A 72,089-nucleotide genomic window follows, 5' to 3' on the forward strand; every position below is an offset into this window, starting at 1 on the left:
TAGGAGGCGCGGTGGCGCCGCAAGCATGACCTTTGCGATGCCTTCAGGTGACCACAGGAACCCCAGTGCTATTGGAATTTGAGGTTTTGCTGGAAGCAGCAGCAGGTGATCTTTCTGATGTTCTGTTGTGACGCCTTCCGAGGATAATAATAATAATAATAATAATAATAATAATAATAATAATAATAATAAATATAGTTATAATAATAATTATAATAATAATCTTTATTTCACTCATGAAGTGAGGGAGTGCGGGAAAAAAAGCTGGCAAGTCACCTTGACTAGTCCCCAGCTCCCCGGAGTAAGACAGAAGAAACCGAACACATTTCGCATGGCAACATAAAAACCATAAACAAATAGTTGGCTTACCTACGCTTTGCAGGAGTGGCTCTGCATCTGGTTACTTAGGCTCGACCATCACTTTTACGCCAACAGCGTGGGTGACCAACCCATGCGCTATCTGCACCCAAGTCGCGGCATTCGCCATAACCGGCCAATACGTCTCAGCTCTGCATGCCGAGTCGCAATGCACGAGACAACACGCACCTTTTGCAGATATTTCACGCCTGCTTGGCACTACTTGGGTGCCCTGTAGCGGCGCTACTATGGCCTCCAGAGCCGGCGAAGAAGAGTATGGATCACGAGCATGTAGTGCGGGGATAGAACACGCTGAGGCATTCGGCCTGACCGGCCGCAGTAGCTGCAACTTCTGGGATTCCGTGGCAACATGGCTGGCTGGACTAAATAAACCATGGGCCCGGGAGCTACCTAGCCATGCCGCTTCCCACAGTTCCAAAGTGCTGCGATCGCTGTTGGCAGAATCTTGTTGGTTGCAGTGCAGGAAACAGATTACCGCACACCTCTGCCAGTTATGCTATGATATTGAAGAACTATTGTCTTTAATCTATAGAAAGCACGCAGCTTTAATCTAACGCCATCGCTGACAGCAAAAACGTGCCGGCATCGCCACTCAGCTCACTTGGTCGGCTTCACTTTCCGTTCAAGTTGCGAAACCACAAAACGGCCAGATATTATGTACGTGGCAATATAGACAATATGCGACACGTGGCAGATCCTTGTTGATGATTTCGAAGTGAAAAGATAAAGCAAAGAAGGGTACAGGCTGCAACGGTTCTTTCACAGCTGTGCAACTGGCGATGTCAATAAGCCTTGTATCAGGCACTGTTCTTAGAAAACCTAAATACTACTGTCCACTGATTACAGCGAAGCCATTTATGGCTAGGGTTCCATGCATCTTTGTTCTGTGTCAACAAAAATGGGGGCTGATTCTGGTGATAGTGGAAAAAGAGTCGGAGCGCAACGGCACGTACCCCTGGGGACTCCGGGTAGTAGTCTCCGAGACCTGTAACGCCCTTTTGAACTACCCTTGTAACACCTGGGACCCAAAGAGGTCCCAGGCACAAGGATAACAACCGAATTTTAGGTTATATTAGTTACAAGACATCATTACAAGGGGTGACAAAGTTACAAAAGAGAATGGGATCAAATGTGTACACGGTAAAACGCAAACAAAATGGCTAAAAAAATTGTCAGAGCAATTATTTGTATAAAAGGCTTAGCACAAAAGGCCGACCTGCGTTAGCCATGCTTATGCTCGCACCGCCCTCTCTTTGTCGGCGTTCCAAGCGCTTGCGTGTCTGCATTCTTTTCCTTCGGCTCTCCCGTGGTGGCGGTGCCGTTATAACGTTACGCTTGTCCACATTCTTCTGGCTCCCCGGGGCGGTGGCCCGGTCGTCCACCCGAATGTTTATAAAGAGGCCAGAAAGACAAGGTGCCGTTCTCCACTTAGAATTTCACTTCTCTTCCGTCGTCGTAATCGGGAGGCCGCGTATAGTCCGGACTCCAGCCGAGCAACGCGCCTGCGAAGAGCGACGTCCCGCATGCGCTTGCCGTTTGGTGCACGGTGGTGTTTGCCGCCCGCCGGTGACGATTGCATTCCGGTCTCTGTTCCTGCCGTCGCTCTTCGTGGGCACTTCGCTCCTCGGGAGTCCAGACTATATGCGAATCTGATGTAAATAATATATTGGATAATGTGTGCGCGTACCTATCACCACGATTACCACCGCTTATGGCAACAAATGTGCTCGTACCTTTGTTCAAGGTTCTGTGACGCATCTGTATCGTGTGCTAAGCAGTTTCGCTCGTCATACGCCTTCACAAAGTTGGGCGGGTAATGATTTTTTTTTTACTTCAGCCAAATTTCACTTGTATTTCATGTTGCACACCTAGATAAAATAATCACGTTTCAAAAAACAAATTCTAGTTTTCTTTCCCAAGTGGTTAAAGGTCCTGTGTGATTGTTTTGTGCCACCTCTAGAAAAAAAGAATTCACCACACTGTGGCCACCGGCGGTAGTGATTTGGAGTTCTAGTATCAGTATTGTAATGGCAGTTTTTTCTTGAAAAAGAAGAAAAAGAGCATACATATTTTGTCTTACAGTTTCCACATTATCGTAAGCAGCGAATGACGGCCGTTGCGCCTCGTTAGTGGGCATATCATGCTTCATTAACCGCTAGCAGTAGTGAACACTTCTTCAATAGGTTAGCGCTCACCTCAAAATAAAATTACTTTTTTCTGTTTTGCTTTCAGGAACAGTGTGTCAGTATGACGCAATTTACCGAACGGAACGATACTGTCGTCCACTTTTTACACCTGTGATTGTGAGTATATGGCTCAAGGGAAGTATTCGCTTTGCAGTACGCTGTTGCAAATTTTGCATAATTGTCCAATTCCTATTATAATTAGCGATTCTTATAGAAATAATACTTCTAAAAGAGCTTGATTATTGATTCCAGTCGTATATACAATGTAAGGTAGCGTGAATGTGAGCGAGTTTGCCTAGAACGGTAACAATTGCGAGCTGAAACATGGTAGAGACATAAGGCGGAGTACAAGGCCTACTGTTGAAAGATCAGAGCATATGTTGTGTTGGGAATTAGTCGATTTTAATCTTCAGATAGTACTTCTGTATTGCTCAAATGAAATTATTAAAGTGCACGCCGGCTCATTGATTTCAAAGGCCCCAGAAGTAATGCCATGGCTCATGGACCCTTTGAGGGGTACTAAATGAGTAATTCAAGAAAAAAAAGGAAGTAGTTCGACCACGTTTTCTTGCTAGAATGTAAATCATACAGAATTTACATTCATCAATTTTTCATCAGTCCCTCATTTATTCTCCGTCAAATGTTTTTCTGCCGTAGATATGTAGTGTGCCACTTCATAATGTCGTTAATGTTCCCTGTGATAAATGTTTCTCCTGAAAGTCGAAAAATGGATTAAAACAGTTTTGAGATAGTCAACAAAATGAGCGAACAATTATTTTAAGTACATCCTCATGCTAGGGATATTGCGGATCGAATTCGTCTATTCTAGTGTGACATTGCTCCTATATTTAGACTAATATCGACCACATCAAAAATATTGTTGCGGTAACGACGCGTCTTTCAGTCTAGTCAAATGCCGGAAATGTAACTGCATCCCTTGTAAATATACCATTCATATTGTTTGACTGGGAACCATCAGGATCTTTTGTATTGACTTTGCCTCTCTTTGCAGAATTCAGCCATGGGCTTGTGTACGTTTCCGTGTCTACTGTTATCGCACGAACAACCTCCAAAGATAATTTTTCGGTGGGAGCCCGACGGAACTCCTTGCAAGGTATGCGCCGCACTTAAACTTTCGTTTGACCTCTTGCGCACTTTGCTTGGTGAACCGGTAAATAGCCTAAGCATTGACTTAAAGAAAAAAAAAAGCTAGAGGAAAGATGACAGTATACGGTAAAAAACGGGTCATTTATTGTTGTAAAAGTTCGGCAGCATGTTAAACTCCTGTAACATCTGGAATTTATTTTTCAGAATTCCTATATTAGCAAAAATACAAACAACATATACATGTATGCAGTATGGATGTCTGCTGCACACGTGGCAATGCATCAAATTATTAATCGGTGTAGTCCGGCTTCGTGCAAGCTGAATTGTGAAGAAAACGTATGACGCTGTAAGTCGACCTCCTCAACGACACATGCGTGCCCCTAATGCGCTACCTAAAGGTTCTTTCGTTCTCTCTTTCTTTTCGCCTTCTTTGCATTCGTTCTTTCTGACTTTGTTCAATTTTATCTTTGTTTTTTCGTGCTTTTTTTTGCTACTTCTTTCGTTCCTTATTTCGTTTGTTCTTTTGTTTTTGCTTTTCGTTTCTTCATTCATATTCATCCATTGAATCCTTGCTTGTTTGTTGGGCTATGAGCCATTTCTGATGTCAATATTTTATGCAACTCTTACTATTTGCACCACTGTACTATACACCGCTTTTTTCGGGCATGAGCCATTGTAACGCGCCACTTAGGGCTATCGCCTTAATGACTAGGGGAGGTGGTGTTGTGGTATATGAATTATTCGTACAAAATAAAAACATGAGTTTAGCGCCAGAGTAAGTATATTCTCTCCTAAGATACAGAAGTTATGACAGCTTAACAAAGTTGAAGGTGAATAATGTACTACGTATTACAGTTCTGGAAATGAATGCGACATCACCTAGCGTTTACATGAGAGAATACCATGCGATGTCTATTTTCTTTATCTTTGTTTCTGCAACTGTCCAACACCTATCATTCCTTCAAAGAGGGCACATATATATATAACAGAAAAATGCTTATTATCTGCCTAATTACGCAAAACACTTGCACAATAAGGCATAATCAACGAAAAGAAAAAAGAAGTATTCTGAGGAAGCAATTTATCAGTCGCAGGGAAACACCACGCAGAAAATTACTAATTGATTTCACGCCAAGCCAGGTATGGCTTTGTCTGGAATTTGTACATACAGCTATCATCATATGTGAACCTATCTATAGGTGCACATTTCATCCTTTTTGGGTCACGTGCGTGACACAATTGCTGCTGGAGATCTTGCAATGGTCTCTCTACTCTGCACGTGCTATCACAAGAAAGCGAGTCGCGTGTTAAACTACCTCTCCTCGTCCTGTATTCCTATTCTAAACGAACAAATGACACATGTTCCCTCTCTTTCTGTGTTGGTCGAAGGCATTCAGCTATGAACTGCGTAATATATACCGAAACTAAGGAAGAATATTTTCAGGTATCTTCAATAAAAGGTTATTCTGCGATTCAAGAAACAATAGCCATGTCGTGCGTTATCGTTTTATTGCGTACACAGCACGATCAAACTGATACACGGTTCTACAGTGGGAAATCTCATTAGTAAACTAATAGCGAACTAATAGACGTTATGCCCAGATCGAGTATCAGCTATTCTAGAAGGGGAAAAGCACGGCGAGGAATTCGGCAGCCCGCTACTGTCGCACCCTGGGCGCCATCTCCTCCATCCCGCCCCATCTTCCACACTCGCCGTCTCCCTCCGAATCCTGCCACGCTCACTTGGCCCTCTTTTTCTTAATAACAAGAAAGTGTTTTATGCCCGTGTGCACCGTCAATTTCCTGTATCGGACCTGACGTAAGCGCGAACGTGTAAATATGCTCTTTGTGACAGGAATGGAGCCGCCATCTAAGAGTAGTGAAGCGAAGCACTGCATCATTAAACTAATAAGTGTCGACCGTGAGCGCTTCGATGGTCTAAGCGCAGCGAAGACTCCAACGTGGTGTAGCCTCGTGTAGGCTGTGTAGGCCTTCTGCAGAGGTGACGACGCAGTCTCCGCACATGTTTTGCCTTTGGCGTCTGATTAGCTTGTGGCGCCTCATCGCCTACGAAGTGCATCTTCACCATGCCTCAGTAGTGCTTACGCGTCGCCTATTGCTGCGCTTGCAATGGCACCAACGAAAAAAGGCTGCTGCGGTAAGCGGCGCAGAAAGGCAACGATGTTGAAGGGCAACCCTCGCTTTGGTCTGGCGAGAAACACGGCAGCGCGAACCAGAAGCCCTCCGCGCGTTCGCGGCGCCCGCTGCGAGCTCTCCCACTCGTATTCCTGAAGTTGAGCGCATTGCAACCCATCTGGCTGCGCAAGGCACTATGTACTCGGAGGAAAATGCTCGTACGATCGCTGAAGCGACTCGGCAGCGGGACGCCGCTCGCCAACGGTATGCCGCACGCCAGGCTAATCTAAAATGCAGTCGCCGACTTGGAAATCGTATACCTTTCCCTCCAGCTGACCACAAGCTCATGAAGAGCATGTGCAAAAGCTTCTGTGAAGACACGTTTCAATTTTGTCTTCCGCCGATTCTTATGAAAGGAAGATGAAACATAATTTTTTTCTGAAGGGAACGTGCGTTTGGCGTCGTTGCAGTGCCGCAGCTTTTTTCGACTCTTCGTTGTCCATTTCACACAGTCACACAGGCATTTGGGCGCCATAATGTCCCAGTGATCATAAAATTGATCGAGCGAGCGTCTGATAACTGCGATGGAAGGTAATTGAGGGGAATTCCTATCATAACTATATGTTTATTAAGTTAAATGTTAGCGACAGCGCCACCATCACGACTATACAACCAATAGTGTGAGCCACAGCTGTCGCCACGGTTGACAACAAAAATTCACAGCGATATCTTTTATATGCTCCCTCTCCTACTCGTTCTAATGTAGGTGGGTGACTGGCGAAGAAGTTCTGATGTGCTTTGTGAAAGGCTGGCAACGAATAAAAACCGTTCTGGTGCCTGAGTGTTCAAACTACAGACCCACAGATGGCAGTCGAAGACTTTAAGTTTGGGTTGCTTTCCCTCCCGCAGTGAAGCATACTGCACTTGGAGAGCATGGATGCTCACGTCCCGTGCTATTATGGCTCACCGACGCGTTGTGACGTGCTGACATCGGCTCGGATTCACCTGCCCTCTAATGGATTGCAATAAACAAACATTTAAAGTGTTTGTATTTGCGAATAATTACTAGATACCCCTTTTCTCCTTTCGAGAGGTTATGCGAAGGCGCACTATGTGTGCCGGTGCCATTGCGGGAAATCACTTATAAACGCATCCGGCATAATTTCCCATTTCGAAGATAGCATCTTCTCAGCCGACAGCAGACGGATCGGGTGTATCTGCACTCTAAAACAAAATTGCACCCTTTGGGTTGCGTCTTGCTACACAACAATACACGTCATCTATCTTGTCCGCATTTCCTTTCTTTAACAATGCGAGCCCGGTACTTCCCAGCAACGAAATTCATGCGCGTTATCAGCATGACATAGCATTCCCGACAGGAAAGCATCTGGCGCGGCGTTTTTAAGAAAGGAAATGCAAGCAAGGCTGATGACGATTATTGTTGTGTGGTAGATATACCCCCCGAAGGGTGTACCTTTGTCTAAGAGTGTGGAGCCTCGGTATCTTGTAACCACTCATACAAATATATGGCTGGTGAGGTGCCTTGTATATGCCGTGTGAACATGACAGTCTTATATCTTATTTAACCGTGTCTCTATTCACTTCGCCTGAATTAACAACAGAGGTAGTGGGTCCGACTCTCAACCTGGACGATGTCGATTGCAATCCAACTTAGAGATGTGGCCAGTCCTCCTATATCTGCAAAAGGATTCGACTCCCACAAAACGTAGTGCGTGTGAGTGCGTTAATTAAATTTATTTGATTTATTTGTGCAACAATTCACTTCTCTTTGATTAACATTAGAGGTAGTGGGTCCGACTCTCGACCTTCACGGTATACGCAGATTGGAATACTACTTGGAGATACGGCCAGTTCTCTCATGTCTCCAAGCGGGTTGGACTCGCACCAAAGGTCGCGGGAGCGAGTGCCTTAATTGCATATATAATAACTAACTGAGAAATATTAAATTTGCCCTAATTACCCCATAGGTCACGTATTCAGCTTCAACCAAAGGTCGGTGGTTTTACTGGTTAAAGTACCTTAATCAGGTATTTAATTAACACAAACGGTCGTGGGTTCGACTACCACCAATGATCATTGGTTCGGCTCTCGACCTTCACAATGAAAATTAGAATCCAAGTTGGAGATATCACAAATCCGCCGTATCTACGAGTGGGTTCAACTCTCACCAAATTTTGTGGATTCGGCTCGCACCAAAGGTGGGCGAGTTCGAGTGGCTTAACTCTGTCCTAATGAACTGTGCCTTAAATAAATTTGCATTAATTAGCACCACAGTTCATGCTGACGCTTTTTCTTCGCCTCGGCTTCAAGCTTTGTTATAAACAAATTGATGGCCCAATTAACTCTAATTAACATCAAAGGTCGTGGGTTCGACTCCCATAAAGAAAGAGGTCGTGGATCTTAAATCATCGGCTGCTCTCGCACGCTTTCGCTTGCACTTATAGCATAGAAGGTGCGACGATGGTGTTGGCGCCCTTCAACTTTATATGGAACATCATGGCAACGCCGACGGCGCATTGAAAGGAGAGGTAGCAATATGGCGGCACCTTTACGGTTGCAACTATTTTCCCCCAGCCTTTCCTCTTTACTTAGTATACTAACTCTAACTTCGAAAAGGTGCCTCGAAAGAATGCACACGCGCCACCTGCGCACAGGAAGGAGGGCACGCGCATCGAGGCACACCAGAAATTTCGAGGGCAGAATGATGGATCGGAGAAGTGCGCCTAAGTGGGCACTAGCGCTGTTTTCCTTGAGAGGCGAAGTCGGTGCGTCGGCCTCATTGATCTCTGTTTAGTGGCCAACCTTGGTGAAGCCCTCAATTGGCCCTGTATAAGCTGTATCTCAAGGTGCGGATATAGTCCGGTGCAAGTCGCACGCGCGCTACACGCAGCGCGTTTACGTGACGCATCACGAAGCGTGCGCTGTACAGTCTAGGGCAACGTGTAGCGTCAAGGCTCAGCCAGCGTGGCCGACAGTGCTCGGCGCGCTTTGGATTGGCCGGTGCTGCAATCGAACATGTAATATTTAAGAGCCGATAGACCAGTGCGCATTGCGTGCTTCTTTGGCTGGCCGGCAGCAAGGGGACTACAGTTCGCGTGCACTGACGAGAGCACGCTGAGCTTGAGCCTCCACCTAATGGACAAGTTCGGCAGCATATTATGCTCTCTGTATTACTCGAAGGCAAAAGCCTGCGGCACACGTGGCAATGCATTAAGTTATGCAGTCAGGGACCAGTCTTCTCGCAAGACGTAAGGAGCCGCAGTGTGAAGTACACGTGTGGGGATTTTGCGTCGACTCCTGTGCAAAACATGCGAGCACTCAATGCACCTCGTAAAAGTGCAGCATGCTTGTTACCAGTAAGTGTAACAAATCTTTAGGAAAAGCCGAGCACAATCATGTTGGATTCTCTCAGCAGGAGAAAGCAGCACTCGTCGTCGAACGCTATGCTTCCGCCGCTTCGCATATCGCACCTTGTTTCTCGCTAGGCGAGCGTCATCGACCGATGCTCGCCATCTGCTGAGGATGGTGGTTGGGTACGCATTATTGCGGTTGTCGTCCTGAAAGTAGAAACAAAGCAAGGGCGCAAGCGCTGGCGCCGCCGTGGCCGCCATCATCTGTTCCAAACGCCAACGTTGCTCTTTGCAAGTCGACACTTTTCTTAATGGTGCCATCAGCAAAAGGCCGCCCACCCTGTGTAGGTCAACATTATAGTGTGGGAAGGCCTACTTCGAGTATTTCTGATATTCTGTATTGGGTTTCTCTTCGTGCTCCCATGATGTTTTAATAGAACAACGAAAATAATTTTCCGCAGTTCATAACATGAAAAAAGTTGATTACGTCAATACACATTTATGTGTGTATTTGCATTCTTTTTTCTCGCAGATTGCATTATATTAGCATACATTTAATAGAAAAATGAAACTTTTTGTTTGTCATATATCTTTTTATTTCAAACTCTTCTCTCAAGAATTGCAGAATTGAGAATTAGTTAAGTGTCTGAGAAATACACAGGTCTAATGCAACCGATTTGCACTTTTCTAAAGGATTCTTAATTGACCACTTCAGTACCAAGACTTACTCATTCCTTACACGAACGCAGCCGGCGCTAAGCACAGGCAGTTTCTGAGCACTAGAATTAATTTTCCGAAATGTTTATTTTGCATTGTACTTATCATTTATTTTATCACTGTACGGGAACCCTCCTAAAAAAAAACAAAGAAATATATATATCTTCAAATATGTATGGCCTCACATGTGCAGGTCATAAATACCAGGTTCTCTAGCCGAGTGCCATCCATGCGGTATAACCGAGCTCAGATTGGTCCACCTTGACTGATTAAATAGGGCACCACTGTAGGTTAAATGAGGCGTACAACTCCTGCGGGACCCGCCGTGGTTGCTCAGTGGTTATGGTGTTAGACTGCTGAGCACGAGGTCGCGGGATCGGACCCCGACCACGGCGGCCGCATTTCGATGGGGGCGAAATGCGAAAACACCCGTGTACTTAGAATTAGGTGCACGTTAAAGAACCCCAGGTGGTCGAAATTTTCGGAGTCCTCCACTACGGCGTGCATAATCAGAAAGTGGTTTTGTCACGTAAAACCCCATAAATTAATTTTTAATTTAACTCCTACGGGGACGGTAGAGTATCCGTCTCCAGTGCAAGAGGACCGTGATCCAAATCCCGGTGCCACGCAATTCTCCACCGAAAAAAAAAACAAAAAAAAAACACCCCGTGTGTTGAGAAAATTGCACAAACACGCCTGGAGTGCGGCCTGATCCCGGTGACCAGAACCGGTAACGCACTCTCTCACCAGAGCAGGATTGGCCACCCTGGTGCAGTACTTGGCCACAACCTCCTATATGAATACAACAATCGAACCCCGGCCCTCAGTCCCCAGCAGCCGCGAAGCAACTGACCACGGCGGCAGTCAGATCTGCGACGCTGCAGAGGGTGCTAAGAATACCTGGCTCCGGACAGGCCGCCATTGGAATCTGAACCTGGCAACGTTTAACGTTAGAACGCTATCTAGTGAGGCGAGTCTAGCAGTGTTATTTGATGAATTAGAGGGTAGTAAATGGGATATAATAGGGCTCAGTGAGGTTAGGAGGACAAAAGAAGCATATTGAGTGCTAAAAAGCGGGCATGTACTGTGTTACCGGGGCTTAGCGGAGAGACGAGAACTAGGAGTCGGATTCCTGATTAATAAGGAAATAGCTGGAAACATACAGGAATTCTATAGCATTAACGAGAGGGTGGCATGTCTTGTTGTGAAACTTAATAAGAGGTACAAAATGAAGGTTGTACAGGTCTACGCTCCTACATCCAGACATGATGACCAGGAAGTCGAAAGCTTTTATGAAGACGTAGAATTGGCGATGGGTAAAGTCAAAACAAAATACACTATACTGATGGGCGACTTCAATGCCAGGGTAGGCAAGAAGCAGGCTGGAGACAAGTCAGTGGGGGAATATGGCATAGGCTCTAGGAATAGCAGAGGAGAATTATTAGTAGAGTTTGCAGAACAGAATAATATGCGGATAATGAATACCTTTTTCCGCAAGCGGGTTAGTCGAACGTGGACGTGGAGGAGCCCGAATGGTGAGACTAGAAATGAAATCGACTTCATACTCTGCGCGAACCCTGGCATCATTCAAGATGTAGACGTGCTCGGCAAGGTACGCTGCAGTGACCACAGGCTGGTAAGAACTCGAATTAGCCTAGACTTGAGGAGGGAACGAAAGAAACTGGTACACAAGAAGCCAATCAATGAGTTAGCGGTAAGAGGGAAACTAGAGGAATTCCGGATCAAACTACAGAACAGGTATTCGGCTTTAACTCAGGAAGAGGACCTTAGTGTTGAAGCAATGAACGACAATCTCATGGGCATCATTAAGGAGTGCGCAATAGAAGTCGGTGGTAACGCCGTTAGACAGGAAACCAGTAAGCTATCGCAGGAGACGAAAGATCTGATCAAGAAACGCCAATGTATGAAAGCCTCTAATTCTACAGCTAGAATAGAACTGGCGGAACTTTCTAAGTTAATCAACAAGCGTAAGACAGCGGACATCAGGAACTATAATATGGATAGAATTGAACAGGCTCTCAGGAACGGAGGAAGCCTAAAAACAGTGAAGAAGAAACTAGGAATAGGCAAGAATCAGATGTGTGCGTTAAGAGACAAAGCCGGCAATATCGTTACTAATATGGATGAGAGAGTTCAAGTGGCTGAGGAGTTCTATAGAGATTTATACAGTACCAGTGGCACACACGACGATAAGGTGAGAGAGAATAGGCTAGAGGAAGTTGAAATCCCACAAGTAACACTGGAAGAAGTAAAGAACGCCTTGGGAGCTATGCAAAGGGGGAAGGCAGCTGGGGAGGATCAGGTAACCGCAGATTTGTTGAAGGATGGTGGGAACACTGTCCTAGAAAGATTGGCCGCCCTATATACACAATGCCTTATGACCTCAAACGTACCGGAATCTCGGAAGAACGCTAACATAATCCTAATCCATAAGAAAGGGGACGCCAAAGACTTGAAAAATTATAGACCGATCAGCTTACTGTCCGTTGCTTACAAAGTATTTACTAAGGTAATCGCAAATAGAATCAGGAACACCTTAGACTTCTGTCAACCAAAGGACCAGGCAGGATTCCGTAAAGGCTACTCAACAATAGACCATATTCACACTATCAATCAAGTGATAGAGAAATGTGCAGAAAGCGTTTGACTCAGTCGAAACCTCAGCACTCATGGAGGCATTACGGAATCTGGGTGTAGATGAGCCATATGTAAAAATACTGGAAGATATCTATAGCGGCTCCACAGCCACCGTAGTCCTCCACAAAGAAAGCAACAAAATCCCTATAAAGAAAGGCGTCAGACAGGGAGATACGATATCTCCGATGCTATTCACAGCATGTTTACAGGAGGTATTCAGAGGCCTGGAGTGGGAAAAATTGGGGATAAAAGTTGATGGAGAATACCTTAGCAACTTGCGATTCGCTGATGATATTGCCTTGCTTAGTAACTCAGGAGACCAATTGCAATGCATGCTCACTGACCTGGAGAGGCAAACCAGAAGGGTGGGTCTGAAAATTAATCTGCAGAAAACTAAAGTATTGTTTAACAGTCTCGGAAGAGAACAGCAGTTTACGATAGGTAGCGAAGCACTGGAAGTGGTAAGGGAATACATCTACTTAGGGCAGGAAGTGACCACGGATCCGGATCATGAGACTGAAATAACCAGAGGAATAAGAATGGGTTGGGGTGCGTTTGGCAGGTATTCTCAAATCATGAACTGCAGGTTGCCACTATCCCTCAAAAGGAAAGTATACAACAGCTGTGTGTTACCAGTACTCACATATGGGGCAGAAACCTGGAGGCTTACGAAAAGGGTCCTGCTGAAATTGAGGACGACGCAACGAGCTATGGAAAGAAGAATGATGGGTGTAACGTTAAGCGATAAGAAAAGAGCAGATTGGGTGAGGCAACAAACGCGGGTAAACGACATCTTATTTGAAATCAAGAAAAAGAAATGGGCATGGGCCGGACATGTAATGAGGAGGGAAGATAACCGATGGTCACTAAGAGTTACGGACTGGATTCCAAGGGAAGGGAAGCGTAGCAGGGGGCGGCAGAAAGTTAGGTGGGCGGATGACATTAAGACGTTTGCAGGGACAACATGGCCACAATTAGTACATGACCGGGGTAGCTGGAGAAGTATGGGAGAGGCCTTTGCCCTGCAGTGGGCGTAACTAGGCTGATTATGATGATGATGATACTTTGGTGATCTTTAAGGCCACCGTTTGGATGTACATATGATAAAAACATCATTTTTGAAGAAATATACGAAAGGAAGTCAAGCTCCACTTGAATGCCTTCCTTTGCGGGTTTAGGGTGAGTAAAGAGTGGTCAGGCAAGGAGATACGATTTCTCCAATGCTATTCACAGCGTGTTTACAGGAGGTATTCAGAGACCCGGATTGGCAAGAATTGGGGATAAGAGTTAATAGAGGATACCTTAGTAACTTGCAATTCGCTGATGATATTTCCTTGCTTAGTAACTCAGGGGAGCAATTGCGATGCATGCTCATTGACCTGGACAGGCAAAGAAGAAGTATGGGTGTAAAAAGTAATCTGCAGAAAACTACTGTTTAACAGTCTGAGAACAGCCGTTTATGATAGATAGCGATGCACTGGAAGTGGTCAGGGAATACATCCACATAGGGCAGGTAGTGATCGCGAATCGGGATCATGAGACTGAAATAACCAGAAGAGTAAGTGGGGTGCGTTTGGCAGGCATTCTCAGATCATGAACAGCAGGTTGCCTTTTCCCTGCAAGAGAAAAGTGTATAACTGCTGTGTCTTACCAGTACTCACCTACGGGGCAAAAACCTGGAGGCTTATGAAAAGGGGTTCTGCTTAAATTGAGCACGACGCAACGAGCTATGGAAAGAAGAATAGTGGGTGTAACGTTGAGGGGCGATATGAAGAGATCAGATTGGGTGAGGAAACAAGCGCGAATTAATGAGATCTTAGTTGAAATCAAGAAAAAGAAATGGGCATGGGGAGGCTATGTAATGTGGAGGGAAGATAATCGATGGTCATGAAGGGTTACGGACTGCAATGCAAGAGAAGGGAAGCGTAGCAGGGGGCGGCAGAAGTTGGGTGGCCGGATGAGATTAAGAAGTTTGCAGGGACAACATGGCCACAATTAGCACAAGACCGGGGTAGTAGAAGGAGTATAGGAGAGGCCTTTGCCCTGAAGTGGGCGCAGCCAGGCTGATGATGATGGTGATGAAAGAGTTGTCTGAATACGTACTGCACTCGTCACCCCTTGCTTGAGTGGAGAAGGAGGACCATAGGGCACTCCTAAGCATGCAGCGAATAGGCTTCTTTTGCGCTTTCGGCCGTTTCTCAATTTATAATCAATAGTCGATAGTGGAACACTGCAAGAGAAACATTCCCTCGTTCGCTTTCCTGTTCTCTCTCGCCTTCTCTGTTTTTATCTCTCTATCTCCGTATGACTGCCTTTTGCGCTTGATCTTTCGTTCTCTCTCTCACTCTCTCTCTCTTCCTTCCATTCACTATTCGCTTGGTCGTTCATTCGTTCATTCGGGCCATAAGGCTACAGGGAAAATTACCACCGGTGTTTTCTGCTCATTGCTGTACTATTTTCAATGTCGGCCTAGATTTTTGACTGCCTATACCGGCCCACATTTTAAGACTTCAGTACCCTAGGAATTGGCCCACATTTTTAGACTGCCCTATCCTCGAAAGAAGCTCGCGAGAGCGACTGGAAATCTTGATACCCAATACGGAAAAGTAAAAAGTAAAAAAAAAATGTACAGACTGTGAACGATGCAGGCATATATGCATCAGTGTGCAATGAGAAAAATCTGCCACCACGAAGCACCATCATTAGCGACTGGCTGATGATGCATTTATTACTCTGCAGTTGTGCGGCTTTTACTAACCGGCTTATGTGACTGGTAACCGCCTTCATCTCTTTGATAATATTTTGAAGTTCCTTTGGGGGCGTCTTCCTCTTTCACCCAACGCCTGTCGCTCATCTGCCTCACGAATTAATCAGCAACTGTGATTTTCTAAGTTATGAAGATCGACAGTTGTTGATGCCCAAAGCAAGTTTATGATGCAAACAGCTCAAAATTTACTATGCTGCGAGTAGACTTCGAAAAATACGCGAAAGGTTCGTCATGGTGCAAGTCTTCGAATTGGAGTCGTGCGCACAATAAACCATACACAATTAACGAAGTAAACTAGGCGCATGATATCTAAGGGCTTACTGCGCCTGGCTCGCACCTTTCAATTGCCACTGAGACTAGTTTCCTAGTGGTGGAGCAAGCTTATGCGTTTCCTTAGTCTCTCATGTGACAATTCCACCTGACTGAAGCTTCCGCGTCCAGCGCTTACTCTTGCTAGTATCTCCTTTTGCCACACAATTACCGAAAACTGGGTTCGTTTTCCCAGAAAAGTTGTTTTCGTTTCATGAATAAATATTAGTCGCCGACACTAACTTAGATTGACCACGACAAGGTATAGTAGTACAGCTTTGTATGGGAACGCGCACGATGACTACATGCCGTTAATAAAAAAAAAACTTGTTATTACAATTTCAGATCCATGAACGATTCTCCGAAGGGCTACAGGTAATAATGATTATTGTGTGTTTTGACAGTTTCACCTGTTTTAGTGCACCGACACTCAGTACGTTCCTTTGAATCCCTCATCAGTTCCAGCAGTACAAATGTCCGGCAGGCAAGAACCGCTTGAAGCTCTCCCAGTATTTAGAACACAAACAGCATTTCGCATTATATCTAGTCTTTTTTCGAGAAGCCGACAGGCTGGCAGGAGGAATGTCTTATGTAAGGGCTAATATGAGCCTATATTATGATCAGCTTTAGAATGAGTGAATGTGTGGTTTCTATTGACACAATGGCCAGGTATGGCCAAAGAGCGCGAGCTCAGTTTTAGGGAGGAGCTAAATATTATTGCGACATTTCTTGCCGGCCTTTTCTGATTTCTTGTGGAGCCGTAGAACGCCGTTAGATACTGTATTACTGAATAGAAAAGCAAGGTAATAAAGCCTATTACGATTTTTTTTTTAAATATGAAGTAATATTATGAAGACGAATAAAAATTGGAAAAATTACTCATGCGTCAAACTGTTCGCGGTATGAGAAATAGAGTCAGGAATAAACCGATAGGTAACGAGACTACAGGCGGTTTTATTTTGCTTTCCCAAATGTATGGGTAATGAATGAATTCTGCATGAATGTGCTAAAAAGAGAAAAGAACACATTTCAATATAGCTAAAGTACAGCCTTCATTAACAGTGCACTTGGAGCACTCTCCTCCCTCTGGCGTTTTTATTAAACGAAATATATTTTTAAATACAGTAGCACAACACTTATGTAAGGGTTTCTTGAGATGTGGATTGCACATTAAAATAAGGGAAAAATACTAATTCACGTAGTTTGAAGAGCGAAGCACCTGACATTCTTTCTACAGTAGAACTCAGCTTCCTTGCTTTGTCCTTAACATGGATACCTCTTTATGACCGCTCTTTATGGTATTTCAAGAAAAACAATTCGGTCGGCCAATTTCATCTCAGAGTGCTCAGAGTGCAAGAAAAGTACACGTCGGGCGCCTTTCCTAAAATTTACGTCTGTACATGGGTAATATTAAGATCAAGACAGTATTACCTTAAGCACTTTATCTTGCTTTAAGTCAATGCTTAGCCGCAAACGTATTTTTACCGAAATTCGTCACACAGTACGGCTTATTTGCCCGTCTTCGGCAGAAATGTCAGTTCGAATAAGCCTCGAAAATTATCCGGGAGGTAGTGCATTGCGGAGCTGATCAGATAACAAATGTATTTTCCCTCTCGTTTAACGAAAAAGAAGAAATCAAAAACGATGACTCCATCACTCCGCAGCACGAATGTTTGCTAAAATTAAGCCACTCAATGCGAAATCTACCTCACCGCGCAACAAATTTTCAGAAACGTGTGTCTGAACTGAATGTATTGCAATATGTAATGAACAAATTTATTAGTGTGGGTTTGTCTTCAATATAATAAGGAATACCTAGAGGTTAGGCGTGAAATTTGTCAAGCTTTAATTATCGATACGATTTAAAATATATTTCGTCAACTTACTCCCGTACATAGTGTTTGGCAAATGAACTGAAACATGTATGCAAATAACTCTTTCATTGATTGCCTAGCCTATTTAATTAAATGAAACGCAATTTGTATGCTTTGGACATTTGTACTGATTCCGTGATAGGACAATGATTGTATATTACGAACATGAAACTATCCTTCACAGAATGCATTCTTCAAGCTTGTCATAGTACATACTTCTGTAAAATTTACTTAATTTCCCATTTTCGATTTATAGACCGGTCACTGCCGAAGCGGATTGTGCCAGGGGACGGCGAGTTACGGAGAGATAAAGCGCATCAAGAGGGATCTCACATCCTCTGTTACTTCCAGTCAACGAAACAACAGTTATGCTGTTCCCACACATTTGAACAGGACAGCTGGAGCGCCAAATACAGCAGCATTGAAGAGACAGAGGATCGAACGGAGGAGACAGATGTGGATTGATTGTGAATGCGCTCGTCGAACGGGATTATTCCGCGACACGAGTTCCTCACAACGCGTATTTGGCAGTGGAAGCCGCGGTAGAACAGGGAAGCGCCGTAAGGTAGGATGCAGGATAATTTGTATGTTCCTGATAACGCGATACAGGCGCGACAAGAGCTGGCTCAGCCTTTTTCAAGCCAATTCAAGTTCTGCTGGAAGCGGTGGCATTGCAAATGCTGCCGCCACATCCGGCGGAAATGGAGGTTTGCATGGCCTCAGTGGCAGCAGCGCTGCAGGGTCTGCAGGTTTGGGCAGCACCAACGGGAGTGTAGTAAGCAGAACAGGTTTGTCCGGGAGCAATACACATAACCCTGGCGGGGCCAGCGTAGACAGTAGCGGTGGAGTAAGTAATACAGCCGTCGTTGTTGGTGGCAATGGCTCCAGTGCAGTGGTAAACACCACATCCCTCACCGGTAGTCGATGGGGAATCAGTAATGGTGGAATGTCACATGAGAGTGTTCGTGTTCGCTCAGGCGCGGCTACAGGAACTGGAAGTTTGAGTGATGCAGCTGGTGGTGCCATTAGCACCACCGGAGCAAGTGACGGAATCGGCTCGTCTGGCAGCAGTAGGGGCGTCGCTGCTATAGGTGGATCAGCCGTACCTGGTTCCGAAGGTGCAGCGAGTGCTATAGCTGGAGTAGGTGGCATAGGATTCAACACAGATGCCGGAAGCAATCATAGTGGTAGCGGTAGTAATGGTGGTAGGTCTAATGCTCACAGCGATGAACCTGGTACTAGTGCCAGTGGTAGGACTGCTAATGGGATTGGTATTAGCGGCAGCGCAACTGTGCCTGGCAGTTCTACTGGTAATAGTGGGACGGAAACAATAAGCACCAGATTATCAACACCTGGCTCTGGTATCTCATCCACTGCCGCCACTGAAAGTGGCCGTGCACTTGCCATTCTCTCTCCTGGTGGTGCCATCAGCGGTGTTACAGGAAGCTTGAGAGAAGGCGGTGAGAGTAATGGTGCCGTTGTCAGCGGCTCGGGAATGAGTACAGGGCCAACCGTAAGCGGAACGGTTTCAAGTGGCATCAGTGCGGCATCTAATGGTGCTTCAAGCAGCACAGCGCTTAGGGAAGGCATTGGCGCTGGCGGCAATGACGCAGGAATTGGCGGCCATAGTGTCCGAAACGGTCGGATAGAAATTACTAACAACGGATTTACTCAAAAAAGTGATGCTCCCCTTAATTTCGGTACTGTAGCAGTCGGCGGCGCAGCTGGAACCCTTTCCAGTTCCGTTGATAGTAACAGAGCTCTTGGTAATGGCACGAGTGCACTAAGTAGTAGTATGGATGTACTCCACAGCAGTGGGGCACCAAGCGGTAGCACTCCAACATCAGGTAACGATGCCAGGTCAACTGACAGAATGAGAACCAGCGTAGTTACTGGCAATGTCAGCCTCGGCAGCGAAGCAATCGGCGTTGGTTCCAGAGGCAATCTCGGCATTGGAACTGCAAACACCGGCTTGCCAGGTGGGAGTGTGAGTATCCCTCTGAGAAGCGTCCTTGGAAGCGGTGCGGGCACCGGCATTGCGAGTGCTGGTGGTGTTGGCAATAATCCCAGCCATGTGAGCATTGCTGGTACTGATATTATTGTGGGTTCAACCGGCGGAGGAACAACCAGCACAGTTGGTAGTCATGTCGACGGTGCCAGCGAAAGAGTCCGAGTTGTCTCGGCAGGCAATTCTGGCAGGGAAATTGGTAGCTCGGGCTCATCAGGCGAAAGTGCGACTGTACCTCATTTAGCAGGTGTTGCAAGTAGCGCTGGCCTGGGCCACGTTGCCTTGAGTGGTGCTGGCGGTGGAAGCAATATTCCGGCCGCTGCAGGAACACCCGGCAGTAGCGGGCTTAGAGCAGCTAGAGGTGGTATATCTAACGGAAGCGCCGGTAATCCTAGCGTTAGTGCGCTTGCAGGAGGCGGAACAAACAGTGCCATCACAGGACATGAAGAAGGAGTCGGCGTTGGTTCTTTGAGCAATAGCGGGATTGCGACACCTACTAACCGGTTGGCCAGTGGAGGTGCAAACAGTGCAGGATTCGCTGGCTCTGATAGAGCTGCAACAGAAACTCGCTTGCCAGGAGCGGGCATCGGTAGTGCCGGCAGTGGCGGGAGCCGAGAAGTGGGCGCACACGCTCCAGGTATTTCGGGCTCTGTAATAAATGGCGGCTCAAGCGGCACTCATGGCAGGAGCTATGCGGCCGGAACTGGCGGTGGCGAGCGTCTCGGCACGGGTCCATTCAGTTATGGCATGGGACCATTTAGTTTTGGCGGAGCAAATCGTGGAACAGCGACTGGCTTTGATAACACAGGCGGCGGGATGAATGGTGGAACATGGAACCCGCTAAGTGGTGCGTATAATAGTATGGGTATAGGCTACGCAAACAGTCGATTTGTAGGAGGTTTTGGCAGTACGGTGGGTATGCAACCTTATGGTGGTAGAAATTTCGGCAGGGATGCTGTATATCCCGGTAGTGCACCACCTCGCAGAAACATTGAAATATATGAAGATGATATCTTTTTTCAAGACTAATAAAACTACTGTGATAGGTGGTGCATCCCATAAAGAAAGCTTATTGATCTCAAGGTTCGCACGCATAAACAATCGAGAAAACACTTGTGTTTTTTGCATACTATGTCCTCTATCACATAGGAGTGCTATTGTTATGCGCTCCTAAAGTGCCCGTTAGCCCCCATAAATTGGGAACATGAAAGAAATTATATTGAGTACAAAACCAACGTACAGAAAAAAGGCTAAGTAAAACATAAGTGCTACATTGAGATGTGACTAATGAATAAATTTAACTAGTAATTCACGGTAAAATTCCCTTTTACCACTTTAAGCTGCATCTTTTTACGAGCTGGTGGGATAATAGAAATTTGGCGGAACCCTTTTCACGATGTTTGTCGACGCAAATGTGTTTACCCTTCAATCAATAAATCGACACAACGTATTGCCTCCATGAAACCGAATTAGATACCAGGGATGCACTGCAGCAGGAATCCTATCTCGTACTTACAGAATTTCTTTACTATCCTCTCACCAATAAGTTTTTCTGAATGAATGATCGTGTCCATTATTCTACGTTAAATCTGGTGTACCACGGTGTTCGTTCGCTCGGGCCCATTTCATCTTTAGTTCATATTAAGGATATCAGTACTAGCCTGTGCTCCACAGTCAGATTATTTGCTGAAGTTTCATGATTTATCGACAAATTACGTACCCTATAGATGCTTGATACTCAGACATGTAATTTAGGCAAGCTCACTAAATGATGTAATGAGTGGCGAATGGAAAAGAATGTCAAAAAAGCGAAATTATTCATATATGCGGCGAAAGTTAACTATGTATTACGCAAGTACACATTAAACGATATGCCTATTAGCTCAACATGCGCTATAAAATATTTGGACGTCCATTTATTATCAGATTTGCCATGAAACACTCATATAGACTCCACAGCTTGCAAAGCATATGAAACACTTGGCTTCGTTCCTCGCAACTTGCATTTAGCTAAGCCCGCGAATAAGCATCTTGCTTACACCACTATTGGTACGCCCTAAAATCGAATACGCATCCCTAATGTGGAACGAGCACAAGGCGCACCTCATACAGGAAATTCGAGTCTCTGCAAAATGGAGCTGCTCGATTGATCTCAAAAAACTACATAAATAACATCATAAAATAACATAAATAACATAAAGTGAACATGAATAACATCGTTCATTATTCAAGTCGTTCATGAAAAACGTAGACCGCCCACGCTTCTGTTATTTTTTCACATGCTTTACCGCAATCTATCCTGACGCGCTACGTTTCTTATCAGACTAGCACATCGTGTGTCCACGCGACCTTGTCATCAGTTCAATGTGGAACCCATCTTCGTCCGAACCAACTTGTTTTCTTTTTTCACCCAACGCTACACCTTGCCATCCGTCAGTGGAATCAGCTTACAGCTAGCACCGTACGTTTTACTGATGATAAAGCATTTTAAACGGTCTGATATGGTTTTTCAAAATATAAACTCATGTATGTTAATAATACTTGCAAAATTTTTATGAGCTTCTTGACACGTTGTATATCCATTGCAATACGTCATTCTGGCTGTGCTCTGTAAGGGCGTTTTTTTTTTTGTAGTTGTACTTTTGGTAGCGGCGGTAGTCTGTGTTTCTGCTTACGACGCATTTACAAATTATATCTGGAGTGCTTGTAATTCCTGTTATAATTATTAGTTGCACATTTATTGATCATGTGTCACATTAGTTTTGTTGCGACTGAATCTTTGCTGTAGTCATTTAGTTCATTTTATGCTTAGCTGTGTGAATTAAGAACTTGCACAGCCCCATTTTCTTCATGGTTGTGTTTCCCCTATCTAATGTCTTTCTGTCACTTGAATAAATAAAACAAGTCACCTACACGTAGTCACAATTTTGTCTCTCAAACCTGCTGCGTCTGTGACAGCCCTCATCTCAATCTGACAGCCCTCAGGTTGCTTTCGTTTCGAAGCCCGTCGTCCCGTAAGGAGCCTCTGGCAATATGAACGACAAATACCTGGTCTTTCATGAGGTGTTGATGGAGAGCGGTGCACGCCGCTTGCATCATAATGAGCCAGCGCGGGAAGTTGAAGAGAAGCGGCAACGGCATTTCTCTTGTCGAGAAAACTGGAATTGTCGAAAGCAGAATTCAGTTCTCGATTTTGCCACTCAAGTTAGTTCATCAATTGTTCCTCATCATCAACCTATATAAATTCGGTCCGCCCTCAATTCCTTTACTTTGGTGCCTAATAACATCTTGCTCGATATATTGCCAGGCTACTTCAGACAATAGTGCATTGAATTTATCAGACAATGTAGTGTACACTTGTGGGGATAGATCTCACAGCGTTCGTGAGGCTTTCAACTTTCTGTTTAAGATCTGAAATCACCGCAAAACTTCTTGTATTACCCACGTCAGGTACGTACCCAAGGTGGGCCCAGGGCCCCCCCCCCTTCCCCCAGAAATTAAGACCCATACCACCCTCCCCCTCCCCGCCCATGCCACCACTTCTCACACACATACCTAAAGCGCCGCCATATCAATGTTGAGACTTGACAGCTATTCGGTGGTCAACATTTTGCTGCCTTTCTCCTGGGATGTGAACGCCAGTTTCCTCATCAATTCGGTGCCCGCACGATTAACACCAGGTGCATTCAGTTGTCACCGTCTACTCAACGGTCACGCGCATCGTTGTTGCTTCGTTAGTTCAACCTTCTTTGTTTACAGTGATCCAGGGACCAGGAAAGGGATTCAGTTCGTGGTCAGCTGGTCTATATGCACGTGGAACGAGTGGCGGCCAGAAAAATTGCCAATTGCTTTTAACTTTTCTTTTGGTTAATCATTTCCTCGAATGAAGGCTCGCCGTGACGCTGACAGATCCTCGGAACCATACACCCGTGATACGGGTTAGATAAGGTGGAAAATAAGATAATGCGAAACAGCGTCCATCATCAAACTCTGCAATAACCCTTAAACTCACAGGAACCTGACTGTCACCCGTTAACTCTTCTGGTTTTTCTCTACTTGTACAATCTTTTCGTGCAAAATTGCCAACTTGAAACAATAGTGAAAAGGATTTGAGAAATTAGGCGATCTACTAAGGAAGAGAGCCAAGGCAATAGCCAAACAGGAAGGAAAAGCGAAAATTAAAAAAAAAAATTAACCGTTGTTTATGAAAATATTTATGGATCAACTTTTATGGATCATCTTTTTATTTAAAAAGGAAGTAGAGAAAACACCGCCCGAAGTGAAGGACAATTCCGCGTGTTCTGAATGACGCTTCTACAGTTATCATTCGAGCCGCCTAACGAAGCCACTTCTGTGCTGTGCTTATGTAGGTGTTTTTCTAACATTTAGCGGTGGGCGCAGTATGTGTAGAATTGCAGCTTTCTACACCACACGCGGTTGTACGCGACTGGCGTCCACGCATCGTTGCGTAACTTCCCAAATAACAATATGATTCGGTTGTGGCACTTGTTAGAGCAGTAAGCGAGAGATCCAAAAGAACTGTTATTGTTCCGCAAATATATATTTCTGCATAATTCTTGCAGAGTTAATTCAGAGAACGGCACTATAATCGGATACAACTTAAGTCTGCAATTAAACACACGCCCACGGCGTCATAACCACTAGCCACTGTTCCTCCGCCCCCGAGGCTGAAAATATTTCGCACTTCAAACTTTTCCTGTTACCCAAATAAGGCGGTAACTACAAAAATAAAATCATTAGCGTGTAATCTTATACGTTTTCTCTCGCCTATCATATTAAAATGGCGAGTGCGTAATTCTTTATTCAACTAAATAAAATGCCTGCTTCGCTACAACTATTTGTTGTGAAGTTTCACTTCAGTTAACAGTGAAGTTTTATGAATAAAACGGGTTCGGCAGTGAAATTAACTACACCGCAGACTTTTGAAGAGACGAAATGCTCAGACGCCATGCATTTTGTAAATGTCTGTTGCATACCTCATTCCTTCCGCCGATGAAAAGACTCTTCAAGAACAGCAGACGCTCTGGAGGTATTAAGTACGACGCCATTTTGAAAAGGCCGTATGCCGACTATTTTGTTTGCTTCTGTGATTGTTTGGCAGAGTAACACAATTCCGCGCGGTCCGTGTGCCTTTGTTGCCAACTGCTGTTTTTTTTTTTAAGTTCTGTTCTACTAAAGTAACCTTTATTTTGCACTTTCGCTTCTTTACTTGTCCGTGGCAGTGTTGTTCCTGCGCTTCTTTCCAGCGCGAGTCCATTTGACGTGGTTCTTTGTTTGCCAAGTAAGTGAGAGGTGTATCGCAGAGGCCGTACCTGTAAAATACAGTTTATTTCATTTCACTTTGGTGTGTTTACACGTCTTTATGGCGAATGGCGGGCGTTATTCACATTTGTACTAGTAAAGGTACCCTCGCTCATGTGCATAGAAAAGTTACCTTGGTTTGCCCCCCCCCACCCCCCCCCCCCCGGATACAAATCCTGGGTACGTGCCTGACCCACGGTCATTATTTGTCCTCCCCTGAACAATGAGCATCGCTAGTGCTTTGTAGCGACGTTGTTTCGTGAATAAAATGTTGTCAGAAGATGACTGAACATAAACTTAGGTGATAAGAGCCAACGCACTCATTTCGCACAGCAAGATAAACATCAGGTGTGATTTTCAAAGCGCATTCAAACCTGCACTTATGATTCTTCCAACTATTAATTCTTAAAGTGCGCAAATTCAGCACACAAAACTACTGAGAAATAGCCTTGCTTATAAAACAAAGTGGCACTGTTGTACCTGTACGACAAAACACGAAGAATAAGACACGTCTCCAACCTGACAATGGCGCAACCTGACAACGACAATGGCGGCATGGCGACACTGCAATGACTAATATGGAACTAGAACTACGGTATGGCGACAACTCTATGGTGTCGGCGACATGACGACGATGGTATGAGGACCAAGAAGTGACGATGATGGAATTTTGGCACCAGAGTGATTTCGAGAGAAATGACAATGTCAGGACATTTGTTTTATGAAGACGGCAATACGTAAATAAATTCTGGGGCATTTTGTGCCAAAACTGAAATTTCACCACCTGAGGTTTGTGACGTGCACGAAACGCACTGCGAAAGGTAGTTATTCCATTTGGCCAACGTCGAAATACCACCGCCTGGGCCGAGATTCGATGCCACGCCGTCGACAATAATATGGCGCATGACGGCATGCAAACAATTGGATGGCAAGAAGTTTATAACGATGGTGGCTAGGCAGTGACGTCTTGGTGACAATCAGATGACGAAGCAGGAATACCGATGACGGTCTCCACAATGTAGCCACGAATGCCTTACGGCGGCCCTATGACAACAATACAATAACGACGATGGAATGACGACTCATTGACGATGAAACAACGAAGATGATAAGGCAATGACGGCATGGCAATGTAATAGAAATTATGAAATAATTACAATCAACTAAGAAGAGAACGGTGATGATGGCGTGACGGCGACGAATGAAAATGCAGTGAGGACGAGAAAATTAAGGCGGCGAAACGTTGATGACGTCATGACAACGAAATAATGAGCAAAATGGAATGAAGGGGATGAAATGAGGATGACGGAAGGTTGACTGCGTGACGACAACGGCGTGTCCGTGGTGGACTTCACGTAGGCGCTTATGCACATTGCCTGCCGTCCTGCGCCGCCACTGTTTGCACTAGATCTGGCGCCAGTTGGCATTATGAGCCGTGCCTGAAGTCTTGTAAGTGCATATATATATATATATATATATATATATATATATATATATATATATATATATATATATATCCACTGAGATACAGACCAAACCCAGCTTCAATCACGCTGAACCTAGTAGTAGGGTCGCCAAATAAATATTTGCTTTAACAGTCGGAGACGGTCTAACCATTGCCGAAACCGAGATGAACGTTTTGTGCCGATATTGCAATGCAACGAACTCTTTACGTTTGACACTGAAGAAAAACCTAAGGTTGCAATTGTCAGGCAGCTTTCGCATGGTTATAAGCAAGAAATGGCTGTATATGCATCTCTAAAGTGGTCATTGCGGGCGCCTTGGATAGATAGGACGCGCAAAGACGTCTACCCTCTACCGTGCATTGACAATGCTCTGGACAGCTTGCAAAGCGCTGAACTTTTTTCTTCGTTGGATTTACGCTCGAGCTACTGGCAGGTCCCGATGTCAGCAGTTGATCGTCCTGAAACTGCGTTCATTACTCCAGATGGTTTATACGAATTTAATGTGATGCCATTTGGCCTCTGCAATTCGCCTGCTACGTTTGAATGAATGATGGACAATATCTTGCGCGGTCTAAAAAGGAGCACGTGTTTATGCTACCTCGACGACATCGTTGTGTTCACCCCTGATTTCAGCGCGCATCTTCTTCGCCTTAGACAAGTGTTGGCGTCCTTGACCAACGCAGGCCTGCAACTGGACCTGAAAAAGTGCCAGTTCGCCGCGTACAAGCTCATGATTCTAGGTCACGCCGTATCACAAGACGGCATTTGCCCCGACCCATCCAAACTTCGCGCTGTGGCAGAGTTTCCTAAACCTAAGACACTCAAAGTACTTCGCGCTTTCATCGGCTTCTGTTCTTATTTCAGACGCTTTGTTCGCAATTTTGCCTTAATTATATCACCTCTGACACAACTCTTAAGTGGCGCCCACGACCTATCCTCCTGGTCTCCTGCATGCGACACCGCGTTCGTGACCTTACGCCGTCTCCTGACGTCTCCGCCTATACTGCGACTCTACGACCCCACCGCCCCAACTGAAGTGCATACCGATGCCAGTGGTATTGGCCTTGGCGCTGTCCTTGCGCAGTGCAAGCCTGGCTACTCCGAGTACGTCGTTGCTTACGCCAGTCGTGCGCTGACCAACGCGGAACGCATTTACAGCGTCACAGAAAAAGAATGCATGGCCATCGTTTGGCCACTCGGGAAGTTTCGCCCTTATTTATATGGCAGGCCTTTCCATGTCGTTACTGACCATGACGCCTTTTGTTGGTTACCCTCATTAACAGACCCGTCTAGACGCCTTGCCCGCTGGGCTCTGCGCATTCAAGAATACGACATACCCGTCATCTACCCCTCAGGTCGTAAGCACAGTGACGCTGACGCTCTGTCCCGCTCTCCGCTGCCAGCCGACACGGCCTCCCTCTCCACCATTGAGGCGGTATCCTCGGTCGACATCGACACCTTCGCATCAGAACAGCGCAAAGATCATTGGGTGGCCTCTCTTCTCGATCTACTTTCTGGCTCGCCTGCATCTCCCATCTCCCGCTCCCTGCGTTGCCAGGCTGCCCATTTTGCTGTCCGGGATAACCTCTTGTATCGACGAAACTACCAGCCCGATGGTCGCAAGTGGCTCCTGGTTATCCCTTAGACTTTGCGTTCCGACTTATGCGCGTCTTTCCATACTGACCCACAATGTGCACACGCAGGCGTTTTGGAGACGTATGGGCGCCTGCGGCAACGTGAAGACTGGCGAGGAATGTTTACTTTTGTCCAAAAGTTTGTCCGCTCGTGCCCGCAATGCCAACGCCGCATGTGTTGCGCCGCCATTTGTAACATAGCAACTTTGTTTGGCGATGGCAGAGTCCAGGTGATAGATAGGGTGGTTATGAGGATGAAGACGCGCTATTTTCTGCAGCAACTTGGGAATGACTGAATGAAGGAGTTTATTTATTGAGAAAATGGAGGAGCAAACATCGCTGGAAGCTCTTCTCAGCACATTGGGAAACAAGTGGGGGATAAAGAGAGGGAAAGCTGGAATCCGGGTGGCGGGTGAAGCCGCAGTTTAGGGTCGGGAGAATATAAGCGAGAGATTGTGTAACCGGTCGGATTCCAGTGTACATGTGTGCTGTGGCGAGTAAGTGATTGGGAGTCACCGCCCAGCATCCGTTCTTTGCGGTCGCATAAGTACCCGCCGTTCTCCGTAATATACGTTTAGTGAAAACCAATTTGGGTAATTACTAATTCATCGGCTATACCTTGCTGCGTATTCCTTAGTGGCAGGGTCTGTGGATTACAACTGCGCCGTCATGACAATTTGCAACCTAACCATGACGCTTGCAGTTACGGTTGCCATACTCGTGACTCTTGCTATTGCGTGGATACTATAAACTTGGGATCACTGCACAAGTTAGGGAAGAAACATTTTAAAACAGCGTTTCTCGCCTTACATACGCTCAATGCAAGCACCATTGCAGCATGTTACGGTGCGCGACCTTTCAAGACAGAGACGCGAACGCAAACATAAGAACGTGTTAGAAGACAGCGTGCCGTCTTCGGCCTCGGACCAAGCATATTCACGCCAACAACATATTAGAAACCATGCTGTCGTTTTTATGCAAGGAGGATATATACTTAAACTTCTCGACTGCCAGTCCAGCCGGCACCTACGGGAGCGCGTGAAGCCGCAGCCAGCGTTATTGCTAGAGAAACTGCTAGCAATATATTGCTAGAAATATTGCTAGGAACACAATGACGGGCGAAACCAGGAAAAAATTGGAAGCATTTCATTAGAGGGTGCCTGACTACTCTGTGTAGATTACGTATCACAATATTAGCAACAAAACATGATTATTAGAAAATATAATGCTTCATTCGAATTTTCGACTGGTGCTGTTGCTGCTATGTGCGCCGTATTGGAGATGGGTTGAGAGCTTGCATATACATCAAAGTAACATGAAAAATAGGAAAGGTGGCGCAAAAAACTCGTTTGAACCTTGCCATCTCCTCACATGTGCCTAGCGCCCTCTGGCGCTCCTTGGGCGTCGTCACATTAGCCTCTTGACAGCTGTAATTATCCGTAAACCCCCGCAAAAAACATTGCCGGAACTGCAGCGCTTAACCTTATCCTAACATGCAAGTCCTGAAGAGAGGCAGACAGAATAGTAGAGAGGGGCCAGGGAGAAGAGGCGCAGAATGGAGTACAACCGAGCTATTCGCGAAGCGAGGGAATAGCAGCCTTACCATTCTTCGGTCGCACCTCTTATACAGGGGGAAGGACGGTACAGGAAAAAAGTGACGGGAGAAGCTAACGAAACTCTACTACTATAGGCACGACAGCGGTTGCGGGCAAACTGAAGACAGTGTACTATATGTATCTGTCATTTCTAAAAAATAAACACCATGCAAGTGGACAATTGACTCAGGGCGTGCAGATGCGAAGGCGCAATTATTTACCGTAGGGCATAGGTGACACTACTGAAGTGGTCGCCTGTCAAATCAACACTAACGGGCCCGCCGCGGTAGCTTTACGGCTACCGGGAGCCAGATTTCAACGGGGGTGAAATTCAAAAACGGTCGTGCACTTTGATTCAGGGGCACGTTAAAGAACACCAGGCTGCCAAAGTTAATCCGGAGTACGTCACTACGGCGTGCCTCATAATCCGATAGTGTTTTGGCACGTGGAGCACCGTAATTCTGCCAACACGTCTGCCTCGATGCAATGTGCCACGTGAAGAAATGGCAATGCTGAATCTTTTCGCAGATTACAAACAATGGCGCACAACGCCTAAAGCAAACGCGGCTCGTTGTATATTGTGTAATACGCAAAGAGAAGTAGTGAACGCAAGGTAACATTTGGCCATGAACTCACTACTCTGGTATTGCACTGTAAGTTGAAGAAGTCATACATTCGCAGTAAGCATTACCGCTAATTACTTTAAATCAAAACAAACAACACAAAAAGCTTCGTTTACATCGATTCGCACAGTGCGTGAGACTCGCATATTCTTTTTTTAGGCTGAATTCATATGCTGAATAATGACGCTCATTAATGCAATTCTTTCATTCGCAGGGAGCAAAAGCGGCTGTTGTGTCCACGGTAGAATTGATTTAAAGAGCTTCAATCCCATGGCTATTACATCATTGCCAACTTCCGTGGGATCATAGTCGTCAAAATGGGATAAAAGTGACAGAGAAATCAGAAAGTTGATGAACGGCAAGAAGGCAGAAGCTTGCACAATATCTCAGGAAAATAAAATAACTTTTTGAGCAGCGTGGTCAGGGGGCTGTCTGATGGTTTCAACGTCTTTTAAGTATCCCCCAAACTATGAACAGAGCTAGGCGGACCAACATGCGGGCATGTTGAGAAAGGTGAAGCCGCTGGAAATCTCAGGATAGCGTTAGGATAAACGCAAAAGATATCCCGAAAATAAGAAACCATAACGTTGACAGGGTGCCCAAATTTTGGCACAAATAAATTGGCTGTTGAAGCAGTTGTGCTGAAACTGGATGGTGCGAAATAAGGCGAGAATGTCGGCAAGTGTTGTGGAGAGTTCAAGTACGTAGGTCCTGTGGCCGACGCCAGCGCCTCGGAGCTGTCAGGTAATTGCGCGTATAAGCGAGATGCCTGGTTGTCAGTCGTTACAGGGTGATTCGGGTCTGAAATATTGGACGTGCACTCCATCACAATAAATAATGCACTCTACGGTGTTATTCTTCGACGGTTGGTACTGATTCTCGGGCAATGGGGATGAGAAAAAATTGTCTCACGTGACGACTGTCACGTTCCTTGAACTGCCAACATTCCTTAGCCGCCGTAGTTGCTTAGCTTTTATTTGATTCGACTGCTAATCACGAGGTAGCGGGATCAAATCCCAGCCACTGCAGCCGTATTTTGATGGGGACGAAATGCGAAAACGCCTTTGTGCTTATTGTTAGGCGCACGTTAAAGAACTCTAAGTGGTGTAAATTGTTCTGGAATCCCCCACTTTGGCGTGCCTCATAATGAGATCGTGGTTTTGGCACGTAAGACCCCATAATTTCTTATGTAACATTCGCTAAGCAGGTCCTTGGCAGAAACACAACTCTGAAATACAAGTAAATGTCAAGGGTTGTGTGTAAGGTCCTTGAGTTGGAGAACAGACAAATTCCGCATATATTATTGCGCAATAAATTTAAATAGCGGCCTTCCTTCACACACGTGAATAACCTTGACAGAAGAATACTTTGGAAACTAACTGCAAATATGGTATACGTCATACCCAAGGGTGTACCCGGCCTGATGGCTAGTAAATGTGACGTAATATTATGAGCAGCTTCGTACATAGCATGCTAACGGACGACAACACAGAGACAGTTTGCTCAATTCTGGTGTCGTGACTTTTGCGTCAAGTTGCGAAACCAACATATCCATGCATATGTCTTAATACTTCAGCACATTTCCATTTGCAGCTGCTGTGGTAGCCCATGAATGACGACAGTAAAGGCGCTAGGGAAATAACTGGGGGCACCATAACGAAATTGACAGGTCAAAATGCAAAAGTATATACGATGTGCAAGTTAGCCTTCGGTATTTTAACTCATTCACCCGAGTTAACTTTTTAAAATTATCGCTGTAGATGGGTGTATTCACGTGTATCGCTGGGTGTATTCACATTAGTAAAATTCATTACTAGGATCTTCTTCAAGTTTATTCCCATCTGCTATTTTTCACTCGAATAGCAAAAGAGGGAAAATGCCTAATTTAAGTTTTCTTGATCATTACGCCTGCATACACAAGACTAGAATAAACAGTCATCAGTGTGTTTGGTTATTCTCACCCGAAAGTATCTAAAAGCTTGAACGAGATTATTAATTAAACATTAAATAACAATGAGCCCAGTAATTAATCGCGGGGTCTCCTGAGGTTATATTGACATGAGACTGCGCATGAGCAAACGCTACAAAAAGAGTCATTGAGTTCAAATGATCACTTAGCCAATAAAGGCGTTTAACCTCAATAATAAATGATCTCTGATTACGAAGAAGCTTGTTACTTATTTTGAGAAACGCCATTGAATAGTCCTTATTGGCGGTATTTATTTCTCCTGGCATATTTTGATTTTAATATCATCAGTAATATAATGTATATTGTGTATTGAATTACAGGCATAATGCCTGATTTACCGTAGAAATAGTACGGCTTGGAAAAGGATTATAGAGCTAGTCTGCGATATCACCATAAAAATTTTACGGAGTTTCGACTGAAGCATGGTAGTCGTTGGGAAAATTTGAAAAAAAAACAGTTCAGACATTTATCACTCTAGCTTAATTTAAGAAAAAAAAACAATACTATGAGATATTGAATGCGTGCGAAGCGTTCACAAACATTTCTTTGTCCGCACCAAAATGCCTATTCACTACCTCATGGGTTCCCATGTAATTCTTTAATAAAAGAATAAAGAAATCACACGATATTATTCGAGTAGTTTCACAAAGAAACATTGTTCTGTTGATGCAGTCATTGGTATATAACGTAGCACATATATATATCTTACCTTTACCCATGAGCCTAGATGTTGAAGCAAGACCGTAATACACGGATTCATTTATTTTTCTTTTATGCGTGTCCAATTGAAATGTGCTCCTGTTTAATATAGCATCATTCGGTATAAAGAATGTGTTTCGTATGAAGCATATCTGTATATAAATATCACAAATATCCGCAATATCACACTGTATACAGTAGAAAACTCGTTGTGCATATATAAAGAAAAAGAAAAGATGCCAATAATTGCTCGCGTCTAACAGGCATGATCCGTCCACTTTTAAGTACTGTGCCAAGTTTCAGCTGCGAGAACCTAAGTAAAAATAACTACTACAAAAGTTGGCTGCAATTGTGCTTTCAGGAGCACGTGCATGATGCAGTATTAAATTCATGCCGAATAAGTGCGTCATCTAGCTAAGCTGACTGAAATGTGGCCGCTCCATCTTGTTGCAATTGGAGTGGAGACATGAGTCGCCTGGCATGTGTCGGCACTGTGAGAGCACCATGTTAGATTGCACAGTGACAAGAAATGTGAATTTTTTCCTCCGTTGTTGTACACTGACGTGTGGTGCACTCACCATCTGTTGCAGCGACAGATTCAGCTTCGCAGCCAGAGGGAAGGCTCAATTTATTATGCTAGCCGTCGTAAAAAAAAAAGAAAGATTGGTTTGGTTGCCAGGTAAGGCGGACGGTTTGCTGCACACAGGTGTGTGACATGCGCGGACGAGGTTTGCGGACGAATCCCGTATGGTGAAAACTCCACGAACTGTAGTATCCACGTGGCTCCGCACGAACTTACAGAGCTCCCAGAGGGCGAGTGGTTGCGCACACTCTGTCAGTAACAGGTCCAGTCTACGTTTCAGCCGGCGAGTTCCATTCTACTTAGAACTCGGAAGAAAATATGCAGGCTGGCGCAGTCGTGCTTACCGTATCCTTTGCTGCTGTGGGATGGGGTGAGTGTGGGCAAAACCTTTGTTTCTGCAACCCGTTCACTGCAAAAAAAAAAGAAATAGCAAATACGATCTCTGACGCATTTAGTCATATTGATGAAAAAAAGAACGCTCATCTTGAATATTTGCATAAGATGCTGTTTTGGAGGAAATTCAGAAGCGCTACGGCCCAATATTTTAGCATGGAGACTCAACGTGGCTCGGTAGATTACAATGTAAGGGCACCAAAGTCATATGCGAGTCACTTCTTTTTGCTGTGCCGTAGTATCGAAAGTGCTTAATAAAGGGCGGTCGCTAGTGAATTGCTGCATTATTACCGGTTGTCCCCCTTAAGTTAAGACAAGCTTTCAAAAATGTGCGAATGCCACGTAGCTAAACAAAACCAAGGCAATGTTGTTGGCGGTTGCTTGGAGATGCTCAGACTACAATTTAAATTCCGCCTAATTACACAATCAGTCACAATTGTATACCAACATAAGATCTTCGGATCCAGATTTGTATTGCAGAGTACGTGGTATGTATATATCTTTTTCCAAGCGTTAGAGAAACATGTGAATGCACAAAAAGTGCCGCAAGTGGCGAGTCACACGTCAATATTTTCGTGTATTCGCAGGCTTCTTTCATGCTTGCACAAAGAACAAGCGGGATGGGAGTTTTGATGTTGCTCTATGATTTTCTCATTGACATTTTTCATTGATTCAGGACGCTTAGAGTGTATAAGAATTAGGGTTACTTATTTAATTAGTCGGAATGCAACAATATTTATAGTGTCCCCAAGCGATGGGAAACAACGTTACTATGGGTAACATGGCACTCGCATATTTTTAAAGTTTGGCTAAAGTTATGTGGGTCAACCGGTATACATGGTGTCCCGACCAACGTCAGCCCTATTGTTAAAAAGAAACTAAAACAGGCAGTATGCGGATTATGAGACAAATGGTGTCTAGTTATCGGTGCTTTCCCGCACCCAGGATAGTCATTGTGCATAGTTACCCCCATAATTAGAAAGGACTAATCAAATTATATTTAGTTTTCGAATTGAGGGCGTGATTTAGTCCGTGATATATTCCCATTAAGTTATGCGGAATTATTTTTTTCACGCAATTATTCTTTTCAAATTTTTCGGATAATTGCACAGAAAAACTATCATCCAAAGGATAGAAAGTTCGGCGAGTTCGTACGGTAACATTATCTTGGATTGTAGCGCGAAGGGACACGGAGACAGACTAGAACCAGACAGGACGAGCGCTAACTCTCAACAAAATTTTAATTCAAGCGATGAACATGTATATATATATATATATATATATATATATATATATATATATATATATATATATATATATATATATATATATATATATATATATATAGGTGATTGCAAAAAATCGCACCATAAGAAATTGACAAGGTATAAAGACATCAGCTAAATATGTCAGGAGGTAGGGAAGTCAAAGCGGAAACAACAAAAAGACACTACTTCAGAATAACGCGCGTGTTATGAAGATACTGAAATTCGCATTCTAACACAGACAAAGATGGATGGCTAACGCAAGTCTCTCCTCATCTTTTGATGTGGAATGCCTCGATTATTTCCCGTGTCGTTTGGAATTTGTTTCTTGAAAGAATTTTTGTGTCCTCCAACAAATGTTTACAACCGCAATTGAAACAATGTGACGCTAGATGTGAAGCATTGGTGTTGTTAAATGAAAGTTTCTCTTCCTTTAGGCTAATATAATGCACCTGCTGCTCTGTCTAATGTAAGTTTTCCCGCACTTGAGTGGAATCTGATAAACTATGCCAGTGGTACAAGGCACAATTATCATGGCAGATTATCCTGCTGGAGGTAATGGGCAGAGAAATGCGCGTCCCGTTATTACACACCTGTAGTGTACCTGCTTTTCTAAGCGTTTGGTTAAAGTTAACTGTTAGACTGTATATATATATATATATATATATATATATATATATAGTATTATTGCAGGTGCTGCACAGGCAACTAGCATCGCCGTTACTTCCTGACGATGCACTGAACAAACCATTCGCACCTTACGTAGGCTTGAATAATCTGTGCACGTACAGAGACACAGTAACATTACTATTATTTATGTTATTTCCAGTAGCCAAGCTGTGACTTTTAACGCTGTTGGACTGTCTTATATCCTGGGATGGTTGCTGTGGACAACCATCTGAACAATTATGGAGTTGGAAATTTTGCTAAACACTAACTACTGCTTTCATTCAAAGCAGGGTTTCCTTTCATGTGGCATCCCGGACGAGGACCGCCTGGATCTCTTGGGCCTCCTGGGCTTCTTGGCAAACATATGGTGAGGTTTTGTTTCCTTTATATTACGCTGAATACGTTCTCTATGACACTTTTTTATTGAAAGCTGATATTTCAATATTTTTCAAGTAAGAGTTTTTCAGCTGAGTACGTAGAAAATAGTGGTATTATTTGCAGAACAGTAAGGCTGGCGGGGGAGGGAGGTTCAACAGAGCACGTGAGCTGGAAGCTATATGGAAATATGATTTCGCCTATATGCGAAAAGTCGAGTTAATTAAGCCACATCGGCTAACAAGATAAAAAAGCAGGAATACGACCAATGATAGCAAACCAGATTTTTTTCGCCATGAGTGGCTGATAACGCAAAATTATTAGAATACAGATAATGCGAAATTTTGCACAATACTGGCCTTGCATTTCATTCGTGATTTCTTTATTATTCCTTCCTTCGTGTATCGTTGTTCTCTGCAATATGTCCCACTATTCTCACAGAGATGAATGCATATAGTTATGACAATTTACTTAATATTCGTGAAGGAGCGAAAAGAATATTCATAACAGGAACACAACACATAAATTAAAAGTAAGCATTACAGCAAGAAAATGGGGGTCACGAGGGTCACAGAATACAGCGCTGCTGATTTTATGGAAGAAATGCCTTTAGCAGCTGTGATCTATGTATACATATATTGTCATAGTCGGTAAGAAGAGGGCGCTGATGGTAGCCTTGGAGATGACGAAGCAGAGCTTAGGATGATCGCGGCTGTACACTTGTTGGCTCCGCTATTAAAAGCCATCTGTGAATAGACGCACGCTTCTTTCTTCCCGTAACATCATTGGTCGAGTTGCTGGGTAATCACTCCACAGCGGACGTAACTTGGACGATCATCCTGGCCCAGCCTCGCGACCCCGACCCTGGCAGGTTTTCCGGGGTTCACAACGTTGACGTCAATGTAGACTGGCTACAGAATTACGAATGGGTCAGCGCACACAACAGGTGGGATAGCACGTTCATGCTGGCTAATATAATCTACCTAAAGAAAAACAACACGGGTCTGGTTCGAGACACACGAAGAAGAGATTACAAGTTGAGACCAGTGCAAACAGAAGCTTAGAGATTTGTTCGGCAAGCCCGTTGGCCGCCAACGTGCTGCGAAGAAGGACATTGGGACCCTTGCACAGACGTCCACTGAATCTTACTTGGCGTACATCGAGGACGTCCTCGATGTACGCCGATGTTTAACCTGTTTGTTTACAAGAACATAACAACAGCCAATGCGATCATTCACGAATTTCGCCGCTTTGAAGACGCGACGAGCCGCCGCATAGTTCAACAATTTACACCTCTGCCCAATACCGCAGCTTCATCGACGTGCGAAGACATTTGTCCACCGCGTGAGCCCACCTCCTCCAAGAACGTCGTACGTATCGTTCGGTGCGAAATCGTAGCAGCGTCTCCTGCTCACCTGTACCTGATGGAGACTATGTCAGTGCTCAGTCCTCCTTTCTCACAATGTCTCCTTCACACACACCATCGTTTCTGTAGCGGACAATCAGACATGTCTTCCCATCCTAAATTTCAGACAGTGCCCACAAGTACTTCCTGCAGGCATCTCCCTTTACACGTTGTCGCCGTTGCACGAGTGCCACCATTCCGCTCTATCTGTTATGGCGTCTTCGACCAGTGCAGCTGCTACGCCTTTTGCATCTGCCCTGACCGACGATTTACAAAGATGGTTGCACCGGACCTCTCAGCCCATCAAGCCGCAGGGATCAGTGGCCTCCCAGAGTCGTACTGCGACATTTTCGACCTGAACGATGGCCCTTTGCGTCAAACTACGGTCGTCAAGCATCGTATAAATACCGGCGTTGCAGCACCTGTTCGCCGACACCCATACCGGGTGTCCTCATGAGAGCGACAAGTTATGCAGACCGAGGTTGGCAAAATGCTTGCCAAAGGGATTATTGAACACTCTTCTAGCCCGTGGGCTTCCCCTGTTGTTCTCATCAAAAAGAAGGATAACAGCTGGCGTTTCTCATTTGACTACCGTCATTTAAAAGCGATCACCAAGAAAGATGTATGCACACTTCCCGCATTGGCGATGCCCTGGATTGTCTCCACGGTGCCACTGATTTTTTATGGATAGACATTCGGTCTGGATATTGGCTAATTGCCGTGGATGGAATGGACCTCGCAAAGACCGTATTCGTCAAACCAGACAGCCTGTATCCGTTCCGGGTAATGCCAGACGGCCTGTATGAGTTCCGGGTAATACCACCAGCCGTCGTTCGCCACGCCTGGGTCAACGCCGCAAAACGACGCTACGGCACGGCCGCAGTTTCGTAGAACCGACGTATAGCGCACCGTCGATAGGCGACCACTTTGTTCTCACAGCGGAAACGCTGGCCATATTTCGCGTAATTGCTGGCATCGCGACACATCATTTCGACCTCATCATACGTGGTCCTATGGTCGACGTGCGAATGACGATTTTATGCTACGCCGCGACGTCACTGCTTTTCGGGGACCTCCAATAGCACACCCGAATGATGAATCCGAATGATGAAGTCCGATTTCGGCCGTCGTTCGCGCTCTCCAACCACTCCACGTCAGATGGCTTCACCACTGGACGTACTTTTGCTGACCTCCGAGGGCGAAGGTCGCCCAGCGCACGCCCGTGAAGCTGAAGGCGGCGAACTCTGGGAGTAAGCTTGCATTGCCGCCGCACGTCAATAAAAAGCTCCGAACACTCCCGCTGCAGAACGCTGTGAAGCCGATAAACACCGAAGAAATTATGAGCGCCAACATTTTCGTGGATGGGCAGCCGGTGACAGCGTTAGTCGACACTGGTGCCGACTTCTCTATAACGAGTCAGGAACTCAACCGCCTCCTGAAGAAAGTAAAGACGCCATAGACGGGACCTCACATAAGGACGGCAGGTGGCCAATTACTGATGCCTAGTGGAAAATGTGCTTCTAGAATCATTATCGGGGATTCTTCTTTCGTGGCCGCTTTCATCTTTCTTCCTGTGTGCTGTAAGGATCTCATTATTGGAATGGATTTTCTGAAAGAATATGGCGCCGTAATTAACATCCCGGAGAGCATGGTAAAGTTTTATAAGAATCCTGGTTTAGTGCATTGCTTATCGCCCCAACACCACTCCTTTCGTCTAGTAGAAGACGACGTTGTCGTCCTACCTCAATCATGTACCCTTCTTTCGGTAGCCTGTGACGAAACTTTTCATTGCGAAGGCGTTGCCGACCAAATAACCGCGTATTTGTTCACTCGTGGTATTTTGGCGGCACGAGGAATCATAAACGTCACCGACGGACGCACGAACCAGTTGCTAACAAATTTTAGCGCAGAGCGACGGCACCTTCCAAAGGGCACGGCTGTGGCTTATTTGGCCAGTGTTGCGGATGTCCACGACTGCTGTTCACTATTCGAAGAAGCGCCTATGCAAGACCCTGCTCCTGTATTTGACGTCAGCACTGCTATATCGCCGCACGAACGAGAACAGCTTCTTACGTTACTGGCCAAATTCAGCGACTGCTTTGCGTCGACGTCCAGCATCGGTCGGGCAGCTCTAACAAAGCGCCGTATAATTACAGAGGATACGGCAAGGCCGATTCACCAAAATCCTTAGCGTGTTGCTCCCAGACATCATGAAGTCATACAACAAGTGACAAAAATGCTTGAAGACGACGTGATCCAACCATCAATGAGCCCGTGGGTATCTCCTGTAGTTCTACTCAAGAAAGAAAGACGGCAGCTTGCGCTTCTGTGTGGACTACTGAAAACTAAATTAGCTGGCAAAGACGTGTACCCTCTTACCCGGATAGACGATTCACTCGACAGGCGTCGACACGCACGTTACTTCCCTTCAATCGATTTAAAAAGCGGATATTGCCAAATTGAGGTAGACCCGAGACAGGGTGAGAAAACTGCTTTTGTGACAGCAGACGGCCTATACAAATTTAAGGTCTTGCCTTTCGGCTTGTGCTCTGCCCCTGCTACGTTCCAACGCCTCTTGGATGCTGTGCTTTCAGGCCTGAAGTGGAAAACCTGCTTACTGTACCTCGACGACGTCATCGTGTTCGCCGCAACATTTGAAGAACACCTCGAACGGCTTGAAGAGGTTCTGCAGTTGATCCGGTCCAACGGGCTTACCTTGAAACTGGAGAAGTGCCACTTTGGCTTTGCAGAGCTACAGTGTTTTGGTCGCGTCGTCAGCCACGCAGGTGTCCACCCGGATTCCGAAAAAATTGCCGCCGTCGCATAGTTTCTCGTACCATCCAATAAAAAGGCTGTCAGGCGCTTCCTCAGCCTGTGTGCCTATTACCGGCGGGTTATTGCAGGCTTTGCTCAAATGGTGTCGCCGTTAACTCGCCTCACAAGAGACGACGTCGCTTTTGTATGGGGCGACGACGAGCAAGGTGCATTCAACGACTTGCGGCAACGGTTCCAGGCGCCTCCAGTGCTTGCTCACTTTGTGGAGACCGCTCCTACATTGCTCCACACTGATGCCAGCAATGTTGGCTTAGGAGTTGTTCTTGCGCAGCGGCAAGAGGACACACAAAGAGTGCTTGCCTATGCAAGTAAACCACTTTCACGCACAGAGGCTAATTACTCCAAAACTGAGAAAGAATGCCTCGCGGTGGTATGGGCAGTTACGAAATTTCGCCCATAATTGTATGGCTGCCACTTCACAGTTATCAGGGACCACCATTCACTGTGTTGGCTGAGAAACCTTAAAGATCCTTCGGGACGTCTGGAGCGTTGGAGGCTAAGGCTGCAAAACTTTGACATGACTATCATGTACAAGTCGGGGAAAAGGAATGCGGATGCTGACTGCCTCTTTCGATCGGCGATTGAGTCATTTGCTCCTCTCGAAGAAGAAGGCTTAGCATTTATTTGTGTTCTGGACGCATCTGCCATCGCGCAACCACAACGGGATGACCTTGAGTTGCTTGAACTCATCAATTACCTAGAGGGCAGATCTGCCGAACGCCCTCGAGATTTCGCAAGAGGACTGTTGTCATTTTTGTTTGCGAGCCAAAGTACTTTACAAAAGAAACTTTTATTCGGCCGGGTCCCCCTATCTGCTTGTCATTCCTGCGGCTCTTTGCACGGAAGTACTTCAAGCCTGTCACAACGAGGTGACTTCTGGTCCCCTAGACTACAGAAGAACGATGGCCAGAGTGCCACAAAGGTACTACCGGGCGAGACTTACCACCGCCGTGAAGCATCACGTTCGCACTTGCCTCGACTACCAGAGGCGCAAGTCGCCTCTGTCGAAACCAGCCGGCCTCCTACAGCCCGTCCAGGTTCCTCGAACACCATTTGATCAAATTGGATTGGATATTTTGGGCCCACTTCCTACTTCTACTGCAGGCGATCGCTTTGTTATCGTCGCAAATGACTATTTTACACGTTACACTGAAACAAAGGCAATCCAGAGAAGTACAGCAGCCGAGGTGGCGCGATTTTCCATTGAGCATGTCGTGTTGCGACACGGCGCACCAACCGTCATCATAACAGATCGACGAAGCGCATTCACGGCTGCACTTTTAGATCAGGTCTTGCTGCTAAGTGGAATGGCTCATCGGAAGTCAACCACCTACCATCCACAAGCCAATACATTAGCAGAGCGCCTAAAGAAAACAATTGAAGACATGCTCTCAATGTACGTGGATGTCGAACATAAAAATTGGGATGACATATCACCTTTGCCTATAACACGGCGAAACAAGAGACGACGCGCATGACTCCGTTCACCCTTGTTCACGGAGGGTATGTACGAACGATGTTGGATGTGATGCTTCCACAAGACTTTGACGACGCTGACACGGACGGCGATGTGTTTACGCAACGCGCAGAAGAGGCTCGGCAACTCGCGCGCTTTATGATCGGCCAGCAGCAAGACGACGACGCGGGCCTCTATGATCGCCACCGTAGAATATTAAGCTTTGAAGTCGACGACAGAGTGTGGGTTTCGACACCCATACGGAAACGAGGCCTCTCCGAGAAACTGTTAAGGCGATACTTCAAACCTTATCGAGTATTGCGGCGACTCGGTGATCTCACGTACAAGGTCGTTCCCGATAGTCCCAATTGGACGCGGCGCCGCTCATAGTGTCCTGAACTTGTGCGCGTTGTCAGCATGAAGCCGTATGTGAGCCAATAACTAATCCAGAGGGCCTTACTTCCGCGAGTGATATTTCTGGTTTAGCATCGGGGCGATGCTCTTTCAGGGATGGACAAATGATGCGTCTATTTTAAACTGAAGAGAACGACGATGAGGGCATGAAGAGGCTCCGTCTAGTGGGTGGCGGAGATTGGGCGAGGACGAAGAAGGCGTGCCTCTGTACCGTTTATTGTTGAAAAGGTTATCCTGTTCTTGAAGAACGTCTCCCTCTCCTCTGTGCGCGTTTATCCGCGACAATATATATATATATATATATATATATATATATTTATGGATTAGTTGTTGCTGGTTTCAAAAGGGGAGCGGAGGAGTCGGGAGGATAGTGCAATAAAGCTCTCCTTTCCTTGAAACGTGGGCCGGGTCTTAAACCGTAGCGGCATGCTCAGCCAGCCCGACAGCCCAGAGCTGTTCTCCTGGGAATTTTTTGAACAATATAGCCTCCCACTGCTCGGGGGTATTTATTTTAGCATTGTGGTATTGCTGTGTAATGTGATGGAGGTCTGCACGTGACGTATTGCACGTCTTACAGTGCGACAGTGAGAGCCTCCCACAACACTCTTCTATTCTGCAATTAGTGTAGGAAAAAGTACTATTCCAACAGTCGTCTCGCTCCATTGCGGAAAGGGAGTAAACCACTATATGGAGGTGCCGCGAACTCTGACCAGCCTTAATGACCGCATAATTTGTGGATAATATTATAACTGGAGGTGCATAATATGGAACTACATTAGTCTTTCGTAGGTGATTCTATATCTCACCGAGGAAAGATAAACTTGTTAACTATAAACCAGGTAGCCAGTCGAAATTATGTGTGGATTTTCCCGGTTAGTCGGAGTATGCGATCCCACACAATTTTCATGTATTTATTAATAGCTATAAAAAATTTATAAACTAAGCGTTTAACCTCTGGTGCAGCACTTTCTAAGTTATGCCTGAGGGCTGGCAAAGTTTTGCCTGAAGGGGACGCATGACTTTGTCATATCGGCATTCCAAGGTTGACCCTGGAGAACCTGCCCCACCGAGATACCTAAAAGCTTCTACCTTAAGGACCACAACATCCTCAATAGCAGTAGATTAACAAAGAACATGTCTTCTAGACATGCTCATGAATACTGTTTTCATCAAAGGGAAAAATTTGGTGAGTCGGTATTAAAACATGGCTAAATTCAGAGCTTGAACTGCTGGGACACAGGCTAAGCCTTGCTTCCATACCGACGCAGCCTTTTTCACTTCTGACAGGAAGCAGCGTTTTGTCTTTTCTTGTGCCTTATTCTGTTTTCAAGCAGGTCGCGCTTTGAATTTAGCCATACTGTTTTGCTGAGCTTGACTTCTGGTTGCAACTCATTTGTACAAAAACATTTACATACTAAACGTATTCGTCTTTGTGTTTAAGAGTTGCGCCAATGAACTGTTTAGTAGGATACACCGACCATGTGGGAGAAGTACAACATGTGAAATCATGACCTGCCGTGCTGTGCTGCGACGATATATTCCGCAAAAAAAACTGTAATTCATTTTGTACAAGCCCTATGGTTCGTATTACTTTCGTTCTTTTGTATGCCATTAGATTTCAAATACAAAGTGTTAGGCTTAGTTAACTTTCTTTTTATATGTGAGGCCAGGGCTTGTCCACTCATATTCAGAACATTATTTTGTTATTTTGTTTCGTGAGCTCGCATTCAATGTATTGGTATCCAGCGTTCATTGCTTCCTGTGGCCTTAGAGTGCGTGCTTATTTTTTATTCTTCCGCCGTTTCCGTACGCAAGCAAAGGCTGTTAGGCCATGAGGGTTTTGAACAACCTCAAATTGCAGTTTTCATATTACCGCATACATCGCTGCATCAAAGGTTTTTGATTAGAAAGCGTCAAATAGCTCGTTGAGCGAAAATTCTGGCGTCCGGCGTCTGTAGCAATGGAATAGCACCTGAATTCCCATTGGCTGTGACGCCATGCCACGAGCGCGGCTCGACGGAGCACAGCGGGCGAAAGGGAACACTTGCTTTTCCCATAGCGCCCCAGGTCTTGCGTGAGGGAAGAGGCCATCGCCGCGACGCCACGTCACCCTCGCTCTCGCTATCGCAAGCCTGTGTTATCCGCGTGTTTCTTGTCCAAGCAAGCTATCGCCTGAGTTAGAAATGTGCCTTGCTAAGGTCAAATCAAAACGCACCAAGCATCTCAGCACACTCGCTTGCACGCGAGGAGTTCATAACTTGAAGGACCGGCTAGCAGAGCTGAATTGGACGTTAATGCTTTTGCATTGACAACTCATAAGAAGTGCTTAGGTGTCCTCAAAGATTTTTCACGAATATATGCCGTGAAGTAGAGGAAAAAGAAAAGTCAGCTGGAAAACTGTTAGGCCATTTCGCCAAGTAAACTTGTGCCCTTGTATTCGTCGAATGGGGGACTTATTTACAATCTAAGGTTTCTCGCTGTTGGCTGTTGCGTGCGTACTCTGGTACGTAACTGAAAGTGAATAGAAAGAGTTTTAACGGTAATGAATGGTTAACTGATGCAAGAAACAAAAGTCACGTATCGAGCCCTGCCACTAAAATAGCGCTATTTTGGTCTTTTAAAAGAAACTAAATCGAAACGTTGCCGAAAACGTTCAACGAGTGTTCAACTCATGAACATAACAAGCATTGCGCAATGAAGAAAAAACAGCGGAAAGCTGTGTCCGGTGTTCCTATGTTTCCGATGTCCGTGAGCATTCCTTATGGAATAATCAATTATAGTTGTTAGAGGGCAATTATCAATCCATCATGCAGTTATCCATTTAACATTCGCACTAGTATGGTCATTGAAGCCCCACTATGCGTGTGACTCGACCTGCTTTCACTGCTCTAGCACGGCTCTCAGAAAAATGATAAGTCTGATCGTTTTAGAAAAGAGCTCACCTAAATTATTTTTTTTATACACACATTCAATATTGCCATATTACACACGCAAAATGCTGTCATTCAGTGGTGGTAGCTACGCGCCATTTGGATAACCCTGCATGCTCCCCTGTTTGACTGAACAGCGAGCAGGAGTGTTAGTGGCTGCGAAAACGTGTTTTTTTTTTTCTTGGATCATCCTGTACGACCCAAGTATTATGTCACAGCCAACACCAAACGCCCACGCCATGAATGCATATAATGGTTGAACAAATCAGCGCGACAGCGCAGGCACGTGATTTGTGCTACATTAAGATAATCTTTCAGCATGAACTGTCTTCCTTAACAAACTAAAACTAGTGAAACGAAACTTTTCTTTTCACGCATTCATAGCAGATATGACACTTTGCTCAAAATAAAACGCACATGGAATGTTTTCACGCATAAACACTACATCTGATATGGTATGTCGTACGCCATGTTTCGGCGTTGGGAATTCCGTGTGTCGCGATAATGCTAGTAGCCTTAAAGTCTGCATTGATTGCAAGAGGGGTTCTGTCAGAGTTCTGGTGATCGCGGTAAAATTAGACTGATGGTACGAGCCAAATTACATCATTGTAGCCACTAAGAAAATTTTTGTACGTCTCATCAGCATATTTGCTTTAAAATACTTAATGGCAGTACGTACAATAATTGAGCCCACATTAGTAATTGGCTTATCCAGAAAAAACTTTTTTACCGCCTTTCATGAAAACTTATTTTTCGTTTGAGAAAGAAAAGTCTAGAATGCATACTGTAGAAAACAGTAAGTCGTTAGTGCTTTTCTTGAGTGTAATAAATGGTAATCACATTGACCTCACAGCCACCTGGCATCTGGAAGAATATTCACGGTAATGGTTCACCCGGACATCACCACCGACCGCACAATCCGCCACCTCTTCCGCCACCACCTCCAGCAACAGAAGCAACGACATCTGGTTCGGAAGATGCAGACACCTCCTCTGTAACAGACGCTTCGACGACTCCACTGAGCACATTGCCGCCTAGCGAAGAGGCTACGGAGGTCACCAATGCAGTAACAAATGACATCGCATCAGACAGCTCGACTGAGATACAAGCAGATGTCTCGACACCGGTAGCCACACCGGAATCTGCTACGAATGAGAACGTTTCAGAAGGTGCCACGGATACTACTGCGGATACAAGTACCTCTGATGGAGAAGCAGGGACGGCAACTGAGATTGAAACAGGCGAGCTTCCAACAGAGGGTGCAGAAGAGACACCCACAAGTGACGCCACCGCGGAGAGTGCGCCAGTACAGGATACAGATGCAGCTACAAATTCTCACTCCACAGACACAGACACTACAGGGGGTGGTGCGGCAACGGAAAGCAGTCCAGAAGGTAGCGAATCTCCCTCAGTAAACGATGCTACCAATGACAGCTCAGCTACGAGCATTTGATGCTGGAGACATTCATTGAACAGCAGGAGTGGTAAGAAGCTAATAAAGAATCACAGTCCTGTGCCTACTTATATTAAGGCAGTGCCATGAAGGCCCTGCAAATTTCGTTTTGAAGGCTGCAATGGAAACTGCGCTTTTGCTCGAAATACACGGCCAAATTACTGTTTCAAAACTGCGCTGTTTTATGTAGCGGGGGTGGGGCCCGGGGGCTTCTATACAGTGTTATGATTCATGCGCATATCCTTCAAACAATAGGACCCAAATTCTCTACCGCAGTTTTCGTTTTTCTGTTGTATTTCTACATCATAAAACCTTAACGCAACAAATATACGTGGGATTTTGCATATATTCTTTGTTCACAGCAAGTAGGTTACGAGCACCCGCGGAAAGCGTCATCATCTCCTATCTAGGGCAAAATAAGTGGAGCTTTTATAATTGGTAAATTTCGTATTCCTATGTCTCTACTATTCAACCATGCTAGAATAACATGGTCTTAATGTTTGTCAGTTGCACCAACACCATGTCGCAGTAGAGAAGTCGTGATGAACGATGAACTTAAAATTTGAAGCACACTCTCTATCCATAGTGACAGGACAGCATAGTTTTTTCATTATGTACACTATCATTTGTACTCTTAACTGTCTTTGTTAATTTATTGGGAGGCTTACCCCAATTTACAAATGAAACAATCAACCAGCTGTCTTTGGGGAGTTAAACCCTTTCTGTCGACTATCTTGTTGGAGATTCATGATCATCATCATCATCATCATCATCAGCCTGGTTACGCCCATTGTAGCGCAAAGGCCTCTCCCATACGTCTCCAACTACCCCGGTCAAGTACTAATTGTGGCCATGTTGTCCCTGCAAATTTCTTAATCTCATCCGCCCACCTAACTTTCTGCCGCACCCTGCTACGCTTCCCTTCCCTTGGAATCCAGTCCGTAAACCTTAATGACCACCGGTTATCTTCCCTCCTCATTAAATGTCCTGCCCAAGCTCATTTCTTTTTCTTGATTTCAACTAAGATATCATTAACTCGCGTTTGTTCGCTCACCCAATCTGCCCTTTTCTTATCCCTTTACGTTGCACCTATCATTCTTCTTTCCATAGGTCGTTGCGTCGTCCTCAATTTAAGTAGAACCCTTTTCGTAAGCCACCAGGTTTCTGCCCGTACGTGAACACTGGTAAGACACAGCTGTTAAATACTTTTCTCTTGAGGGATATTAACAACCTGCTGTTCATTATCTGAGAATGCCTGCCAAACGCACTCCAGCCCTTTCTTATTCTTCTGATTATTTCCGTCGCATGATCCGGATCCGCCGTCACTACCTGCCCTAAGTAGATGTATTCCCTTGCCACTTCCAGTGCCTCGCTATCCATTGTAAATTGCTGTTTTCTTCCGAGACTGTCAAACATTACTTTAGTTTTCTGCAGATTAATTTTTAGACCCACTCTTCTGCTTTGCCTCTCCAGGTCAGTGAGCATGCATTGCAATTATTACCTTGGATGACGACAAAGTCAGCACAACGCCGCACAACTGCTGCGTATTAAAGGAGTGCTGAAATATGTGTGCCGGTCCTTGAGATAGGGCGGTCTAAGGCTACTCCGAGCGTGAGCTGTCACAAGGAAAGATGAGGAAGTGGCACCGAGAGCATGCTCCGAGCGTTTCAAAGAGTTAGAGTAATAACTGGTGCCTTTCAAGACCTCTGGAACTTTCCTTTAGGAAAGTTTTACGTTAAAGCGCCCCAGGTGATCGTAAAATCTGTGACTGTTCTTCGCGCGATGGCGCTGCGGCAGTACTAGGGAGCCTGATGAATTGCTGGGCGATACGGCGGGAATTTGCTTGTTTGAATCGCCGACACTCTTTAACGATGGTGTCCATGGTAGCACAGCTCCTGAACACCAAGAGGTTTCGTCGGCGATACCTTTGAGTATGTGCCCGACCTTGACAGCTTCGGACATGTTACCGTCTTACTTTGCGGGAAAGCGCTCTAGGATTCAGTCGATGTATAATTGAGTAAATGTATGATTCAGTAGATGACTGCGCCCGAGAGCCAAGTTCTTTCTCAGCGGCTAGCTGACGACCCAAGAGCTTGCAAAACAAGTCGTTCAGTTTTAATTTGCGCAGGTGGTGAGATCGTGCTCATGCGTCTCGTAACAGACGCGTGCCGTTGCCTTGAGATAAAATACCATATTTGCCAGCATAAAGGTACCGTCCCACCGGTTCTGTTTGCTGACACGCTCGTACCATAAAATTCAATCCTCGACGTCCACATTATCTGTGCCACAGAACGTGCCTGGATTTTTCGGAAGCGATAAAATGACAGACAGTTGGGTTGGCTGCGGCGCGGTAAGTTCTGGTGCGGTGGGAGCTTGAGTGGTCGTCGCCGAAGGAACAACGCGGCGACCACTTCGCAGTTCCGTGCTGGGGTGATGGTGATGAACAGGTAGCGTACACAACACCTCCCCCAGAAAGGTTGTCCAGAAAACGTCCACTTACAAATATTTACAAGTAAGGCCAACAGCACGGGAGTCACAGGAGCCAAGACGGCGAGGAGGAACCTCTACGTCTTCTTCATCGATACCGGCCTAATGCGACAAACTTCTGTCTCGCGGCAATATTGTGGCAAAGAACTGAAAGACCAAAATTGTCGCACCGACTAGCAGTGGGCCAGGGCCGTCAACACCTTCGCAGAGGGCGAGACAGTATGGGAACGCTGGTATGATGTGTGTAGTGTGAGGCAGCTGTGGAAGAAGACGAGGAACGCGCGAGCAGTGGCACGAGCGCGTTCGCGTGGTAACCCCGCGGGACATTGACGCTCAACCCAGGGATGGGGGCCTAAGAGATGTGCTCTAAAATGAAGCTGCCGAGACAAGCAATGTAACACATAGGGAGCCTAGATGGGGATCAATCAGCGTTACATAATGGTTGCCAAGGGAAGGGAAGCGCAGTCGAGAATAGCGAAACATGAGGTGGGGTGTAGAAAATTTGTGGGCGAAACATGGAATCAGCTAGCGAAAGACATCATAATGGGAGATCGCTGCAAGAGGCTTTCATCCGGCATTGGACATAAAATAGGCTGATGATGATGAAGATATAGCTTTGCGCAGCCGCAAAATTTGAGAGGAATGTTTAATTAAAGTTTATCTTACCCAGTTGAAGTAGACGCACATAAAAATTTGCCACAATATGCTAGATGCGTAATATGACAACCAAGACAAGAACATTTAGCCGATTTCCCAACTTCAGTTCCTTCTTTACTGTTGTTTAGACACAGGAGATATGGACCACACATCCACGTGAGTACACCTAAATTATGGGATTGAACTATATGAAAATCAGCAATCCTTTAAATGTTTTGGAGGACGCTTAAACTTCGCCTTTAAGAGTGGAACGCCATAGCATTCAAAGATTCCTGACTACTCCTCACGATTCCCGGGAACTGGAGCGTATGTAGCCGTAAAGTTTACCGGAAAACGCGGGCCGCGAATGCTACGCAATTAGGTGGGCTTTCTCGTAGAAACGCTGCCTCTTGCGTGGAGCGCGATGCGACGGAGTCGAGTCCCAACTGTATGTCATACAAGGAACCGGCCTGCGCACCACTCCGCGGCCCCCGAGACCCCCGGGCGCCGGCGCGCGCTAATGGTGGACGCCTCGGCTGGTTTTTGAATGGCAGAAATGCTGGAAAACTGGTTTCTTTGAGTTTTTGCGTAAGATAATTATGTTTTCTCGTATACACAAATTACAATCCGACAGCTATCATGTCTGCAGGCTGTGTGTAAGTCATAATTTACGATTTTTTCACGTATTTTAACTTCAGAAAACGAATTAGTTAAGTGAATTCCTTGCATTAAATGAAAGGCCTGGGTATGTCGGGTTCGAAAATCATTTTGCTGATGCGACGTCCGACGTCGGACACGGAGCGCCAACGCAGCTGCCGACGCCGGATTTTGGGCGACACGGGCTCCTTAACACTATCGCGTTAATAGACGCATGATCTACTAACGACAACGCGTGGTCGACACTTCTCGTTTTGTAACATTTCGCGCGACGTCTTTCGTGCCTGCTCGCAGAAATTTCCAAGTATTTGGCACTCGAATCGGGAGAAATAAGTGCAAAGAACGTGCCGTTATTTAATATGCATTGGCCGTTCCTCCACGAGACTAAAGAGGCAATTGGCCTCTAAAGCTCAAATCGAGACTGCTCTGCTGGTCGGGAGTCCACTGTGCCCTCCGAATGCCGACTGCTTAGATCGACTTTCAATCGTATAGTGAACGGCCGGCATCCTGATTGCAGAGTCGATTTGACTTGTGAAGAACCTCTGCACACACCGGCCTCCGCAGCCCCAACCTATGGACCACCCTGGTAGCAACTTAGATACTCCTCGCACCCCTTGATGGCCCTTTGGTGACCCAGAGATGTTCGGTTGCCGACTTTAATCGAATGTTAGGCACTCGCCTGAGGCATTTTTTCGCCGGCGTTGTCTTTACGTGCTAAATGATGTTATAGGACCAAATCATACCAAAGACAAAGTGGGTCGGTTAGACTAGGGACACTGAGAACAAGCTCGGGAGCGCCTGCTCAGCCCGGTCCTATGTGAAACGCTGTGGGAACTGCGATCGATTTCCGGCCCCACTCGTGCCGCTAAAATATGGTAAATGTTGCAAGAATGTACTCTACGATTACCTGTAAGAATCCAAGGCACTCCAACGAACGAAATTTCACTGAACTACCACGATAAAAGTCGTGTGAAATGCCACCAAACGCTAAGTGCCAACTGCGCCATGTCGTTCTTTTATTATTACAGGTTTTAGAAATTATGCAGGTGTATGAGACAGACGCTCTTTCTAAAAACGTTATGTAGTTTTGGCGACACAGCAGCTCTATTGTGTTGCCAATGCAGGTGTCTGATGGCCATACGTCAACACAGCTTTTCATTCAGCCATTGTTGGGGAAAATTATCAGAGAACTTAAAGCTGTCGTGTAAAAGAGCGCCTGATAATGATTTGTAAACTATTGTCAAAGGTAAAGATCAGTGTAGGACTTACGAAAAAAAAGGGTATTCAGCATCATTGGCAGAAACTAAACCTGTCAGCTCGCAGGTTTTCTCGTATAACTTCTGCTTTACATAATGAAGACGGAGTTGCCAAATTGAATTTATTGCAAATGTAATCATACAAGATGAAATTTGCTTTCATAGTTATGATGCGTAAATATTTTCCTTCTAAACACTGCAAGCCCTACGACTAATCAGCCCACCTAAAAGCTAAGTGTGCAACCGGTGCTGGCTGTGCTCGATGGTCGCAGACAGGCAATATATAGCGATTCGAAGGCAGCCATTAAGGCCTACCAAACCGCGATGGTCTCCCCTCAGGCCATCCGCATTCTCCAAAGAGCCAAAAGTATCTCTCCGCATTCTCTCACTTGGTTTCCCGCTCACTTGGGGTCGACTGAGGGCTCTCCATCTAACCCTAACGAGGGCGCGCCCGAGGCTACGCGACAACTCTCTGACCGCACCGCCTCCGCACTCACCATGACCCGCGTGGAACCCTTGCTCAGGTTCAATTTGGTTACCAAACACCAGTATCTGTCAGGACGGGTAATCCACCTCCCGCAGGGCGCGGGCGGTTACCCTTCAACTTTTACAAGCCCGTGCGGATCCTAACCTTGCGGTTCTTCATGCAATATACCCTGAAAAGTATCCCAGTGCGGACTGCCCTGCCTGTGGACTAAGGGCAACATTGGCTCATGTCTTGTGGGATTGTGAAGCCATCGGCTCCTCCTTCAGCGAGGATAGGTGGTCTGCGCTCCTGGGCAGCCCCGAACTCAACGACCAAATCCTGGCCGTCCAGAGTGCCCGCGATCGGGCCGTCAAGCTCGGCTTGGCGGTCCCTACGTGGGACTAGCCGGGTGACCCGGGGTCTCCCCTGCGTCTTCTCTGGACCGAATAAAGTTATTTCACACACTCCTTCGCCAAGTTCTTGCTCACAGCTTTCTGTAATCAATAAGAGTTGGATGACAGATTTGTTTGTAGAAAGTGACCAAATTATTGGCTACTTATTCTACTAGTTTGCTGACTTAGAAAGGGGAGCTGACTTAAAAGAAGAGGTTTGGCATGCTGCCAAACAGCATCCTCCTCATGCAGAGCAATCCTTTTAAAAATAGCGCACATGTTACTCTAACGACACCAGGCTCCTTTCGATATAAAGTTCTTCGTCGTATTCTGTGCTTCCCAATGTCACGCCCTCCGATTTAGACCCCTTTCCATCTAAGGAGGTATTCTTGAAAGAGGAATAGCTTACCCATTAGTACATGTTAATCGCCGAAGTCCACTCAGATGGGCCCAAAAGTTTTAAAGTGCAATCCAAGTATCCCAAAAATATCGAACACAATTGCATCATAATGCTCTGATTCCACAAATAATTACTTGATAAATTCATGCGAAGTATTTTCTCTGGACTAGTTAATGGTAGAAAATCTTCGCCGTAAGTCACTCACAGATGTCGCTACTGCCAACTTCTGCGAAAACCAAATCTTAAAAACATACCTTTTTCACGGGTACACTGTCAAAGTGGAACTGTGTTTTAGAGCATGTATTTGAGACTGCTAGCTTCGATGAAGCCCTCCAAAGTCATTTATTATTCGAAAAGAATGTTCATGGTTTTTTTTAATAAGGAATAAGTGTTGTACAGAGTATCGCTGAATGCTTTTTTCGTCTTTAATCTTTTTCCCACGTGTGTTCTCGTTGGGAGTGCTTAAATTTCGAAATTCTTGTTCCACTCCTTTTTCAGCCACTGATGGCGCGCAGTATTACTATAAGAATATGTGAGGACAACGACAATTAGTAAATGCGCGTTTGCGTCAGGTAATAGCAAAATGTACGGCTTTGGATTACAGCTTTAAAATATTTCATCTATGTGGCCCGGTGAAGCTATGTAATGTAGGTCGCACGTATGTAAAAAAAAGAAATATACCAACTGCCATGCTCTTCAGCGGAAAAGTAGGTGCGTAGGCGAAATCTTCATTACGCGCCTCTTGTAAGCTGAGTCTCGTTCTCATCAGTTGTGCATGAAACATTTTAGTAAGTGCTGTAGTTTAGTTGCGTGCTATGATACGCTATTTACAGTGGATTAGTATCAGCACACAGGCGAACTTTCTGTAAAACGTGCAATTTTATTGGCTATGTAACGTTGACCATGCACTTGCTGTAAAACGGATTACTCCGTTTCTCCTGATATTGAAAGGTCATCACTTTAAATAGAATGTCCACTTTCTTCCCCAGAGCCTTGGTTCTTTGGTTCTTTCTTATTCTTCCCACTAGACTGAAAAAAAAAATTTAGTGAACAATAGCTACGCAACACCAATTCAGAGACAGACAAATAAAGATAATCTTTTTTCTGCTGCAAACACAAGAACGAAACATGATCTTGAGTGCGAAACATCCACGACACTTGACCAAACATTGATGGCTCCTTCTTATATAATTTTGCTCCCAATACATGCTAGACTGAACTCATTTCAAACGCAGGGTAGGTTATTCTGATCTATGCAGCTATTGCCTAATGAAAGATTTGACGTTTTTATGGCTGGTATATCGAAAGAACGGTTGCGTAGTTCTCCTCACTGATTTCGCCGGGGATCATCAATGTAAACTAGATTTAAATAGCAGGCACTAGGGTGAAGGACTAGGACGTTCAAAACATGCTTATGGCACATGACTGTATAAATTCACTCAACCATATATGGTTTCTTTTGTTAAAATAAAAAAGCAATTCGGCTAAAGCAAAAAGCAAACTTATTTACTTTTTTAGGTTTAGCACCTAAGAGAGGCACTGTGTAAGGAGGTGCGCCATAACAATAAAGAAGTAGAATTTGAGACATGTGAAAACTACACTATAATGGAGCAGAAAAAGAAACACTACTGTAACATATAATTGATGCTTGAGCTTTCAGCGAAACATGCGTGACTTAAGACACTAGAAATTATCCATTGGTTTTAAAATGTCACAGTTCGAGAAAATTACGCAGTAAGGGATGCTAGTAGGTAAATAAATGCTGCGAGGAAGACGGAATCACTTATAACGTTGACAGCAAAAATACGACTGCAAGCTCTAGCAGAATATATGGCAATATGAATTCTACATTGTCTACACATAAACGCTTCCTGACGTTCTACAACACAAATGGCTGCAACTAGCCTGAGTATCTAGAATAACTGCGGAAATGCCGTGGAAGCAGTTATAACCTTCAGCAAATGTATACAATTAAAGCAAATAAACAATTACTGCACGCCGTAAGAAAATAGTGATACGTAAATGTTTTTAAGAAAGAGATCACGAAACATTGTTGCAAGAAATGAATTCAGCGCAACAATTTCCTCTGCTTGTGGCACTACTAGTCAGCGCTTAATTTTCAAGAGCGAAAGCGTGCAAGTAATCCAAAAGTAAATATTATCCGGCATCTCTGACAACACAAGCTGGAAATCTTCTTACCCCAGAAGATGAGCCCTGGTCAGAACAGGCACCTGTTTGCGGAAGTCTAGGACCTCTGAATTTTTGCGATGCTGTGACAAACAGACGTGGACATGCAATGAATTGACATAGGGAATAATTTGCCTAAATATCTTCAAATCAGGTTTCGCAATGCAAACGCCTATCAAGAGCTGAACGAAATATTTGCAAATGAGGGACAAAGCAACATGAATCAACGTGAAAAACAGAAAGCAAACAGTAAACGTAAAGGGCATCGGCTGCAGCTGATGTCAGGACAATGCCTATTTTCGATGCAGTTATCTTATGGATGCTTTAGTGATAGAAAATCCTTTACATGAATGTGCGAATATATTACTATAGAGAAATTACTGCCCATAATGACGAAATTTGTGGCGCGCGAAAAAGGTACCGTTCATAGGAAAAAAAAGATAAGCCTCTGATATTGGCGGTCGACATACGATGCGATCACCACTACAATGTTTAATAAGAGACCGCACATAGGCAAGAAAAGGTAATTGAATGGCTTTCCTAAACAGACCAAGGCAATATGAAATGTGCGTCATGTGGTTATTTATGAAACGAGCTCCATGGAGTGCTTGAATTCTGAGGCATGCTTAAACTCAAGCTGTTAAGCAGTATGAAAGAGTGCTTGCGAAAACCTTTCGTCACAAGTTGGTTTTCGTGGGCGTGCGGCACTAGTAATAGCAATATCCATCATTCATAAAATTAACGGCACAACCTAGTATATGTATCAATAATAAATGAAATGAATTTTCGTAAATTGAAGTGCTTACCATCAGCGTTGTTCGGGTGTTCCGAACTTGTTAGCAAGCGTGACGTCCAACGTTTAGATTGACTAGTACATCATGAACAGAGCGAACATGAGACATTATGATGGTTAACTTACAGCTCGAACGTTAGCGAGGGCGACATCAGATGCTGAGGACTCCAACTCACATAACGCATGTGAATTGATGGACTTTATGCACTTTAATGTTGTTTATACAGACTTTAGGTTTACTTAGGAAACCAGCGTCGAATTCAAGCCAAATATATAGTCATAAATTTGGATGATTCCCAAGAAAGAATAAGCTCAGACAGTTTTGAGACTTCTGGAGGGATATTTACTTTCGGGACTAAAGTCGGTAATCTAGGAAGCGCAGCGATGAGATGTAATTTCTAAGAAAACGCATTATGACTAAGAAACACGTTACACTTCTTTAACTGGAAACAAGACACTGCGCTAGCTTCTTTCACCGATATAAACGAAAAAGCTTTGAAACTTCGCTCTTGCGAAAATAATACGGAAACCGGAAGAGACGTGCAGGAAGAGCGCGGTGAAAGAATCCCCTGTTCCATGACGCCGTGAGGCTAACAACGCAAGTTGAAGAAAAACAGGGCCATAGGTTTGAAAACTATCGCAGTGAAATCGGTGCTTACAAAAAAAAAAGTGTTAGGCGGAGTATTATTTTCGCACGTAGACACTTTAGGCCTCTTTCACCCAGCCGGTAAGCGCCACCAAGGCCGGCAAATGAGTATGCGTAAAGTTGTTAAATGCTTTTTGTAAGCAGAGCCCTGTGAACCTGTCACGTTCATTGAATTAAGCGCGAAACATCAGCTGTCGAGTACACTTGCCGACTATTTACAGTTGGACTTTGCCCACCGTTATTGTTTGGTGCTTTTAGCGTTGCATTGCTAAGCACGAGGTCGCGGAATCAAATCCCTGCAGCGCCGGCCGCCTTTCGGTGGGGACGAAATGAAAAATCGCCCATGCACTGCCCAGTGGGTGCACGTTAAAGAACCCCACGGGGTGGAAATTAATCTGGATTCCCATACTACGGCGTGTCTCCTAATCACATCGTGGTTTCGGAACGTAAATCTTGAGAATTCTGAAAATTTGTATCTGTTACTACTTTCAATTTGCGGACGCAAAGATGGCAGTAAGCCATCATTGTAACCAACAAATAGTGGATACATAAGTCAAAATGCATACGATCAACTGATTTTTGACCGTTATATTACCTGGGCGCCAATCGATCGCCGCAAACACGAAGAAGGAAACATGACGAAAACTGCAGTTCTTTTTTGCTTACCGATAGTCAACATGACCAACCCGAAGAGCAAAATCAAAGTAGAGAATTTCATTTTCTCCACTGGCAGAGATGAGGCAACTATTTTTCTTTGAGCTAATAGACACACTTGAGTGAGGCACTGAACTCGGTTTATAGGTTCCTCGTCAGCTAGAATGTGGTTATAGCTCTATTCGCATCTCTTTAACAAGTTCATAGTGCATAATGCAGTTAGTATGCGAGAGATGCGCTATATTCTATGGGAAGTAAAATTCTGGAATATATACCCTTGTGAAGAAGCCTACTGAACAAGCAATATCGGAGCGAACTTGTCGAGGTACACTGGTCGGGCAGCCCACTTAGTTAGCACATATCAATAAAGTAAACATGGGCGAAAAATAAAAAAAATAAAAACATTGGCCAAGGTTCGTCCCCCCTCTGTAGACCCGCTCCCCTTATAAATATACTATGTCCTTCTTTCATTATAGCGAATGTTCCCATGAACAAAGAAAGACACAACACCAGTTGCCGGCATCCGGCACATCTGTTTGTTGGATACATTTCAACAGAAAACAAATATTTGCATAGACGAAGACAGAGCCAAAAATAAGACAGCTGTTCTAGGTTGCACACATAGCCGTGGTATGAAAGGCCGACACGCGATTGCTATACCGATATGCCGTTTGCGAATATGTTGCGAGAAAAGAAACACTGTGGCCTGTCACCTGCAGTAAAGCATCCCTGGTATCTATGTATTTTTTTCTCTAAGCTGAGCGATCTTATCATGGATGTTGGATCGTTTGGTGTCGGGTTTGTTTGAACTCTGTCATAAAAAGTACAAAACTGCGTAAGTTAGAGACAGCGCGGTCGCTCTCTGCATTTCATTGACCCACTTGTCTATGCTGTTATTTTTGTTGTTTTATTAGCATGGAGGCCTGACTGGTGTTGCCATCAACATGTTTGCGCTAAACTGAGTGCAACACTCAAAACTTACAGGTGACCCACAGAAAAATTAGGAGGGGGGGATTAAGGGGAGCAGTGCTACTCAAGCTACACTTTAGTGAGATACACGCATAATCATGAGTCAGCGCGCCTTTGGTTAGGCCTGCTCTTTCAGTTCACAGTGCTTATCCTAGCTTGCTTATTTCTGCGGACACTGTTGCTTAACCTCCGCGTTATGCACCGAAGCAAGGCATGGTCTCCATCTGTAGCATTCTCTTGACATTGACATTCCACCTCCTTAGCGACGCGTCGCTCGTGCACGTGTAAATACGGAGATGCTTTAAAAGCGAATGTTTCTTTGCGTACCGTTCCATTGTTTCGTCAAGGCCGGTCGGTCAGTCGCAGTGTCAGCCACTGCTGGCTGGGTTCTCGTTTAGTCAATTCGCACTCTCGGAAGAAAAAAACTGAAGCGCGTCCAGCGACGGAATTCTAAGCTCGGCCCCACTGCCTGACGCGCTAACCATTAGGTCACACCCGCAATTTCTTTCTTTACTGAATAAAGTAATGAGTAATACCTTGCGAAATTTATCTGCATTACATTTAGACACAAACACACTAAAACCAAACGCGTTCAGACGCGAAATCCATACATGAACATAGGTTACACGTTAAACGTGCACGTTTCTTAGTACCAGAAACGTGCACGTTTCTGGTACTAACACAAACCAGAACTTTCAGATGGTCGCCAAGTGGTAATTATTATGATAATTTCCACAATATGGTGCCTACCCACTACAGGCCACAGGCAACAAGATGCAGGCGGTAAAAATCGTGCGAATGCCAACTATCTATTTGACGTGATCGCCACGTGTCGGTGATTATAATATCTATATTCTAAGGCACAAAACCACAATAAGCCATCGGCCATGAAGCGTGTGCGCATATTGATTATGATGGTAGTTTTCAGACTATGACGCATGGCCACAACGGGAAATTGGTGAAGAAGTGGGCGGTGCGTAGCATGCCAAAGGCAACTGCCGCTTGGAGATAATCACCGTTGTTCATGTTAATTATAATTTCAGTACTACGATACATACCCAGACTGCAGAATCGGCCGAGAACCATGTCCGCCTGTTGATGATAATTAGGATTTCCATACAATGGCACACATCGACAATGGTGGATTAGCTAAAAAAGCCAAGAAGCGGGCGGTGATTATTTTGCTACCGCCAGTAAGGCTCTTGGGAATGATGGCCGCGAGCTTATAATTTCCATACTATGACCCATACCCACAATGCCGGATCAACCAGGGAGCGTCACTGTGCGTTGATTATTATGATGACGATTTTCATAGAACAGGACATGCCCACAAGGCAGGGGTTGTCCAAGAAGCACGAGGTACACATCACGGCCGACTAGCTCTTCAGAGGGTCTCCTGGGGTTGCTGATGATTATGTGTAGAATACTTATTCATTGGGTTAGATGTTCTTGCACTGCGGAGTGAAATTAGCGCAACGAAAAGATAATTCACAGAGAGTGCACGAGTGCACGCATACGTGTGTGCGTGTGTGTGTGTGTGCGTGCGTGCGTGCGTGTGTGTGTGTGTGTGTGTGTGTGTGTGTGTGTGTGTGTGTGTGTGTGTGTGCGTGCGTGTGTGCGTGTGCGTGTGTGTGTGCGTGTGCGTGTGTGTGTGTGTGTGTGTGTGTGTGTGTGTGTGTGTGTGTGTGTGTGTGTGTGTGTGTGTGTGTGTGTGTGTGTGTGTGTGTGTGTGTGTGTGTGTATGCTCTTGCACTTATGCACCTGCACTTGTTATGCACCTGCACTTGCTATGTGTGCGCGCGCGCGCGTGCGCACCAGCTGTGTTGCACTTGCGTGCATGCATGGTAGACACTTGTGAAAGTGTGCATGTGCGAAAATGTACGTCTGTGTGTAAACATGCATGTGTAGTATCATGTGCGTTTGTGTATGCATGCATCTGTGCGTTTGCGTCTGTATTGTGTGTGTGTGAAAGAGAGAAAGAGCGGATGTCATGCCTAGCCTCGGAGACAAAAAGGGCCATGACATTTAAAGTCACGATAATTTGTAACTGGTTAAAGGGTTTTAGTGTCGTAATGGCCAGTTGTGACCAAAGAGCGCCAATACATAGTGTATTGAGTTAACAATCGCACATGTAGACAACGATATCGCATGGCTCTGTAAAGTGGCCTAAAATAAGTCGCTATGTAAATGCGTAAAATAGATACGTACTAAAACTGTGACATTGACGAGAGAAGTTTGTGGGACCATAAAATACATGCTAACAGTAATGATAAGCTAAAAATGTAAGAATATGCAAGTAGCACTAACGCCTCACCCGAGCTATTCAGCGTATTGGCTGGGAAGAAAGTGCTCTAAATTCTGCAGTGGAAGCAGGAACCTCTGGCGCTGTGCTACGGAACACTTGGCTGTATAACATGCAGTTCACCGCCATCGTTTAAGCAGCCTAAATCTTAAAAGAGCGGGCGCTCGCCCAGAAACATAATAATTGTTCATGAACTACGTAAGAGTTACTGCAAGAAATTCAGTCACCATAAGTTGCCATTCCCTTGAAATGGCGTTGGGCGCCTTTGATCGTCTCAAGATTCCTTCCACTTTCATATAAAATTATTGTTGTGAGAAAGCACGTTATCCCTCGTAGTATTACATGCCAAGCGCGTCTGCAAAAAGCAGAGTTTGTGTTTTAGCAAGTAGAAAATTTCTACCATGTTCTTATTTTGGTCGTTACACTTGCAATTACTACAAGAGAAACAAGTCAGGAGTCGAGCTGTTGCTACTCCGTTTGCCATAAAATGAGCTTAAGTGCATGTAAGCTTGTCTGTCAAATTTTAACGTTTCTGCTCGGAATAATATAAAATTGTGGACTGCTCCTTTCTTGTATAAGGCTCGCACTCCCTCCGTCTGGTAAACTTGCAAACAGTTCATGATGAGGCATGGAGTTAAGGAGAACATGATTTCCTTATGTTGAGCTTCTTATGGCTGGGCGTCTGCGGCTTGCGAACGAAAAATGTGTTCGTTGTGCGTCTTCCTGAAAGGAGGAATGATGGAGCCATGACAAACGGGCCTGCAAAACATGGTGAAAGAAGAGCTAATCCAATAAATTAGTACTTAACGGTTCCAGGTGAACTTTTCAGAAACATATCTTGTGACAATTTTGGTAGTTGAGGTTACTTCTACTGGTGACATATTCCCTGTTGATTTGTACGTACCGAACATTACAGTCTGCTGGGGTGAACAAATAGGAGCAGTATTTTGGAGGCTGGCATTGAAAGAATCCCAATGCAGCTTCGATTATTACGGTGGAAGCATGGGTGAGTTGTTAATGCATGTCTGTTTAGGAACTGCACAAACAATGCTGCAGGACAGAAATCCACACAAGCAACAGCGTTTTAAATGTGCATTTCTTCCAATGCTGTTCTTCTGTGGACTGTGCTTAGTCAAGGCTCGATCAGAGAACACTTGTTTCTGCCAAAAAGCAGAAAAAACAGTCATTTTGCTATGTCTCAAATACAAATAAATCAAAATGTATCACAAAGTACATTTACCACTAATGTTCAGTGAATTTATCGCGAGGGGTTATTTATGCAGAAACAGTCTACTCCATGGTAGGAAATTTACCAACGTCAAAAATTAACGAGAGCTTTGTTTCTATCCCCTTTTAAGAAAAATGGCCATATAATTGTTATTATTTGTCTCATTTAAGAAATTACTTAATCTGCTGTATCCACTTCGAACGCAAAGGAATTCAAAGTCGAAAATGCAAAGCAATGATTTTTTTACTCATCGATGCTGCTGTCGTGGGTAGTCTCGAAAAACTGTGCTCGGTTCTAGCGATGAATTTTTGCATTAGCTAGCACATTTTCTTCAAGCAACATGCTATTATGCGATCACACGCAGCTTGATGGGCCTGGGCCCAGTCAAGCTCCTTTAAGGCAGCTTTCTGTCCTGGGCCATTCTCTCTTAGAGAAATAAATGAATCTACAACATCTCTGACAGTGCAGTGCAGTGCAGTGCAGCCATTGTGCCAGTGAAACGCCGCAGCTGATCAAATTGACCGTATGTAAACGTGTTCGCTTGGTGGCGGCTAATGTTTAATGCATAAGCTGGCTGAGATATTATTGTCATCGAAACAAAATGCTATGATGTATTTTGAGGTTGTCAGCATTGCTAAATAAACAAATAAATAAATAAATAAATAAATAAATAAGTAAATAAATAAATAAATAAATAAACACTGTTTTAAAGAAACCTGTCGGATGCTGCTCAAAGGAAGCGACCTCCCCGTTCACAAATATTTCCGCCGCACAATTGAAATCGATAAACGACCGGGACTGCAGTCGACACCAATGGGCTGCTGCTTAGCACGCGTCAGTAAGGTCTGAGAACCTTTATTCAAGTAACAAAGCTCTGACTTTATTACCAAAAATAAAATACAACATAGGACTGCGGATTTTGTAAAAAATGGCGCGTGAAATGTTTCTCGTTTATTGTATGTACATTTATACATACAATATTTAGTGGCGTTGTGCGCCCCTAGCAGAAAAATGCGCAGTAAGCTATACGACCAAATTACAGTAGCTCCACTTCCACGCTTGATGCTGAAACGCGCCGCGGTTGATTGTTCACCTCCTGTGGCGATCGCTGCAACTTGAGAGTGTCCAGATCAATCTACAATGACTCTGACGTCGCCGTCATGACGTATCCAACTTAGCTGGCCACTGCCAGACACACTAAAACGCCAGACTATAAATTGCTATGAGCGATTCATAACAGTAACATCCCGCCGGGTCGACAGACAGCTGTTGACGACGAAGAGGGAACATGCAAGCACGCCCAGGCTTCGCGCATTTGTCAAGACAATGCGAGTGCCGAGGCTCGTTAAGCGCGCAGCAGCTACGTCAACAAGAGGGCCTAAGCTCGCGAGGCCCATCTTACCCAAAGCCGTGATTTGCATCATGCCCGTGATTTGCATCATGTATTTATTCATACTCCACAGTACGTATCCCGTCGCATTGACCCTTCTCACAAGGTTCACGTTACTCCTTGCAGCACAAATACATTTTCCCAGTCATTCGTACTTCGGACGTCAGTACAATGGAACACCCTTCCTACAAACATTGTATCCATCACTTATAATTCCTTGTTTCGTGATGCCTTAGACAACATGACTGACTAGAATGCTGTTTCTTCTAGCTGTATATCTCGTATTTTACAGCAGAGCTGCTATACGCTAGGTTCTTGCTGATCATGCGGTTCATTTCGCGCGTACAACAATGGTGTAGAACAATCACATAGAAGAGCAACTGGTAGAGCGTATATATATATATATATATATATACAAAGCGTATCGCCATACGTTTTATGGTAAAAATAGCCAGAATAGACAAGTAAAACCGGAATGGACACGGTCTAGTATAGATTGCGCTTTCACGTCACGGGCTCTATAGACAAACCACGTAACCTTATCACAGTTCACTTCCACCCGTGCAATGGGTAGCTCGCGAGCGGTTAGGACTGCGGAAGAGTAGCGCACCTGCGAATAACTTTTTCGTAAACAGAAGCGGGAATGTGCGCGGCGACGGCGGACGGCAGGTAATACGGAAGAAAAATGCCAATACTATGCACTTTTGGTTGGATGAGGCCACTGCCGTCGTAATTGTGGATGATTTCAACATACACGTGTCTCGGCCAGGTGGAAGGTGGTTCCTGGCCTTTCTCCTAGAAAGGTTCGGCATTCAATGTTACATAAACATCAGTGGACTCACGCCGCTTCATCGGTCGTGCATAGAGCTCACATTTGCCAAGAACCTTTCCAGTGTCACCACAGAGCCACTGGCCGTATATCATAGCGATCATACAGTGATGGTCATCTTGGTGACGAAATAATGAATCCAAAAATGCACAACAAGAGGTTAAAAATAAAAACGAAAGCATTGAGTATGCAATTTAATAAAACATCAACGAAATCGTGAATAAAGCGAAACTGATTGTCGTATGCGTCTTTTATTTTCAATCAACGTATTTATTAAGAACATATCTGTCACCACATGTACAGCTCCGCTGGTCATCCACCTTCACAGATTGGAGTGACCGAAGTTTTTTGTAATAGCTTTTTTTTTACCTACTCATTGTATTCCTGCGAAATCATTTGCGAAACGGTACTATTTAGGTTGTATTTTGTTTCTCGTGTAATTGCGAATATATCCTGTGACCCACTCTGCTCTGTAAAGCCTTGACAAGCCTAGAGGTCAAAATAAACGAAATGAAAACTAAAGCACAAGGCAACGCTGGTCCAATACGAAAACTACACCAGCGTTGTCCTGTGCGCTCACTTTTCTTGTGATTGCGCCTGTATTCTCTGGAGCCCCCTATGCCATCATAGGAAATGAAAGCAAGTAGAGATTACATGGGGTTTACACAGATAACTATTTAGAGTGCACTCATTTAGTGGCGTACACAGAGCTCACACAATGCCAGCTATAATTCTTCCCATTACCCTTTAAATATGGCTCTTCTTCAAGCCAATGCGCTTTCCGTCGGAAATGTGAAAGCCGATTTGCTCCTGTCCTGTCAATTAACCATTCATCTCTGACCTAAACGCTGCTTTAACGCCGCACTATTGATATGAATAAGTGCCTTAAATCCCTATGTTGATAGAAGGGAGTACCTTTTCTGCACGTTGAAGCAAATTGAAATTCTACTGAAGATTCATCAGTTGAATTCAACCTCGAAAACTTGGTCACGCACCAGGACGAATTTTCTTTAACTACGAAGTGGAGTTTCTAAGAAACCCGTGTGTTTTTTTTTTTTTTTTGCAACTTCGTGCTACATACGGGTGCATGTCAATTTTCCCTTTTATGAATCTTCTTCCACCTTGTGGAATTCCGCAGAACTGATTTACCATACTTACATTTGAAATGTTTTTTTTTTTAATTTTGCCCATTCAGCTACGCAGGTGCATTGCCGCCAAGTTTCGTAGAATACCCAAGGAGCAAGTTCGAAATTTTTTTTTTATGTGTGCGCGCGAGTTTACATTACGCCAAGGACATAATAATTAAATGAACAGATTTAGAGCATTTTGACAATTGCTTCACGAAAGACTTCATTCAGGCAGATTCTAACATGTGCGTTTGATGTCTAATATCTTATTTGTTTTCAAAAATATTTATTTATGTAAATAGATCCGTCCATTTTTAGTGACTTATTTAAATAGTAAAGTGTCAATGTAAACGTTGTCGTGGATGTAAAGAAAGGACCGCGTCCAAAGCAACCTACATCTTTTGAGGTCCTTTTGCTATCAGCTGATTATGGCGATATAGAAGAATTGGGATCTGTACTACACCATACGAACAATAAATAGTACATGTTGTGAGCAACATAGCGTAAAGCAAAGGCTTCATGTTACATTGTAATCTAACATTGATATTACACTGATCTTACATTTAATCATATTTATTGTTTTTTACCCTTCGTTGATCTGAGAAATTAACCTTGCAACTTACTCATATTGCTGTGTATTTTTTCTGGCGCTTCATTTGTCTGATGTGTTCATCTTACAATGTTTCTTCAACGCAGCTAACAGTTTTAGGTTCACAAGTAATGCATACAGTTCCGTATTTTTACCTTGCCTCAGTGATTGGCTGGTGAGTTGATGGGTTTGCAGGCTGGCTGATTGATTGGCTAACTGGAATATTGGTTCCCAGTTGGCTCTGTCGGTCACCCGTCGGTAGCTTAGGAAGCAGAAAAAGACGCCTCACTGTTCTTGCGCTTTCAGGAATATGTTACTGTAAGTCCATCTGGAGTGCATTGCATGGAACGCTTTGCACAACGCGTTACATCTCATTTCGCGCTATCTTAATTTCTTCGAGAAGCATTTTCTCCTGCACATACGTATATCGAAAGCCCCTGTCTTGTGCAAGTCGTCCCGATCCCTTGAAACCCTATTTTAAACACGCATGTCCCAGCACACCTAGGTTATGTTTAGTCTTTATTGCGTGATAGGCGCGTTTAATTTTTTTTTATAACACTGACTCTAAATTTTTGACAGATGATCGAGTTAACAATACCAGAGCCTTGCAGTAATATCTATAGCCACGAAAAAGTTTAGGAGTAAAAATAGGTTAGCGAGACCTTATACATAAATACACAATGTAATTTGAAGCTAGAAGTACGATAGCTACTGACATATCTGTGAGCTGCCTACCGCTCTTTTGTTCGCTGAGCAGGCAACATCACATAGTTCTGGCGCATTCTTACCGTAGAAATCTAAGTTTTATGTACCCTTAGTGGCACAATCCGCAGGGCAGTGATGAAGGCTCTGGCAATGAGCGAGTGGCCGCGCTCAGTCGTATAGATATTATGTAATTTGTGGACTTAAATTGGGACTTCTGGAGTGACTGGGCATATAGTGTTTCCGTATTTGGTAAGACTCCTGTTTGCAAATATATGCTAGAAGCCGAAGCCATCAGCAGGTTGTGCTCGAATGAAGTTGTCTTGCACTGGACACCTGTGGTAGGTGACTTAAAAGCACCACAAAGTCCATTGTTATTGTATCTATAGATAAGTGGATCAAGGAGTATACCTTCTGTCACATCATCTTTCATGCAGTCTTGGCCTAAATAGTACTAGTTTTATTTGCAGCATTTTACTATGGTCATCTTGTTTTCAAGATAATCTAATCCATACTCGGGTCCACTAGTATATCTGACCATTGCGACAATATTGTGCTGTAAACCGCAAAACTTTTGACGCAACACAGGATCTGAGGAAAGGCCGAATGTTGGCGAAGCCTAGGAATGCAGCATGGTGTCGTGCTGTTGAGCCTGCACTAGCATACTCGAACAGCATATACCGTCTGTCCCAGCTAAAGTTAGCCAAGGTGTTCAAAGAAAAAAAAGAAAAAAATATCATAACGCAAGATACCATTACAAGACCTACAGTTTTCGGTCGTCAAAGGTCTGATGACCAAAAGGCGCGGGTCTTTTAATCGTATCTTGCAACGTGATGCTTTATCTTTTTTTTCCGCAGCTTGGCTTTTGTTAGCAAGGACACCCTATATAATGTTGAACAGGTTTACTAGCTGCTGAAATTTGTCTAATATATAACGGTTTCTGAGGTTCCGTGGTCGATAAACATTTCTAGTTTTGTGTATATTTAGGTTTTGGTCAAAAAAAGTGAGAAAATCAAGTTTATAATACAAGATTCGAGGACACCTAAGCACTTAAGAGTTGTGAATGCGAAAGCGTTAATATCCAATTCAACAGCGCTGAGCATCCATTGGAGTTTTGGGCTGCGAGTAATGTACCAAAACTTTACGTGCTGCCCGAAACAGCAAGCAGCGGCGGCAGCATGCGGTGCCAACGCCGCATGCCACCTGCGTGGCAATGGCCACTCCGCTTGTGCAACACCTGGCGCACTAACGCAAGCACATGTTCCGTTTCGCCCGCTCTGCCAGCACCTGACTCTGCGCAGGTGTGCGAGTGAGAGTGAGGGTGACGTGCGTCGAGGCGACGTTCTCTCTCATCACGTAACACCCGTCGCGCTAGCGGGCAGCAAGTGTTTCCTTTCGCCCGCTGTCCTCCATCGAGCCGCGCTCGTGACTTGGCGTCGCAGGCAGTGGCAAAGCGAGTTCTGGTGTCATTTCCCCGCCTAAGATGGCAGACGCCAGCTTTTTCGCTCAATAGGCCATTGGACGCTTTAGCACCAAAATAGTTTTCGACGTGGCCGGACGCCATTAATTATTTCATTTGAACGTCCGCTTTAGGATGGAGCGGTTGCTTAATTATCATTACGTGGCGTTTATGCATGAACGCGACAACTGTGCTTTGAACGCGAAGAAGACAAGATGGTCAAGAAGCGCTGCGCAAGCTCGTAGTGGGGTTGGCTGCTTTATGCTATTGTACATATTGTGCAAAATACATACTTTCATTCTCGGCGTACGCGTACTCCGTGTGCGAATGTTAAAACGGTCCTGGATCAGACTTTGCATGGATCAGACAGCCTATGAATATGAATTTGGCTAATGCCATATTTATTATTGAGTTTGAAAGCACACTCAAAAGAAATCAAATAAACTGGCATCGACACGTGAAATATTATTTCAAAGTGTTTTCAAGAGATGTTTGTCCGAGAAACAGAGACAGGCATATTTGCTCTACTTCAAGCTTAAAATACGGTGACAGTCAAGTTGTCAGTCAAACTTTACGGAACACGAAGGGCAGCTAAAAATTAATGAGAATTTTTTTCGTTAGATATTTCTTCCAACTATGCGAAACAATGTGCAACATCAAAGTACTCTGTCTTCGAGGCAATAGACTTGTCGCGCCGCTTCGTTCTGCGTTGAGAACTATTCTACAACTTCATCATACTAATACACACAATGCTTACGTCTTTTTCTTATTTGATTTGATTTTTGGACATTGATTCTTTGTAGTACTTCAAGAGTAGAGGAGCCAGGGACTAAATGCACATAGGCTGACAGAACACCCTGCGCCTCAAATTGTTTCGCATATGCATATGTCTCTTGTCATACACATAGTAAATACGAATAGAAGGCATCACTACATATCCCAAAACAAAACAAAAACAATGTATAACCAATTTCCGTCTAGGCACATAGGTAAGAACAGAACTTTGACATGTGAAAAAAAAATGTGAAAATATTATTCTAATGGACAATTTAATATTACTGTCATTCTTCATATAAAAGAAATAAGGCACACAAGAAGAAAGACAAGATCTGTTATATGCTCTCATATTTGACACGCCATTAAAAAGGTCTAGACAATTTAGAAGTTCGGCTCTAGTAATACAATATCAACATAACATAATTATCATTTTGATCAGTCAAGCATATATATATTCTGTAATTAAATTGTGCTTCACTTGTTTCTTAGAGATACGTCTACTGCAGTTGAATTCTGTCAACTCATCTACTTTCATAATATGTTGTATGCATCGAAAGGTCAAATGTTGCCTTCCGCAATTTGTTCGCGTCATCCATGTGTCTTAAATTTTGTCTCAGGTTGTATTCGACTGTGGCTTTCCCATCATCGGGATAGCTTTTGCTTGTGTCCTGGTATGCGTAGTTGAGTGCCTCCATGTAATAAAATTATATTTCGTCCTCCCTAAGCAAGAGTGCTTGGATAATTATGGCGCTCATCGCGAATTTGAGAAAAAAACTATTATCATTCGCATAAATTTGTAATATTCTGCTCCGCATTGTGAGCACATTTTATGATTCGTTTTTGTCCTCGTACCCCAAGCGACAGGATCATAGCAGAGCTTCGAATAAAATGACAGCAGTGAAGTTGTTCTTTTAGCCGTCCCGGTAACAAAAGAGCTGCACTGTATATCATCCCAAAGAGTGTAGAAAGTTCCGTAAAAAGGCTATGTACATGTCACTTGCAATTATCGCTATTCATGGGATTTAAATTATGGGGTTTTACGTGCCAAAACAACTTTCTGATTATGAGGCACGCCGTAGTGGAGGACTCCGGAAATTTCGACCACCTGGGGTTCTTTAACGTGCACCTAAATCTAAGCACACGGGTGTTTTCGTATTTCGCCACCATCGAAATGCGGCCGCCATGGCCGGGATTCGATCCCGCGACCTCGTGTCTTCATGGCATCCTAAAGTTCCTATTTATCTCATTCGCATCGTGAAAATGCTCAACACTAAGTGTTCGTTTTAGCCTTAAACACAAGTAATCGCAAGGGAGCGTGATAAGTGGAATCGTGGGGGCACTACCATGGTGTAGACACCCCATCATTTTTCGGGAACTAATGCACGCTCATTGGTGCATGGATATGAGAGTTGTTATGCACGCCCGATGTTTACATATTTTAAGGATTTCTTTACCTGCATGGCACAATCGCTTACACAAATACATGAAACAATGCTAGCGTAATGCTCGAATTTGATGCGTGAATTTGAAAGGAACAGGCTATTTGATATCAAGAATTATGTCAATACAGAAGAAAGCATTCGGGTAGAGCCTGTTAAATAATCGTTTTTTTTTTTTTTGGTGTTTCGCCAGAGGGTACAAGGTGGTACACAGTACCTATTAGAATTTTTCCCACATATTTATGGTCCTAATGTCTGGAAAGGTTATTATTTTTTAGGTTGAATTTAACGATATAGTTTAAACACTGCAGACTAAATTAACAAATATTAGGCCTTTCCAAAGTTCTTTTTCATTCCGCAGGATAACGTCACATCGTTCTCCTAGTGGCCCCGTTATTTCATCCTGCGATTTTTGCGCCATCTATTCCCTTCCAAGACATCGTTCATGTCGATGTCTCTGTATTTACGTGAATAACTTTCTTGGCTCTTTAGTCTGCTTTCGTGAACAGTGATTGGGCTTTCACCAACGATACAAAGGCGGAGAGAGCAAGTGCGCTTTCTGAGACAGCCAAATTACGGAACTGCTTTGTCGCCAAACAATAACAGTAAATATACCAGACTGATAAAAATATTATGGAAACGTTGTTTCCGGAAACCAATTACTTCTCTGTATGACATAATACATAGTCATCAGACTTGGTCAAACATCCAACACTTTCGCGAAGGTTTTGATAGTAGGCAATGAGCAACAATGCGTTGTGGACATGTACTCGTAACGTCATCTACAATCAGGGTGGTACGTGTAAGGGAAAAACGAGTCTGTATGCTGGTACTTGTTGCAGCGCGAGAGCTCATTGGGCGTCTGAAAGATAAGATGATGTGGGTGAGCTCGCAAAGGATAGCCCTCCTTACCTGCCGCCGCTCTCACCGCCTTCGTCAGCTGGAGCAAAATGCTCCGGTACCGCAAAGCCTCCACTGGCTAACGGCACTGTTTGCGACGGAATTACACAATGAAACCACAAACTCTACCGAAATGTTCTCCATGCAACAAATAAGCTTCTTGAAGCGCATATTTTCTTTATTAAAGCGAACGGCTAGCTTTCGAGAGCCGTTCGCCTATTTGGTTATATGCACAGTCATTGTCGACGGTTTCTGTACAATCACTTTAGATTATTGCTTTAGGTTTACCGATGCCGCCTGTTTTAATTATGTAAACACTTTTTACCGTGTATGCGCGAACAGTTCAAACATGAACAACCTATATTGCAGAAACACAGCAACAAAACCGGACTTTCTGCTCGTGTGTTCCGTGAGCGTTAGTGTCACAGCTTCCGTTTTCGAGACAGGCATGCGAGATGTGCCATTGCAAATCCCGTGTATCCGGAGCGCGACTATAACTGGAAAGTCGCACTCAGCCGCAGAGAAAGTGCCTCGTCTGTTTTTGTCACGTTTATTGTTCTCAGAGCGTGCACCCGCTGTGACATATCTCCATTGCACGAGGAGTGCACGCTATGTGGCAATCTCTATTCCACTTGTCAAGTACCCCCGCTTGTAGTGTTGGTCCCGTTCGTTGCCGGCTGCACTGCCGTCTGGTTCTTTCCTCCACTGGTTTCGTTACGGCAAGGTCTGCCCAATCCAGGGGGCGGAAGTGGAGGCTAAGAATAAAAGTTAATGCAAGAAAGAGACATTTCAATTCAGTAAACAAATGAAAAAGTCGTTTTGCACGAGACTTTGCCTCATGCGGCCGAAATATGCGATCGAATCCCTCCTCCATGACAATATTTGGTACGAGCATTTAGTGCAGGTTGTCTAGGATTTGCCTGCCTGGCTATCATGCATTTCTTTAGTAGACCTAATTGCGTGCTAATAGTTTTAAATCATCCTCCTGTCGTCATCGTCACTCATCGTGTTCCTCTTTCTTCACTCTTTCCTTCCACCAGCGAAGGGTAGCCGAGTGGATGAATGTACCTCAGGCCGACCTCTCTGAATGCAATATCATTAAACTTTTTCCTCCTCTCTCTCCGCCCCTTGGCGAAGACCAAAGCTCGTGCACTGAAAGAGCGCGTCAGCGGCCCTAGGCTTTCCATGACAAATAACAGAGATTCAC

General features: G+C 44.7%; 1 protein-coding gene and 1 long non-coding RNA gene across 3 annotated transcripts in view; one reads left to right on the top strand and one right to left on the bottom strand.

Moving 5' to 3' along the window:
- Positions 1 to 33,115: 33,115 nt before the first annotated feature.
- On the top strand, positions 33,116 to 46,769 carry LOC126525125 (uncharacterized). Of its 2 annotated transcripts, none has more exons than XM_055067555.2 (3): positions 33,116 to 33,772; positions 36,017 to 36,096; positions 45,998 to 46,769. In XM_055067555.2, the coding sequence occupies exons 1-3, from the start codon at positions 33,721 to 33,723 to the stop codon at positions 46,595 to 46,597; spliced, it is 732 nt and encodes a 243-aa protein (XP_054923530.2). In that variant the 5' UTR covers positions 33,116 to 33,720; the 3' UTR covers positions 46,598 to 46,769. The 2 variants fall into 2 exon arrangements, with proteins under 2 accessions (XP_054923530.2, XP_050029139.2); XM_050173182.3 differs by having other exon boundaries at positions 33,117 to 33,772; positions 36,020 to 36,096.
- A 24,649-nt stretch (positions 46,770 to 71,418) lies between these two features.
- LOC140216438 (uncharacterized) overlaps positions 71,419 to 72,089 on the bottom strand; it is a 12,437-nt gene continuing 11,766 nt past the window's right edge. Inside the window, exon 3 of the long non-coding RNA XR_011893107.1 lies at positions 71,419 to 71,637. This is a non-coding gene — a long non-coding RNA (uncharacterized lncRNA). The remainder of the gene's footprint in view (positions 71,638 to 72,089) is intronic.

The sequence above is a fragment of the Dermacentor andersoni genome, chromosome 3 (genome assembly GCF_023375885.2).
Source record: "Dermacentor andersoni chromosome 3, qqDerAnde1_hic_scaffold, whole genome shotgun sequence".
NCBI classification, from domain to species: domain Eukaryota; kingdom Metazoa; phylum Arthropoda; class Arachnida; order Ixodida; family Ixodidae; genus Dermacentor; species Dermacentor andersoni.

What these genes read in the sequence shown, in the direction of transcription:
- LOC126525125 (XM_055067555.2), top strand. Translation starts at nt 33,721, where the DNA reads ATGCAGGCTGGCGCAGTCGTGCTTACCGTATCCTTTGCTGCTGTGGGA. An exon ending in CTTTGCTGCTGTGGGATGGG is followed by an intron (nt 33,773 to 36,016) that starts GTGAGTGTGGGC and finishes TTTCATTCAAAG; the next exon opens with CAGGGTTTCCTTTCATGTGG. An exon ending in GGCTTCTTGGCAAACATATG is followed by an intron (nt 36,097 to 45,997) that starts GTGAGGTTTTGT and finishes TTGACCTCACAG; the next exon opens with CCACCTGGCATCTGGAAGAA.